Below are 62,608 nucleotides of genomic sequence, written 5' to 3'. Positions count from 1 at the left end.
GGAAAACACCAAATGGCGGGGATGGTGCCAGTCCATCTGTCTGGCCCACGGGCCCTGGGCACGGCGGGTCGCCGGGGACCCGGTGGTGGCCGGTGGCATCTCCAGCCAGGGCACGAGCACCCACGGGGAGACGAGCTGGGAGACCTCAGTCCTGGGGGTCAAGGCAGCCGCCCCGGCCCACGCCACCCACGGTATGACGAAGAGGAGGGATGAGGCTGGCGGGCCCGGCACGGGCAGGCGTGGGGCCCCGCGGCACCCGGCAGCCGCCCAGGAGGATGCGCCCGCGCCTGGGGTGACGGCCCGCGGGCGCTGCGCGCCAGGCGTTAACGCAGCTGCCCGGGAGAAGGGGGTGAATTAAGGCTGATCCCGCTCAGCATCCTTTCCGAGTGACTGTGCAGGATGAGCCAGTGCCAAAATCCTTTTCACCTGCCACCTCCCGCGCCTGTGACAGGTCCCCTGAGGAGGCACCTCCGTCTGGTGAACCCTCCCACCGAGGGGTGCCGGTACGCAGGCAGGGCTGTCGCAACCCGGTGCTGGGCGGTGCTGGGCGTGAGCCCCAGGACGGGTTTCTGCTGCCGGGAGGGGACAGGCAGCAGGGTTTGCCGAAACCACTGGGAGCGGGCGGGCATAGGGGTGCCAGGGTGCCGCAGCCAGCTCGGGGCTGGCCCAGCCTCTCCCGGTCTCACTGCTCAGGGTTGTCAAAGGTGGTGTCACCCCCCTGCGGGGCAGGACAGGGCCGCGGGGATGGCGAGGCCGCCCCGATCCTGCCCTGGTGCCAGCGGTCCAGCTCCGCCGAGGTGCCTGGTGCCCTGGAGCATCATTTCCACCTCCCTCCCTGCCGGCAGCCCGCAGGGATGCCCCGTGGATGCGACCCCCTTGGCCCGCAGTCCGGGGGGGTCACAGCATCCCCCGAGACGGGCTCGTGGCGTAAATGGTGGAGACGTGCCGGGGAGGGACGCGCTGCCTTGCCTTTTCCTCCCGGAGCTGCCGTGCTGGCGGAAGCAGAGCATTATCTCCCTCGCCCATCAGAGGCAGCTGCCCGTGGGTGCGCTCCATCTACATATTTATACAGATGCAAACGTTACACCCCGGAAATTCCCAGCCTTTACACCACCAGCCAAAGCTTGCCATGGAGGCTTGACCCCTTTCTCCCTCTCGATGGGTCCTGGGGAGCTTGTGCCAGGGTGGACCCCACCTTGGGACACCCCGGCCAGGATCTCGGCCACGGGTGATGCTTTCCTGCGGCATGGGGACTGCCACGGTGGTACGGGGCTGCAAAGGGGCATGGCTCACCTCCGAGCTCCCACGAGGCCGGGGCTCCTGCATGGATGCCCAGGGCTGTGGCATCTCTGCCACACAGGAGGCAGAGAGGGCACCTGGGTGTCCCCCCCTGGGGAGCTGGGACCCCCCTCCCCTCTCCACCCCTTGATGAGACAGGAGGACAAGGACCGAGAGCGGCCGCCACCGCCCCGGATGCGGCGAGCCCGTCGCGATCTCAAAATCCCGATGCCACTGGCCCCGTCGTACAGTGATCGGTGCCTTTCTGAACGCTGCGGCTGGGGGACGCGGGATAGGGACCCGCCGAGGGGGGGGGGGTGTCCCCTCTTTTCCATCCCCCCCCCAGTTTGATGCAGCTGCCCCCGAGCCCTCCTCCGCCTGTGCCACCCCTTGGTGCCTCCAGCCTGGGCACTGGTGGCACCAGCACCCCAAAGCCACCGTGCCAGCGTGCTCAGCTGCATCGCCGGTGACAGCGCGGCTCCTTTGCTCCGTACCGCACTGGGAGGATGAGGAAGAGCTGAAATTTAATTTATTCCATGCTGCATTTTCATGCCAAATGAGTCAGAGCACCGGCCTCGCTCAGCCTTTGTTTTGCTTGGCTGCCAGCACCGGCTTTTGCTTAGTGTTTGTTCAATATTTAACTCCCTTGATGGCACTTGGGCTCAAACCAGCAAGTGCAGCAGAAAAAGCCACTTCCCTGCTGGGGCAGGAGCTTTCCCGTCCTTCATCTCCGCTCGGGAGCGACGCACTGTTGTTTTATTCTGTTTATTTGTCACGGCTGGATGAAGCCCTCGGCTGGGTCCTTCCAGCCGCCGCATCCCATGAGACCCATTTAAAGCCATCGGGGCTCGCAGGGGCTGCGGGCTGGGGCCGGAGCGGCTGAGCTGGCTGCTGATTTCAGAGCCAAACCGGCCTTAGACAGAGGCGAGGGAGGTTTCGCCCGGCGCAGGACCAGTTAGGAACGAGCGCGGCCGCATTCCTGCGCACGTGGGAGCCGGTGAGAAGGAAGCGGCAAGCGTGGAGGTGTGTCGGTGCCCGGCTTCCCCGCGCCACGCCGGCCACGAGTGGCAGCTCCCTTCCCACCCCACAGCCAGAAAACCCCCAGTACGGGAGTGAGCGGTTCAGCTGGCCCCTCCGAGGGCTGTCAAAAAGTCCCACCCAGAAAACAAATGAGGTTTTGGCCGATCCACCGTCGGTTCATGTTCCACCGAATGTCTCAGCTTTTGGAAGAAATTTCCACTTTTTTTGCTCTTAACCCCCCGCTCCTGGCTTGACCCACCGAGCCCCGGTGCCTTCCCGAATTAAGATGGGCTTGTGTGGGGAGGGACGTGGCGGGATGGCCGAGCCCACCGTGAAGCCGCCAGCGGGGAGCAAGACCCCGGCAGCCGATGCCCACCCTGCACCTCGCGGCAGCGGGCTCGGCCGGCGGCGATGGGGACGGCACAGGGTGGAGCAGGGTGAGCTCGGCGGGGCGTGGGATCCGTGCCGGCGAAGGGCTTGCCAGGAAAGCGCAAGCCTGTTGCACAAAACGTGCTCTGCTCCCGCTCCCCTCCCGCAGCAGCCGCTCAAGAGCTTCTTACCCGGGTTAAGTCAATATTGCCACATCGCTGCCTCCGTCCAGGCACTCACCCCCCCGTGGAAGGAGCTCCACGGGTGGTTTAAGGGCTGGAGAGGAGTCACGGGAGCGCGGCGGGGTGGGGGGTCCCGGTGGGCTCCGGCGCCGAGCGTGGCTTCCCGGGGTCCCCATAAGCGGCACCCCTGGGGCTCAGCGTCCCCCCCAGCGAGCTCCCAGCCGCCCCACAGGGGTGCCCGGCCCCACTTGGCAGCTCCCTGGGCACCACAGGGCCAAAGCGCAGGCTCCCGGCTGGCAGGACACCCCTAATTCTTGATGCTCAAGGGAACTTCGGAGGAGCCAGCAGCACCGGCTCTGGGCACCGGCACGGGGTGCGCTGGGGTGGGGGGGGGGGGCACAGAGCACAGTGGGGGCCGGCTGCGTCAGTAAAGCTGCCAAAAGACTCATTGGCAAAATAAACATTGAAAAAAAAAAAACCAAACCAAAAACAAAAAATAAAAAACAACAAACTCCCGTCTCAGCTCTGAGCTGTGGCTCCAGCTGGGGAGAAAACCTCAGCACGGGGCGTGCGGCGCGTTGGGCAGGCACCGAGCTGCCGGTACCCCCAAACCACAGGCCCCCAGGTCCCCAAAAAGCGCGCTTTGTACGGCGCCTCGGATCCCAAGCCGGCGCAAAGGCAAACCACCTGGGCAGTTTACACAAGGCACGGTTTTCCACTATGACGGAGTTTCTCACCGCCCGGCGTTTCACCCAGCTGCTGCAATTTTGCGGCTCTCAAGGGCATTCGCACACAAAAATGAGCCACGCCAGAGATGCGGGGAGATTAGGAGGATTATGGCTGCAGAGCTGGCGCGGGAGGAGATGTAATGCAACAACCCTCCGGTAGGCAAAGGCGTTTCAGCCCTAAACCCAGCTCCTGCTCACCTTGGCAAGCGGTTTGAGGAGGAGAGGGAAAGGATGCGTGGGCTCGGCGGGGAGCGTGCCAGCCCCCCGGCGCTGCCAGCCCGCGGGGATTAACCGGTACCGGGGCGGCGGGGGGATGAACGGTTCTTACCGAGGGAATTCTCACAAACCGAATCTATTTAGATGCAAAAATTGAAGCTGGGCACCCCGAAGACAAAGCTGTAACCTCGGCTATAGTTAACCCGGAGTCGTCGTGGCTGGTGACTGGTAAACAGAAACTCAGCCCCAGCCAGCGTGGGTCAGGCCAGCAGCCCCGATTCAGGCTGTTTCGGGGCTGGTGAGGGAGGGCTGCCGCTCCAGCCTCCCCCCACCACCCCCGGCAGCGGCCGGGCACGAGTCTCATAGCACGGTTTCAACCCCGTGGGACGCTCGGTGCCGGCAGGACCCTGCCACACCTGCCAGGGCTCAGCACCACCGGGTCAGGCTTCAGCGCAGCCGTGGGCACCTGCGATCGTGTTAAATACACCTCTGCTCGTCCAAGGCTTGAAGACGCTCGGCTGGACAAGGCCACGGAAACACAAAGCATTGCCGTTTTGCCCAGCTCCGAGCGGGGTCGAGGCTCCGTGGGGCATCGGCCCCGGGTTCCAGCGATGCAGCCGAGCTGGTTTCTGACGACTAATTCACCACCACGAAGCAGCTGGCAAAGCCGGGGAGCAGGGTCGGAGCAACCCCGGTGCCACGGAGCCTCCGGCAGCCTCCCTGCTGCGTGCCGGTGTGCTCAGCCCCGCAAGGGAACTGCCTCTCACCCCCCAAAAGCAGCCGGGAGGACGACCCACACTGAACCGGGAATGGAGGGAACCCTCACACAAACACACGCACGCACAGAGAGACACAGACACACACTTGCCTTGAGCTGTCGCCGCCAGGACCTACAGCCTCCCAGCACGCTGGGCAGGCGACGTCGGACCCGTGCAGGAACGTCTCACCGTCCGGAGGGCTCTGAGCTCCCTAAGGGCGCCTGGGACAAGCTGCCTCGGCGCGGAGGCGATTCGACATATGCAGGGGATCGGGATCAATAGGTCACAGCGTGCACTGAGTTGCCCCCAGAAAGAAAATCAGCAAGGGATTTGGGGCTGGTGGGGAAGCTACAATCAGGCCTTTAATCCCACGTGGGCACAAAATCCCGGGATAAAAAGGCCAGAGCTGGTCCTAATTGCTGCCTGTTGTGTGCTTGTGGGTGTGTGAGCAAACCTCTTGGGCTGCAGCCGGCCTGGGGGAGGCATCTTCTTGCTGCCTGTGTGACCGACCCCCCCCCAGGAGGAGGGGATCCCCCTTTGCTGGGGGGATCTGCCCCAGTGCACACAAGGGCAGCGCTGGCACCAGCTTCCCGAGGGGGGCTGCAGGCCGCGGGGAAGGATGCACCCGGATGGAGCCGCGATGCTCGGTGCACGGGTCCCTCCTAAAGCCAGAAACCTCCCGGGAGGTGCTGGGGCAAAGCAGACCGTGCAGAGAGGCGGGTGGAGGAGGCAGCCACCCCCCTTCGCTGCCCCTCTGCACCCTCAGCCCATCACCTCTGGGCCGCATCGGGCCTGGGGAACCGCCTCAGCTGCTCCCTGCTCTGCTGCTCCCCACCGACGCCCTGACTCCAGGGGGATGTCACGGTTGACACCGCACGTTTTGGGGCCGGGGGTCCAGCCCCGCCGGAGCCCGGTTCGGGCAGGGCTTGGAACCGGGAGCGCTGGGCTCCGCCAAAACCCGCCGGGGGCGGGCGGGGGAGGATGCTGCGGGGCAGGGGGCGGGCAGGAGGCGGGCAGGGGGCAGGCAGGGGGCAGGCAGGAGGCGGCCCAGCCCCGTCCCCGCCTCCCGGCGCGGTGGCGGCGCAAGAGGCTGCGGGCGGCGGCGGGGGAAGAGCCGGCGGAGCGCGGCGGGAGCCGTGCCGGGGACGCGATGCACTCGCTCTTCAGGAAACGCAACAAAGGGAAATACAGCCCCTCCGTGCAGAAGAAGAGGTGAGTGTCCCGGCCCCGGGCAGCCCCGCTCCTCGCGGGCCCAGCGTTGCCGCCATCCCGCGGCTCCCACCCCGCAGCATCCCCCGGGGTGCGGGCACCCCCCGAGGTGCGGGCACCCCTCGAAGTGTCAGCTCCTTTCCGCGCTGGATCCGCGTCTCTTGTGCCGGGTGGGGGCACCGACGTGGTTTTTCCCCAGTCCGCCTCGCAGCGTGGGAGCAGCAGCTCCTGGGGAGCGGGTTCCTTCGCTTCCCGGGCGTGTGGCTGCGTTAGAGTTGGGGGGCGGGGGGGGGAAAGTCTGGCTGTCCTCAGCCTTCATCCGCTTGTTCCGCCAGGATTCAGTCCATCGTCTTCGCCTCGGCTCTTTCTGAGGGAGTGGGGACGCATTTCAGTTGTAGCGGTGATAAAAAACCCCCCACGAGCAGCGGGGGGTTGAGCGCGTCCCGTGAAAAGTCACGGTTAAAAGGGGAAAGGTGTAAGAAATCCTCCCCCCGCGAAGGCTCGACCCCTCTCCGGGCTGCGCGATGCATCGCTGCGGGATGGGGCCCGGAGAGCGGGCAGCCCCCGGCCCCTGCCTGCACGGGGCGGGTGGCACAGGGGACGTTTTTCCAAAGAGGTGGATATTCGGGTCGGTTCCGAAGCGGGTGCTGCGTTTCCCGGAGGAGCTGCAGGGCGCTGGAGCCCGCGGAGCAGGACGGCTGGTGCGGACGTCCCTCTCCAGAGGCACCTGCCCTTGGCCGGGGGGCTTGGAGCAGCCACCCTGCTCCCAAAAATCCTCCTTTGGGCAGGAAACTGGGGCCCTTTCACAGGGGCTGAGGGGCCTTTGGGGACCCAGAAAGGGACCGGTCAGCCCAGAAAGCGCCGACATCTCCCAAGCTGGGGCAGCCCCTTGCTGCTCCCTGCCCCTGGGTGCGGTGCTGTGGCACGTCGGAGGGGTGTTCCCCAAGAGGGGAGGGTGCTGCCCTGGCACAGCGGGTGCTCAGGCTTTGGTATTTGCTGAGCTCCCGCCGCTGGGGCTGAGGCTCCAGCTTCAGCCCTGGGGACGGGCTCCCTCGGCAGCCCGGCTGGCTCAGCAGGGCCGGCCAGGCTCCCGCTCCCGACGCCCGGGGCACGCTCTGCTGCCAGCTCCTGCCCTGGGGAGGGCTGGCAGGAGGAGACAGGGGTGGCACGGAGCCCTCGGAGGCTCGGTACGCACCTCCCTGCTGGCCCCAGCCCCAGTGTTCCCCTGGTCGAAGGATGGCGTAAACACCCCGTTGCATTTCCAGTCTTCGGAGGCGTTAGCGGAAGGCTTGAGCATGAGAAACGCCAAACCTGGGCTGACAGCTCCAGGCTCTGAGCAGCATCGGGGTGTTGGGTGGCAGGAGGAGGCAGACTTGTTCTGCCCCCAGGTGCCCACCCTGCGATCCCCGCTCCGAGCCTTGCCGGTGCCGGGTACCCCATGCCCATGTCGTCCGGCAGCGGACGGGGCTGGGGAAGACGGTCTTCCCTCCGCCGCCCTGCCCGCGAGCCCAGCCAGCTCTGGGCAGGTGCCAAAGCGCCGCTGAAGGCTGCGGGACAGGCTGAAATCTTTATTTTTCCGGCTGGCTGGTGGCAGCTGAGGAAGCAGCGCAGCGCTGTGGCCTCGGGCCACCCTCCCTCCCCGCGCCCCAGCCGTCCGCGCGCACCTCGGGGAGGGCTGTGCTCATTAGCCCCAATTTGTTAATTCCTGCGTTGGAGTTTACAAACAGCTGCGAATCCAGGGAACGCTCCCACCGTGTGGAAACAGCCCCACCGTCCAGATGGGGAAGCCGGTGCCGGACCGGTTAAACAACTTGCTGGAGAAGGATTGCGAAGAAGTGAGGAGCTCCCGCCGCCCCGGCCCCTGCTCCAGGCGCTGCCAGGCTCCCAGCCGGCTCCCGCCCAGTTTTGCTGCTAGAAAAACAGAGCAACGCTGCTAAAATCAACCGACCGCCCCCGCCGTAAACAGGGACGGAGATTTCGACACCGCGTACAGCCCGGCCTCATCCGGCGCTCCGGCGAGGCGGTGCAGCCGGGGCGCGGGGGCTGCACCGTAGGTGAGGGCTCAGCACCACGGTGCCGCTGGTGACCGAGCCGTCAAAGCGCGGCGGTGACGGGGCAATAGCCGAGCACCGGTCTGGCAAGCGTGCAAGGGCGCTGGAACGTTTCCTGCAGGCGATGGGGAGCCGGGGCTACGAGCCCAGCTGACTCAGTTAGGGGTTGCCCGGGAAGCACCGTCCTACAGCCGGCCGTAGCCTGACGAAGAGCCGCTGGGAGGCTTGGCGGCTCCTTCAGCCTTGGGACGAGCCCTTCCCATGACGGGGGCATCTCGGTGAGCGGCACGGGAGACTCCAGAAGCATAAAGGCTTCGAGCAGCCCGCCCGGCTACCCCCGAGCTGCCCGCGCCCAGGCGAGAGGTCGGGGCGGGCAGGGACGGGTTTCCCCGCTCCGTCCCTGCTCCCCATCCATGCGGGTCCCCGCAGGAGCCGAACCCCTCTCTGGTCGGCCCCACGCCAGCGTTCGCAAGGAGGAGAGCCAGCCTGCTCTGACGCTCTAATAGGGCAGCGGTGGGGAAAGAACAGAAGCAGCGTTAGATCCTGCAAAGCGGCGACGGTCTGAAGACCATTCGGTGCTGGGTCCTCCGGCCTGCCGCAGCTTGTCCGTCCTCGGCAAGACCAGTTGAGTCTTGGAGCGCGTTGGCCGCATGCCGCGCCGCGGCTTGCCTGGCGGAAAACCACAGCGATGGGCCGAGCTGAGCGCCCCGGGCCGCGTCCCCGTCCATCCACCTCCTCAACGCCGCTCAGCACCAGGGGTTACTTTGCCCCCCGTGTGCAGGTGATGCTCCTCAACAGGCGTTCCCCGCGGTTTTGGGTTTTGGATGCACAGATTAGGAGGAGCAGGGTCCAAGTGTCTTCCTTAGAATATCTGCTGCAGCTCTGACCTGGGCTTGCGGTCCCCAGGCTGTGCAGCCAGCCCCGTCCAACCCCGGGCACGTCAGTGGGTGCGTGGGCATCTCCCTGCCTTGTCCGGGGAACCTGGATGATGACGACATTTCTTTTGTCTCATGGACTTGGTTGCTTTGTGCTCTTCTTGCTCCCCCCATCCCAATACCGTAAGGCCCTGGGATGCAGCTGGGACTGGCCTTGACTTGCTGTCATGTTAGCACATTTTATATGTATATATATATAAGTGTGTGTGTGTGTCTAGAAGAGAGGGCAGAAGCCTTGAATAGGGATGGAGTCCGGGGGAAAACCATCACCCTCCTTCCCCGTTGTCTTCACCAAACGCTTGCCACGCTTAGAAAACAGGAGGGTGGCTTCTCTCTTAGGAAGCCCAGGTTTGGGAGGTAGAAAACACAGCTCAGCTTTGAGAAGTCGCTGCTGAAACTGCCAGCAGGGAAGATGTTCACCCTGGGGGTCGCCGGGTGAGAGCACCCATCCAGGGGGGCTCCCAGCCCTGGAGCCCCTTGACGGGGTCAGGAGACCCAGTCCCTGCCTAAGAGGGGGTGCAGGCAGCTGGGGAGGGCTCTGCCTGCGGGGCTGGCACCCGGTTCTAGAGGCTGTTCGGGCAGGGCTGGAGCCGGCACGAAGGGCCAGACAGCAGGTGAGTCAGGGGAGCTGCTCTGTATTTACGGCGGAGCAAGCCTGGCCATCGCCTGGCCTCTTTCTGCTTTAATTTCCATGCGCATTATAATAATATATCCCCATTCCTACAAGGGAAGATAAATATAATTGAGCTGGACTAAGCACAGCAACCCTTGCTGTCCAGCTACGCCCTGACACGGGTAGCTTGACGGCACGCTGCTCCTAAGTTTTGAGCCAGATCTTAATCTCTCCCAAACCTGAATGACACTAACCATAGCCCAGCCCTTTTTAATTCCGCTCTGCCACAGTTTCACTCCGGCCTCGTGAATATTATGTGCTGGTAGCTGAGGCTTGAGGAGCTTTAAGGGCATTTACAGTTCTGCGTCGGGTTTAAGTGCAGTTTAAGTCCCTCCTAAAGTCTGGACTCCAGCAGCAGCGCTCACAGGGGTATGGTTTTTGTTATGAAATCTATATAAATGGAAATTAAATGGAGAGCAGCAGTAGGTGGTCGCTGCCTGATGCACCGGAGGATCTGTGTGGATGTCCTCACTTGGGGGGGATTGGTGAAGTAGCGTCTTTGTTTGGGGGGAAAAAAGGAAACTGAGATCTCCAAAGGGATTTCCTACCACCTGGCAGCAAGCGCAAAGCCAGGGCGCGAACCTGCGGGCATCCCGGAGATGCTGGCCTTGGGGGAGTTTGCTCCCAAAAATGCCCTTTTATCAGTGAGCAAAAAAAATAGGAACAGAGGAAAAAAAGCACAGTTTTTAGCAGCAAAGTTTCCCATATCACCATAATTATTTGTCTGTTGAGAACCTCTCTTCAAAAGAAAAACCCAAACCCCTCTGAAACAAAGCATCCCCCGGGGTCAGAATTGTGGTACGTGGATGAAGTGCTGTCTGCCACAGAGCAGCGGCCTCCTCCCAGCTCCCTAGCTGGGAAAAACCCGAAAAAAACCCCAAAACAAACCCTCCTGTTCCTCACGGGAATAATCTCGGGTCCTTTGCGCCAGCCAGGGCGATGCTACAGCTGCTCGAGGCAGCATCGAACAGGAATAACGCTTCTGCCGAGCGCAGCTTTTCATGAGTGATATAATTTTTTCCTTCCTGACCAGAAAATGTTAAAGTTCTCCAGAAACGGCAAAGCCACTTTTTCCTGGCTTTCTTTCCCCCCCGTTCAAACAAAGGCATCTATTTCAGCAGGAAAGCTTTGCATTTCCCTCTGCCGGAGCCTCGCAAGGGCCGTGCCCCGGGAACCTTTGCTCCCGCCTGCGCTCGGTCTCGCCTGCGCTGCCGGGCTGTGGATAAATCCTGCCCTTCTCCCTCCCCGCTCTACGCTCCGGCCATCCCCTCCTGCGTGGTTTTTTTTGGCCCTGGCAGCCCTTCGCCTCGCCCCGCCGGCAGCTCCGCTCCAAAGCTTCCCGCAAGAGCCGCAAATCCCGCAAATCCCACCCACCCGCCTTTTCCCGCGCCGACCAAGGATTCCTCGCCGCTTCGCCCGTCGCCTTGTGCTTCTGCTGCATCCTCCTCCTCCTCGCAAGATGAAGGGCGTGGGGAAGCCGACCTCCTCCATCCCCTGGCACGGAGATTTTGGCCGGGTTTCAGCTTTCCCAGCCAATCCCTCCGGCACCCTGCTTGACATCCAGCTGGGCGCAGGGACCGCGCTCGTCCTTGTGTTTTATTAACGCAAGACCCAGCTATGGGGCAGGGGGGACTTGGGGGGGCCAAATTATTCATAGGGCTGATGATCTCATCTCAGTCATGTCCAAGCCGCTTGGTCAAGTGGCACAGAAGCGAGAAGTACGCAGAAATGAATACAGAAATATTATTTTCTCTTATAAGGTCTCTCTGGATTACCAGGCAAACCGTCCTCTCCGACACGGGGAAAACACCGTCCTCCGCCCTCCCCGTTCCCCACGCCCGCTGCCGGCGGCGATGGAGAAGGGGCTGTCACTCCCCCCCGCCGCCGGGTACCGCCGGGGCTGGGGGCACTGGGTTCCCTCAGTCCGGGGGTGGGTGGGGAGGGATGGCGGGGGGCTGCGCCGCCAGCTTGGGAACCAAGGGTGATTAACGGGGGTGATTAGAGCGCACGGCTCGGACCCAGGAGAGGAGTGGGGTGAAGGGGATGAGGGGCGCATCCTCACCCGGAGGTGTCATCCCCATCCCAAACCGGCCCGGCTCTTCCGGCAGCAGCAGTGCGGCCGCAGAGGATGCTCCCGGCGAAGCCGGTACCCGAGTAAGGGGGTCAGGGCCGGGGTGTTGCGCTCACCGGTTCCTGGCACCCAGGATCCGTTTTGCTGATGCAGAGCGAGCACAAAGGCTGGGCAGAGTCTCCAGGCTCAGCTCTGTTAGACCGGATCAGCAGCAACAGCTCAGGAAACGACGGCTGAAACGCAGCGTTGCCGCTGATCTCAAATGATCCCCGGCTTAATTTTTTTTCCTCCGTTTCGTTTAGGAGCTTCGGTCAAAACCGAAGAACTAGGAAAGCCCCAGAACTAGAAAAGCCCCAGAACCGTTCTGGGTTTTGGGGTGTTTTTTTCCATCCGTACCTGAAGGTTCATCCTTGGACTTGCTAGAAAACACCGGGGCCAAGGTAGGGAACGCGGAGATGAGCCGGCGAGCCCTGCCGGCTCTTACCGAGCCCCGCTCAGTGCCAGTTCAGCTCCGCGCTAGCGCAGCGAAGCATCCCGAGCTCCCGCACGGATAATCAGCCTCTCCCACCCTCGAAGCTCAGGGGGCCTCCAGTTCGCTGGTGGGAGATGGGGAAGGCTCCTTGGCAGTTGGAAGCTCGCTCAGGACGCAGGAGATGGGGCCAGTGCAGAGTAGCCATCCTCTGACGCCACGAGAACGCGTGCCGCATGTTTTAGCCGCCCGGTTTTAAACCAGTCTCTCTCCACGGATTTCATCGGGCCTTTTCCCTGGTTTACACGGGATGATGCGGATTAGAGGAAAGCCCAAAGCGCGTTTTGAAGAGCCGGTTCTACCACGGCAGCAGGATCCAGCCACCCTCCCGCTGCGCCCCGACCCCTCCAGCCGTCACCACTGAACAGAAAACGAGACTCAGCCTTGCAATTATTGCGACCAGCCGCACGCCTCGCCATGCGGATTCCTTCGGTCGCTCCTCTGCTCGGAGACGCCCGCGATGGCACATGTGGCAGGCAGGAACGTGTCCTGAAGCCCGGCACTGGGGCCAGGAAGGAGGCTAGCCAAGCTTTTTTCCCCCCGTCTCCGGTGCCCACGCCGGAAAGGCAGCAAGCTGAGATGACCCCACTGGAGACTGCGTGCGGGCCCCCCCCACCTCGACTCGGCTACGTACGGCTCTGACTTAAGTAGCCGAGGACTGGCGTGCCTCCAGGGAAGCCCCGCCAAGCCCTGGAAGAGGGGAGGACATGCCTCCGGCTGTCCTGGAGAAGCTCCCGTGGTCAATCCGCGTCCCTGCGCCGGGCGTAGGTGCTCGCAGGACCCCCCCAGAGCCGAGCGGGCCCCCCGAGGATGAGGGGCTGCCACAGGAGCCCTCCGCGCCGCGAGCAAGCGCGGTTGGGACGCCGGTGCTCGACGCTGCTCTCCCCCACCGCTCGCTCAACTCGCCCACCGGCAGCCGTAACAGCAATGAAACGCTTCCGAGTGGAAAGATTAATTCTACCGCCACATAACGAGGTCATTAAGGCTCGTTATCCCTGCTCTATAGGCGGTTGGGACTGCACTGAGCCAGCCCTTGGCCGTAGCCTGCGCGGCAAAGCAGCACCGCCGGGACGCGAGCCCCAGCCTTGCCACCAGCCTCGGCTCTTGGAACCCTCCAGCCGTGGGGGCTGCCGGGGCGCACGCCCTGCCTCCCGCCTCCGGTCTGGAGCCCGCCGCAGGCATCGCCCGGCTCGCGGTGCCGGCACGCTGCGACCTCTCCCTGCAGCCAAAGTGACAGCAAAAAAGGCGAAACGTTTAAAATAACCCCAAAGCTGCGTCACGGGTTGTTCTGGCTGCGCGCTCGCTCAGCTGCCCCTGCAGCCGGGCTGCCGAATATTTGGGCTGGCCCCGCGCCAGCGTCCCCCGGGAAGTCAAAAAATAGTGCCCAGCAAAAGACGAAGCACCGGAAGATAAATGCCATGGGTGCTGTCCCATCCCTTCATTTGGCTTACACGGCGAATTACTCCTTGCAGAGCAAGGAGGAGGTGCAGCAGGGACTCCCAAGGCAGGGCTGCGCCCCGAAGGGGAGCGCGGGCAGGGCTGCGGGCAGGGCTGCGGGCAGGGACTGGGTTTGCCCCCAACGGGCCGTCTCGGGGTCCTCTCCGCTGCTCAGGCTCCCCCGTTTCTCCTTGTCCCCGCTCTGTCCTTCCTCGCCCCGAAGCCGGGGGAGGCTCGGGCTCGCCGACGGCATCGCCCCCTCCCCTCCCATCGTGCGGGAGAGCCCCAGTCCCCGCCCGCCGCCCCCCTCCCGGCAGAGCGGCCGAGTATTTTGGAAAGTGTTAGAAAGGCAGCGCTGAGTCACGCGCAGCTGCGGCGCCTGGCAGGCTCGGCTGGCCCCCGGCCACCCCCCGGGGTCACGGCACCCCCAGGGCAGCCCCGGCAGCCTGGGGGGGGGACGGGACGGGGAGGGGGGAGTGGGTGGTGACGGGTCTCCCTCTTTCTCCCCCTCTTTCTCCCCAGCATCTCCAGCAAAGAGCTGACCGAGCTCATAGAACGCTTGCAGAAAAATGCCGACCAGGTGGAGAAAAACATCGTGGAGACGGACTCCCGAATGCAGAACGTAAGCCCAGCCGCGGCCCCACGCGCGCGGGCTCCTCCGAGCAGCCCTTTCCCCCCGCTGCTCCCGCCCGCCGCAGCCCTTCCCCGCTCCACTGCGGTCTCCTCTCCCTGAAATGCGGCGGGCGCCCGGGCTGCGACGATCCCGTGACGGAGGGATGCGCGGGCTTCCCCCGGGTCGTGGGAGGGGGTAACAGGCAACGGGGCCCCGAAATTCTTCCCCGGCCCGGGCAGGGTAGTGCCGTGCGGGGCGGGGATGCCCATCCCAGCAGGCAGCTGGGATGGGTGGAGGAGAAGGGACCCGGACCGTCCTCCTCTTCCCAAAGGGTACGACGCGTCCCGAGGCGACGCAGCCCCCCCCGCCCCCCGACCCCGGCCACAGCCCTTCCTCGGGGCTGAGAGCAGAAAACGAAACGCACCCCTGGGAGGACAGGAGACGGCGGAGCTCCTGCCCGTCTCCGGTGCCCAGGGGCAGCGTGGCAGGAGGACCGGGCTCAGCCCCCTCGGAGACCGTTTCTTCTCCCCTCGCGACCCTTCCTCCCCGCTCTCTGCCTGCCCAGGACTTGCACAAGATCAAGGCGTGCCAGCTGGCGCAGTACAAGGACCTGACGGCTCAGAAACTCACCGAGTCCGACAAGCTGCTCTACGTGCTGGATGGGGACGCGGCGGTCGCCCGGCACATGAAGCACCCCCAGGGTGACATGATCACGGAAGAGTGAGTACCGGGGAGGGGGAGACCTGTCCCCCAAGAGCCTTGCCGGGGGGTGGGGGGGGCGGGAACCTTCGCCCTCGCCCGACCCAGCCGATTGCACAACGCGGCGGCTGCCAGTCCGCCGGCAGCACCGGGCTCGCCGAAATCCCCTAAGGACGGTCCCCACTCCGTGGAGGCGCTGGGAGAGGATCACCGAGAGCTACCGATGCCAATGCCAGCCCACGCTCACATCCTGCATCCCACCCTTGTCTTTCCCTTCCCGCAGCATCCGGCAGCTGAAGGAACGAGTGGCAAACCTGCGCGTGAAACACGACCAGATCTACAGCTTCCCCCTGCAGCACATTGAGCCCCAGGTCAACTGGTCGACAGTGATTGAGGAGAAACAGGTACCGAGGGGACCGTCGGTGCCGCTGCCTTGGCCAGCAGCACCAGCTGGGGACGAGCAGGACCTGGTGCATCTCCCCGTGGAGAAAGAGGCTGCTGGAAACCTTCTTGGCCGCTTGGTGGTGGGAGCGGCAGACAGCACGGGGAGGAGGTGGGGTGCTGGGTGGCGAGGGAGGGTGCAGAGGTGATGGGGCAAGGCCAGGCTGGCTCTGGCGCCAGGAATCGGTGCTCGAGGTGGCACCGCTGGCAGCAGTGGCTCACCGCTGGCTCTAAGGCTCAGACTGGCCACCGGCCTCTTGGGTGAGCTTGGGCCAGCCTCTGCCCTTCTCCATCTGAGGACGGAGACCGCGCTCCCTCTCCAGGCAACGTGCTCCAACGCACCACTGTCTTAAGAGTGGAAAAGCTTCCCCTTACACCCAGCCTGCGCTGCCCCCGTTTCAGTTTATGCCTGTCATCTCTCATCTTCCTACCACACGCCGCCCTGCAGAGCCCGGCTCCATTTACTCAGCAACTTCCTCCCCGTAGTTATGGGAAGGAAGCTGTTAGATCCCTCCCAAAGCCTCCTCCCGACCAGGCTGAACCAGGCGCAGGCTCTCCTCTTGCGTCCTTGGCGTGGCGTGCCCAGTCACCACCTGCTTTGGGCTCTACTCTGTGGCCCTTCCTCTTGATTTTACCCCAGCACTACACTCTTCCAGCCAGAAAAGGCTTAAAAACCCCCAAACTGGCCTTCCCCCGGCCACTGTCCGGCACGGCTGCCTTCTCCCATGGGCTCTTGGGCACCCACACGCTGCCAACACCAGAGCCCGTCCAAGCCCAGCTCCGTGTCCACCTCCAAGGGGAGTTTCCCAGGTCTCGGCCGCCGCATCCCGTTCCCCCATCGCTAACCTCGACTCCTGTGCGCCGCAGGATGCGTTAAGCAGCAAGGGCTTCGGGACCGACCTGCCGCTGGTCAACAGCCAAGTAGAAGAGCACAACATCTTCCACAACGAGGTGATGGCCATTGGCCCACACATTGCCAAGGAAGGCAACAAGGTCAGTTCTCCTGCCCCTCTCCCTGCTGCCCCGTGGGGTCGGCCCCATCCCGAGCCGCTGACGAAGGCGAGGGCGTTCCACCGTCCAGACTCCTACAGCCTAGACCAGGTTGGGTGGTCGCCCAGATCCACGCCTAACCTCAGCATCATACACCAGCTCTAGCTTTAGAATGAGGCAAATCCCGTAAACCCCACATCCCCCTCCTTCATCCGGCCCCCGCCAGACCACCACTCTTCCCAGACACGCTCCTCACTCTTCCCTTGCTTCTCCTCCGTCACCAGGAATACCTGAGCGACTTCCAAGCCAAATACCAGAAGCTGCTGGTAAGAGACCTCCGAGATGGCGGGGGCCATTGGCTGGGGTCCCTCGCTGGGGTGGCCAGGCACCCCCAGGGGACCCGTGGAGAGGAGCTTTGTGCTGAGCTCTCCCTCTGACCCTTCCCAGGCCGGCTCCCAGCAGCGGCAGCAGGATCTGAATTCCCTGCAGGACTACATGCAGCGCTGCACCAACAAGCTCTACTGGCTGGATCAGCAGGCGAAGGACAGGACCCATTACGACTGGAGCGACCACAACCTGGACTACCCCAGCCGGCGCCGCCAGTACGAGGTCCGTGCGCATCCGCCAGCAGCCTGGCCCCGTGCCGGCTGGCTGCTTTGCGAGAAGGGAGGTGGGCACGGAGCCGGGGGAGCAGGCTGGGGCTTGGACGGGGCTGCCCTTCCCCTCTGCCTCCGTTTCCGCCCCCCATCCCTCCATCGTGAAGCACTTTGAGATGTACGGATGGTAGCGTACGGAGAGCAAGGCTAATCCTTACCCCCTGCCAGAAATAAAGCTCGAGAGCTTCCTCATTCTCCTCTCCCTTATCTCAGCATTCCCTTGGCACGAGTCACATCTGCCGCACCATCTGCAAGGGAAGGAAAGGCGAGAGCTGCAGTAGGGGAACGTCACGTCACGCTTTCTGTCTCGTGGAGCTGCTCAGGCCCTTTCGGAGCAGCTCAGTCACAGGACGCAGCCAGGGTCCCCTCTCTTTGCGTGGGGATCAGTGTGTCGCCTCTCTCCATCTAGAACTTCATCCACCGGAAGCTGGAGGAGAAGGAGGAGGCCATCAACAAGCTGCACGCAGATGGAGATCAGCTGCTCGCCCAGAATCACCCTGGGAAGAACGCCATCGAGGTGAGCATCGGGGATGGGCTCCAGCTTCCCCACCGGACCCGGTGCGCAGGGGACTCACCCGGCCCTCCTCCAGCATGGGACCTGGTGCCAGTACAGCTCTTGGCTGTACTTCCCGGGGTGCCAAGCGGGAAAAGTCTCCTTCACCTGCAAGTGTGTAAACACCGCCGGAGGAGCCGAGATAAACCTAAGGAGCTCTTCCCGTCTTCCTCATTCCCGTGCCGATTACCCTGTGCCTGCCTACAGGGGATACATCACGGTTGCAAACGCCGCCTTTGAGGGGAGGGTGGACATAAGGCCACAGGACTTGCCACCTCCTTCTGCCCATCCCCACGCTCCCGTCGGAGCATCCCCGCTTCGGACTAGCTCTCCCATCCTAGCTTTGACCCGAACATCTGGGTGGCTTCAGAGGCAGCCAGGGAGTTGATTCCCCAAGAGGGAAGCGTGGGGGAATCTTTCTGGTGGGCAACGTCCTGCTGACGCCCGCCCTCCCACCCCTGTGTTGCAGGCTCACATCGAGGCAGTGCATGCCGACTGGAAGGAGTACCTCAACCTGCTGATTTGTGAGGAGAGCCACCTGAAGTTCATGGAGGACTTCCACAAGGTACCAGACCCCTGGGGGCAGCGAGGCGCTGTTTGGGCAGCCCGGAGTGTAGGTGCTGGGTCACGTAGACCGCGGCACACACAACAAAGCTCCTGCTGCGCCGGAAACAGGGCAGAAGACATTTCGTCCTCTAGTCTTACGGAGCTCGTAAGGCTGGGAGGACCACTTTGAGCTGATAACGCAAGTCGTAATTGCTCAAGCACCAAACGCAGTAATTGCTTGGCCAAAGCATAACCTGCAGAAAGCGTCCACTCCGACGCTGAGGTTCGAGAGCCGCGGTCCAACGTCGGCATCCTTGTCCGCAGGAGATATCTCACAGAGGTAGCTCACCCCCAAAACAAGGCACGGGGAGACCTTCTGGAAGCAGAACAGGTCCGAGCGGGGAAATTACACCTGCAGAAAGCAGACTTGGCCCCCCGGGGAGCCCTGCGCAAGGGCTCAGCACCCCAGCCGAGCTCGGCAGACAGATGTCTGCTGGATAAATTGCATCTGACAGCCAGGGAGGCTCTGCAGGGGAGCAGGTCAGGCTGGATTCCTCTCCCACAGCCTGGGCGTGTTGACGACGTGATGAGTCTGTTGCCAAAGCTGAACGGCGGTGCCCAGCCCAAGCAGTGCTTTTTGTGGGTATCTGCCAGAACAACTGCCCCAGGGGGTGGTTTGTGCGTGGAAGGGCTTGGCTTTGCCTTCTCCTCGGCGCTGGCAATGGAAGACAGCACGCACCGTCATGATGCTGTCCAAGCGAAACAAAATTAAGGGCAGGGAAAGGTGGGATTTAACAGCTCAGCAGAAGACAACCATGGAATAATCTGGTCGTCTTTCCCCTAGCTCAGCTGTTCTGAGCATGGGAAATAGTGCTTCCTCACCTTTCTCCGTGTGCTTCTGGGTGTCCAGATGCCCATCACAGCTCCTGGTGGCTGCCCCTGCTCTAGGCAGCGCGAGGACTGTATCGGGACTGTATTTCTGTATCAGCAATGGTGTGGCCAGCAGGAGCCGGGCAGGGATCGTGCCCCTGTACTGGGCACTGGTGAGGCCGCACCTCGAATCCTGTGTTCAGTGTTGGGCCCCTCACTACAAGAAGGACGTTGAGGTGCTGGACCGTGTCCAGAGAAGGGCAACGGAGCTGGGGAGGGGGCTGGAGCACAAGTCTGATGAGGAGCGTCTGAGGGAACTGGGGGTGTTCAGTCTGGAGAAGAGGAGGCTGAGGGGAGCCCTCATCGCTCTCTACAGCTACCTGAAAGGGGGTTGTGGCGAGGTGGGTGTTGGTCTCTTCTCCCAAGTAACCAGCAATAGGACGAGAGGAAACGGCCTCAAGTTGCACCAGGGGAGGTTTAGATTGGAGATTAGGAAAAATTTCTTCACCGAAAGAGCGGTCAAGCATTGGCACAGGCTGCCCAGGGAGGTGGTGGAGTCACCATCACTGGAGGTGTTCAAAAAAACGTGTGGACGTGACACTTCAGGACACGGTTTAGTGGGCATGGTGGTTAGGTTGATGGTTGGACTTGATGGTCTTAAGAGGTCTTTTCCAACCTCTAGATTCTGTGAGGACCGGGGTGCTGGGGTGAGTGTGCTCCATGTCTCAGCAGGACCCTCTCTCACAAGAGACTTTGCCTTTCTGCAGTTTCAGAAGGACACTAAGGATGCCCAAGAGCTCTTGAAGAAGGTGGATACAGACCTGGACCAAAAATTCAGCCCAGAGTTCAAGGACAGATACCAGCTCGAGTCTCTCCTCCGTGAGCTGGATGTGAGTATTGGTGCAGGCGAGACCACAGGGAAGGCAGCAGCAGGAGCCAGTGCGTCCCTACGACGCCGATGGAGGGACATCCCTGCCGGAGCAGGCATCTAGCCCAGCTTTCAGCACAGCGAGCAGCAGGACCATGCTGCTGCCTCCCTTTGCCCAGCCTTCACCCGACTCCTCCTTCCCCTCTAGCTAGAGATTGCCTCTCCCATAGCAACAGTAATTGCTCACTGGGCTGGTTTTTATTTGTTCTCTCATTGAGTTAGCGCTCATTACGGGCGGGAGCATAATTAGACCTGCTGCCAGAGGAGGTTGTGGAACTTGCTGTGCTGCCGAGATGCGAGATCGCCCACTTGGGAAGGGCTGTGCTGAGCCGAGCCGCTGGCCCAGCCCAAGCCCAAGCCCGAGCCCGAGCCCAAGCGTGCTGCAGCAGGCCCAGGTGATGCACGCGTCCTGGGACAGCTGACCGCTCCTCCCGAGCGCTGTCCCTCTCCTCCTGTGTGCTCCCTCCCACGCAACGTCATGGGATACCCACCTGCAGCCTTTTCGCGGGGCTCCGAGTAGAGCCGGTCGCTGGGAGCGGGGCTGCCCATCGACGTGGAGCGCACAGTGCCTGTTACTGCCCCGTGGCTCGTGCCAAGGCCAGGCGACCCAGGGGCAGGGTCCCAGTCCTCAGCCTAAGTAGGCAGGAGAGCGCGGGAACGCTTGGTGCGGGAACGCAACGGCTGCAGGGCAGGATGCGGGAGCCGCGCTCACTAGCATGAGCAAAAGAGAAGCCACAGCCGCTGTCCCGGCAGCGTTGGTACGAGCTCCTCCCCAGAGCCCAGGAGCTCGTTCTTCCCACGTTTCCCCTTCCCCAGGACCAGGAGAAGGCCTTGGACAAGTACGAGGCGGTGGTGAAGTCCCTGCGGGAGCGCAGCCAGCACGTCCTGCCCCTGCGGTACCGCCGCGAGACGCCGCTCCAGCCCATCCCCGTGGAGGCTCTCTGCGAGTACGAGGGCGAGCAGGTAACACCTCCCTTGTCCCATGAGCAACGCGGAGGTGGTGCTGGGGACCGTCTCCTCAGGGGGCACTGGGGATGGAGCAGTTTTTTGCCAGCGCCCAAGCGGCGATGTCTCCCGCCGCGGGGACAAGGCGAAGGTCGTGCTCACCCCGCTGGGAAAGCAGGTTTTGCAGCTCAAGGAGGAGCTGTGCAGGAGAGGTCTGGGGGAACGCAGCCTCCGTCCGCCCCGCCGACAGCGTGCCTATCGCACACCCCTCGGGAGGTTACGACAGCCCGGCTCTGTCGGATTCCCACGCTCCCTGCGCCGGGACGGTGAAGATGTCCGGGCACGTTTCTGACCAAAAGAAACTCGCCCCACCATCACCAGCACGGTCCCGGCAGGCACGTCTGCATCCCCCCCATCCCCACCGTCAGCCTTCGCAGGAGCGAGTCGTTGAGCGAAGGGATGGGCGAGCAAAGCCGGAAGGAGCGAGCAGCTCCGGCTGACTCGGCTGCCTGCCTCTCTGAAAAGGAAAGCCAGAGCACACCCTCGGAAGCGCCTTCTCGTCTCTGCCCGAGCTGGGATTTGCTTGCTGGGGCTGTTGCAAGAAGAGGCATGGCTGCCTACCTGGAGGCTCAGGGGAGGGAGCAGCAGACACTTGGAGAAGCCTTGGAGAAGCGCGGGGATGCCGGGAGAAGGGATGGGGGTTCGCGCTGGTCATGGCTCCCCGGGGCTGCCGGCGGTTCCCGACCTGCTGCTGCAACCGGTTCCTGTCCCCCAGGGCCAGATAAGCCGAGGAGCCCACTACACCCTGCAGAAGAACGGCGGAGACGTCTGGGAAGTGGCAGACAGCTCAGGAGACAAGCTCAGCGCCCCGGGGGTCTGCTTCATGATCCCCCCGCCTGACGCAGAAGCGATAGCGCTGGCAGACCAGTATGTCGTGTCCCCCCTCCCCTCGCGCCGTGCCGGACCCTCCCGCTGCCCCGGCAGCCTTTGCCAGCCCGAGCCGGCGCTGGTGGGGGGTCCTGCCCCGATTCCCGCACCCTCCTGCTTGCATACAAGATCCCGCTTGGCAAAGTGGGGCCAAGCTCAGAGCCACCCAGGTCCCCCCCTCCTCTTGGGGGGCCGTTACGGCGGGGAGAGCTGCCCATACCCGCCTTCGCTGCCTCTCGCCTGCTCTCACTCCTCCGGTGCTCTACCCCTTTGCCAACGCGGGGTGAAGGTGCCTCTCCCCCGCTTGCTTCGTGGCTGCCTCGAGGGGCCGGGTCCCGCAGACCCCTCCAAGAGCGGTGCCTCCTTCTTGGGGTGATGGAGGGGCCCGACTCTGACCCGATGCCCACGCCGTCCCGTTTCGCAGAATCGCCGACCACTACGTGGCCGTGAAGGAGAAGACGTCCAACTGCAAGAACACCCTCCAGCAGCGCTACGAGGGGCTGAAGGCAGACAGCATTGGAGGTGCGGCTCTGGAAGGGCAGCGCGGGGCTCACCCCTTCCCAAGCACAAAAAGGCTGCTGGGGGGGGGGGGGTGTGTCACCCCGAGCTTCCCCTCTCCCAAGGGTCCCGGCGACAGCGGTGTCGGGGCATGGCGCTGGGATGCGTGCAGGGCAGGCTGCGGTCGCAGCAGGCAGGGCGCAGGCAGCGGAGGGGGATGCGGGTTTTGCCCAGACCCAGCTTGCAGCCAGCTCTGAGCTGGTCCCGCTTCATCACCCCAGATGCCGCATCGGTTCGGGGTCGCCAGCTTCTGGCAGGGCTGGATAAAGTGAACGGTGACCTGGACAAGCAGGAGAAAGCAATAACGGCAAACCTGCGCCCGCCGCTGGAGCAGAGCCGGGCCGTGCAGGACAGCACCGAGCGCTCCAAGGACCTGAAGGTACGGGGCTGTGGAAGCAGACAGGGACCGTGCTCCCAAGGGGTCTGCAGGGCAGTCCTCGGTGTGCTGGGTGCTGTAAGCACCCCCTGAGCCCAGGAGGATGCGGAGACGGGGCGATGCTTACAGCTGGCTGCTGCTTCCAGCGGGGATGGGGAGCGGCCCTTTGAGCAGCCTCAGAAGCCAAAACCTTTGCCCTGCTCCTGGCCCAGCTTGGTCACAGGAAGGTTGAACGGGAAGAAGGCGATGGCTGCGGAGTGTGGGCTGTGGGGAAAAAGCGGGGAGCCCTCAAGTTTTGATCCTGCCTGTACTCTGAGCACAGCAGGGACGTTAACTTTGCCACCACCCTCACCAGCTCAGAAAGGAGCAGGAAAACACTTAGGGTCCAGGGAACTGTTTCTTCTTGTGGAGCTGCTGCACTAGGCTCCGGTGCTGGTAGCATCCTGCTCCTTTCCTCTCCTTCAGACCCCTAATTAAGCCAGGCTTTCTGCCACAAACCTCCCTTGGTTTAGGAGGAAGCTCAGTTCCCGGTTACATCACCTGCCAAGGGCTGTGTCAAAATCCAGGTGCCACCACAAGTGAAAGCAAATTGCTCCAACTGCCTGCAGCGCTTTGGTGTCCAGGCAAGAATTCATCTGTCAGGCTGCAGAGCCCAACGGCCCAGATGAGTCCAGCACATTTCTGACAGAGCCAGAGCTGGTGGGAACCGCTCCCCAGCCAGAGGTTCCTTGCTAAGGGCTAGCTAGCCTGCCCCAGAAGAGATACAAGTCAACAAAGTCAACAGAAAATATTCTTTTGTCCCACACAGGGCTGAAGGGCAGCTGCCATCAAATGCAAGCCCTCAGCCCTGACCTCCCTCCTCACACTCGACAGCCAAGGGTCAGCTTCTTTGTGGCCACAAGGTCCTGGTTCCGTTGCTATAAAGGCTTTATTCCTACCGCAGAACATCACCAATGAGGTTCGTCGCATTGAACCCGAGAAAATGAGGAAGATCCAGGAGTGCGAGGTCTTCATCGAATCCGTGCCAAACACTGGCAGCGCCACCTTGGTCAAGAACAAGGTGGAGAACACCAACAAGAAGTACGACCGCGTGGTCCAGCTGCTCAGCGCTGCCCAAGAGAAGTAAGTTGTGGCTTAAGTCATGGCTTGAGCCCCGCATAACGTAGGATCTTGCGGGAGACGGGTGCAGGCGTGCTTAAACACCTTTCCTCTTGTGTCCATACAGAGTTGAGGTGGCCACGCACCTCGAGAGGAGCCTCCAACAAGGCCGAGACCTGCTGTCTACCTATGAGAACAAACTGGTCATAGATGACACTGTACCAGAGGATTTGCGGGTGGTAGACCGTAAGAAAGAAGAGCTGCTGGTGAGTGTTGTCTCCGGCCAGTTTTCTACCCTATTGACATGCTCCATGTACAAAACCACTTTCCAAAAGCTGGGGTAATTGCTGCTCAACCCACAAGTTTGAACTGGTAGGTAAAGGGATGGCCTCCCCCAGCGGGAGAGGAGACCTCACGTTAGCTGCAGGGATCCCCCGCCTACTTCAAATGCAAGCCCAAATGCATCCCCAAACCAGAAGTCAAATGCCAGTTGAATACTTGTGATTTGACGAAGGGCCTAATGGAGAAGCGAAGGATAAAACGGTCTGGGAAAAGCAATGCAGAGGCCTGATACTTGAAAGAGATGGATCTCGCAAGGCTTCGAGAACAGTTATCGCTAGGAAAAGCTACTGACCAAAATTGGCAATCCTTCTGCTACAGAAAGGCCAAGAACTGGCTAGGCCAGAATTTGATGTCCTTCTTCAGCTTTTCCATCAAGTCCCCAAGTTCAGACTAGCAGGCAAAAGCTTTCACAGCTCCTTCCGGAGTTGCTGCACTGGCAGGAACAGGGTTTAAGGCTTGCATGAGGAGCACCAAATATTTTGCACGTAGTATGCTTGCTTTTAAAGATTAACAGGTGGAGAAAGGAGCAGGAGCCAGGAGCCAGCTTTTCTCCCCATCAGGTTTACCAGATGGCTCTGCTTACGATGCAAGCCTCTTGGCTTGCTTTTCTCCACAACTTTCTAGCACTAGCGCAGCTCAGCCGTTCCTTAGCACGCTCTGCAGTTCCAGTCCAGTAGCTGGAGTTGATGGGAAACGGTGACAAAAGCCTGGCACATGTGCATCCCTGGGGAACCCCTCTCTCCTGCTTTTTCTGCAGGCCATGGGCACCGAGCTCCAGTCCAAGAGGTTCCTGCTCAATGAAGCAGAGCAGAACTTGCTAAGGACAAAGACGTGCTCCAACACCCTGGCCAGCAAGTTCCAAGAGCACTGCCCTGACATCGAACGGCAGGAAGCCGAGCTCTACAAACTCAACCAGCGCTTCAACAACCTCAGCAAGCAAATCGACCACAGGTAAGACAGAGGATAGGATCAATCTGGGACTGGACCAGCCTGGAGAGCTGGGATATTTACAGTGGAGTTGGAACCACGCTGAATCTGGAAGAGGCGTAACGCCACCATGGGAATGAGCAGTTGCAGAAGGGCTTCCAGGGATGGATAAAGAGGAGGAGAGAGAGGTTCCTGGCACGCACTGGCTGGGTACATCTGGGCAGCTTTAGGATTAAGTGTTCTTGCAACAGAGATGGGGACTTTGGCAAGAGAACAACTCTGGCTCGAATCTGTGTCTTTAGGGAGCAAGGGAAGCGGGGACGGGTTAAGAGGCGTTTGCAGAAGGTAGAGGAGATGTGATAGTCCTGAAGCTGAGCTGATTTCCCCTACAGAACGCAAACCCTGCAGAAAGCGAAAAGCGCCTATTCCAACTACCGCACCAACTATGACAAAGTCAACCAGTTCCTGTGCAACATACCTAACTACGAGCCACAGGAGACTGACAACATCCAGCAAGTGGAAACGAAGCTGAAGAACCAAGCGGTAATTCTTTCTGAGAGTGCCCTGAGCTCCACAGGGAGAGGAAAAGAAACAACACTAAAAGATAAGGAATAGAACTTCGCTCCTGAACATAAAATAGAAAAAATATAAATACTTACTAGTTTTATTAGCTTTAAGCTATAAGGTCCCACTGTCCTATTGCCGTGTTTACATGTAGCAGGGCAGCTCAAGAAGGTTGCAATTCTTGGTGTTGTAATTTTAACGGCAACCCTCAAAAAAGGCTGAACAATGCGTTTGGATTTTGCGTTCCCTTTGACATGTGTCTCTCTGCCTGCCAGGCGCTCCTCAGTGACATTGCAAGCAAGGAACAGGAGGTGCAGAAGGTCTCCGCCACAGCTCAGCAGTACCAGCAGGCAGTGAAGGTAAGGACTGCAGTGCTGCCGGTGGAAGAACTTTAACATAGAATCACAGAAGGGTTTGGGTGGGAAGGGACCTTTCAAGACCATCTAGTCCAACCCCCTGCAGTGAGCAGGGACATCTTCAACCAGAGCAGGGTGCTCAGAGCCCCGTCCAGCCTGACCTGGGATGGTTCCAGGGATGGGGCATCGACCACTTCTCTGGGCAACCTGGGCCAGGGCTTCACCACCCTCACCGTGAAAAATTTCTTCCTTATATCCAGTCAAAATCTGCCCTCTTTTAGTTCAAAACCATCACCCCTTGTCCTGTCACTACAGGCCCTGCTAAAAAGTCTGTCCCCACCTTTCTCCTCAGCCCATCTCAGCCCTGGCAGCTGCAGGAAGGTCTCCCCGGAGCCTTCTCTGCTCCAGGCTGAGCCCCGCCAGCTCTCCCAGCCTGTCCTCCCAGCAGAGCTGTTCCAGCTCTCGGAGCATCGCTGGGGCCTCCTCTGGCCCCGCTCCAGCAGGTCCGTGTCTCTCCTGTGCCGAGGGCTCCAGAGCTGGATGCAGCACTGCAGGGGGGTCTCCCCAGAGCGGGGCAGAGGGGTAGAATCCCCTACACCCAACAAAGAGCCCTCTAAAGAAAGCCTAGTGCCCTTGCTCAGTCAACTGATAAGCAGGTTGTATCTGCTCCGACGTTGACATCGTGTGGCCGTTAGCATGGCAACTGGCTCAGATTTATTGTCTGTGAAAGGAGGGCTTCCACTCCAAGCCCAGCGTCAGTAAGGGTAGCTGGAAGGTCAGCACATGCCTGCAGCTCTACTGCTGTGGTCACAGCGCAGTGCCCGACTCAGAACCTGCTGGGACGTCCTGCCAACGGTGCTCCACATCCCAGCACCCTCGGCAGCTCGCCCTTCTTCGTCAAGGGAAGAAGTCATTAAAGCCTGGGTTTAGGAGGGAGCTGTGCATGAAGGAGATCCAGTAATCTCACTTTCCTCCTGGGAACTTCTTCCCACAGGACTATGAGTTGGAAGCGGAGAAGCTACGGTCTATCCTTGACCTAGAGAACGGCCGGAATGGGTACACGAACAAGAAGCCCAGGCTCCAGTCTCCAGCCGCCAAAGTGAAAGAGGAGGTAAATAAGGGGTGGCCTGCAGCGAGCTAAAGCAGATGACACCGATGGGGATTTTGCGAACAGTGACTTTTACTGTTGGTGGCCTTGGCCCCAGAGGGGACTGCAGGGAATCAGGGGAGGGATTTTTCCCTCATTCTTAACCCGTCAATTTTTTTGGACTAGGGTGGCCAGAATGAGAGAGGGAAAACACTGGATTTAGCACTTCCCTTCTGAAAGGGGAAAGGGTGGGAGAAAAAAGCCAAAACCTAGCCGTTTTTCCCAAGACTTTCAAACAGAGTGAGATTTCACCACCGAAGACTTCACGCTAGATAGAAATACTTGCGGCAAGAGCAGGTCACAAGCTACTCATTTACACAGGATCTGTTTGCTACCTGCCTCAAACTCATCCTGCCTATCGAGGCAGGCAACCAGAAGTGTCCACCCCGTCCTTCCTCGGCTGCATCTCTTTTTGCATATCTTGAGTAGGAAACGTACAGTATGACCACGAGAGTCCATGTGCAGGAGAATCACTCTTCCTCCCCCAAAGCTTGGCAGATCACCGCTGTAGGTTTTTAGAAGAGCACCCAGGGTGGCTTCTTTAGGGCCCGGCCATTGTTTCTACGCAGCAAGTCTTGACCAAGCAGCGCTCAGTTCCATCGCCTTTTCTCAGTGCATTTTTGTTCCGTAGGAAGCTGTTCTGGCAGCCAAGTTCACCGAAGTAAACGCTGTGAATAAACAACGGCTGCAGAATCTGGAGTTTGCTCAGAGCCTCCTGCGGCAGGTAAGCGATCACCAGGAGCAACACGATACTGAAAGTACAGTTGTGTAAATAATATATGCGTCTGCCTTTGCTATTACAAGCTGAACTGGAAACAAATCTAGCTAGTGTTTCATGCCTCCAAAATCATTAATCAGCAGGCAACTTAAATCAGATAGACACCCCTCTGTGTTTCGCAGTCCCATCTCCCACTCACCCTAGGAAGCTCCATGTCATTTTTAACATTTCTTTTGCCAAACTCATGCCAGAATTAGCGTCCCTCATGGCTAAAAAGCTTTGTTTTGACAGCAACAGGCATCTCAGAAAGCATTTTTCAGGCTGGGAATCCACACAACAGTTCAAGAGCAGCCTGCTTGCAAAAATCAGGGTTTACAATAGGCAACCTCCCTTAACCGAGCTCAACATCCTCCTGTTTGTCACAGGAGGCACTGAAAATAGGCACCAAAAGTATTATTATTCAGGTGTTTTTGACTACACGTTCTCTTTTCAACAACAGCAACCAGAGTTTCAAGTGATACAGGACTTTGTCCAGACCAAAAAATCCGTAAGGCCCGTGGAAGAAGTCTGGAAGTTGAAGAAAGAACTTGAGGATGAGACTCAGCGTCGGCAGCAGCTAGAAGCGGAGATCAAAGCCATCCAGAACAACATTGTCCACCTGCAAAACCAGAAGCCTCAAGAAACTGTCGTTAAGAAAGAACTGCTGAAGAAAGTGCCTGACCCCCAGCTGGAGGAAAGCTTCCACAAGCTGCAGCAAAACCTAGCAGAAGAGCAGCGCAAGAACCAGGTGCTCCAGGATGAGCTGGAGGCTCTTAAAATCAGGCTGCGTGTTTTGGAGCACGAGAAGAGGGAAGGAGGGCAGGAGTATATAGTGAAAGAGGTACTGCGTATTGAACAAGATAAGGCTCAAGCTGATGAAATCCTGAAGCTCAAAGAAGAACTGGAAGAGCTCAGGAGGCAGGAAGGAACCAGAGAGAATGAAGTCATCCTTTTACGCCAACAAATCGCTGTGCTGTCCAGCAAGAAGAACAAAGAGCAGGAGAAGGTAACGGAGAAGGAGGTGCTGAAGCTGCAGAACGATCCCCAGCTGGAGATGGAATTCCGGCTGTTGCAAGAGAACAAGCAGAGGGAGAGCGCCCTTCGGCAGAAGCACGAGGAAGAGCTCAGCTTCCTCCAGGACAAGCTCAAACGTCTTGAGAAGGAGCGGGCCATTGCCGAGGGCAAAATTACCGTCAAGGAGGTGCTGAAGGTAGAGAAAGACCTAGCCATTGAGAGGGAGGTGAATGAGCTCCGGCGCCAGTACGAAGATGAGAAGTCCAAGGGTCGTTCCAACGAGCGGGAAAAGGCTGAGCTGCTCAGGAAGATCCAGCTGCTGGAGGAAGAGAACGCCAAGGTGGTTGTCCAGGAGAAGGTGCGTGAGATTGTGCGCCCAGATCCCAAGGCTGAAAATGAAGTTGCCAACCTTCGTTTGGAGCTGGTAGAGCAGGAGAGGAGATACCGAGGTGGTGACGAACAGCTGAAGAGCTGCCAGAATGAGCTGGCTGCTCTGAAGAACAGAGGGCCACTGGTGGAAGTCAAAGAAGTCATTAAGGAGGTCATTAAGTACAAGAATGATCCTGAAACTGAAAAGGAGCTACAGCGACTCCGAGAGGAAATCATAGAGAGGACAGGAGCAATTGAAAGAGCTGACCTGGAGATCTACCAGCTGAAACAAGAGATACAAGCTTTGAAAGATACCAAACCTCAAGTGCATACAAAGGAAGTTGTTCAAGAAATTCTGCAGTTTAGGGAAGACCCCAAGACTAGAGAGGAGGTAGAGTCCCTGAGAGTGCAGCTAGCAGATGAACAGATGAAACACATTGACCTGGAGAGGGAGCGGCTACTCCAAGAAGACAAAGTAAGACAGAAGGAGGAAGAACTTGCCCAGGTGAAGGAGAAAGTGGTCCAACAGGAAGTAGTGAAGTATGAGCAAGATCCTGCCTTGAAAGCTGAAGTCAACTCCTTCTCTCAGAGCATTGAGAGCGAGCTGAAGCAAATTGATTGCCTCCGTGAAGAACTCCGCAAGCTGCAGAGGAGGCGGTCTGAGCTAGAGCGTCAGCTAGAAGAACTTGAGAAAGAGAGACAGGCCCGCAGAGAGGCTGAACTGGAGGTGCAGAGGCTGAAGATTAGGTTGAACGAGTTAGAAGAACAGGAGAGGGAGACAACAGAACGAGTGACTGTGAAACAGAAAGTGATCCTTCAGCAAGATCCCCAGCAGGAGAAGGAGCACTCCCTCCTCAAGCTGGAGTTGGAAGAAGAGAAGCACCGGAGACAAGTCTTACAAACTGAATTAGAAGCGCTGAGAAAGAAGCTCCTTTCTTTGGAGAAGATGGAGGTCAAAGAGAAAGTGGTCTTTTCAGAGAGCGTCCAAGTGGACAAAGGAGACACAGAGTACGAGATTCAAAAGCTGAAGAGCAACCTGGAAGAAGAAAGTAGGCGTAAGAGGGAGCTAGATGCAGATATCAACCGCCTCGAAACCAGGCTGTCAGAGGTAGAATTCAACAACTCCAAGTCCTCAAAGGAGCTAGACTTACTAAGGGAGGAAAACCACAAACTCCACCTTGAGAAACAGAACCTGCTGATGGAAACAAGGAGACTGCAGTCAGAGATTGAACTCACAGCAACAGAAGCTCGGGATTTGAGAAACATGACCCACGTGGACAGCGGAATAAACCTGGACTGCAGATTCCAAGCTTTGGAAAGAGAGTTAGATGATTTGAAGCAGTTATCCAGAGAAAAAGACACAGAAATCGAGCAACTCCAGAATCGCCTCAAGACAGTGGCTATCAAGAGGGAACAAAGAGAGAACCACCTGAGGCGCTCCATTGTGGTCATTGACCCCGATACAGGAAAAGAAATGTCTCCAGAGGAAGCTCATGTGTTTGGCCTCATCGAATGGAACCTGTTTGTCAAACTGAAGAGTCAGGAATGTGACTGGGAGGAGATCTCAATAAAGGGTCCCAATGGGGAATCATCTGTGATCCTCGACAGGAAGTCTGGTAGAGAGTTCTCAATTGAGGATGCCTTGAAGAGCGGAAGGCTAACCATGGCTCAGTACAACAGTTACCTCAACAAGGAGATGTCGATCCAGGAGTTGGCAGTCTTGGTGTCCGGAAGTAATTACACAGCGCTCCCTCCACTTTAGAAACTTTTTCTTAAGAGCAGCTAGTCAGAGCTGCACCACTTGTTAGACTACCAGATCACTGCAAACCCTTGCCCTCCTTTGCGTCTTCTAAAATGCTACAGCCTCTGCCCCAGCCATGCTACGAAGCCACGCTGCTTGCTGTCGTACACTGCAGAAGAGCACCACCAGTAGTGGAAAACACACGTGTCAGGACTACAGCAAAACCTTCTCCCCCTCTTCATCCCTACCTAATCACTCAACCTAACAAAAACCAAGACGAAAAGCCTTAGGACAGTGAAGTACCTGTAGTCCAAAGGCTCAGCAGAACCTGCAGTTTCCTCAACATATACTCACGTAGTCGCATTAAAAGCTGTATACAGCAGTCATTAGAGAGACTGAAGGTCAAGATGACTCCGAGGTGACCAGCAGGAGCTGGTTACATCAGCTGCATGTTGGTAAGCCAGACAGTTTCATCGTGGACAACTGACTAAATGATGGGATCATCCTCTGAGAAAACCAGCTCTATAAAAACAAAGGTGTGCTACACATCTCAATTCAGTATCACCACAGTAATACCTAAACACCATCATTTCGTTCACCTACATGCCTATGCTGCTGGGGAAGAGTGAAGCAGATGTAGTTTGATGGCGTCAGCCATAGATCCAGGAGGAGCATTCGTACACCACAGAGGTCACCAAGAAGTACGTGAAGAGATGGCAGTATTGCCAAACACAAGAGGGTAGTGTAAAGCATGCAACTGTAACCAAACGCAGAGCGCCTTCAAAACACAAGTTAGCTTACCTCATGGTTAAAAGCCATTTGTGCTGGTATTTTACTGGATGGAGTTACATGCAGCTACATGTTTCAGTTACTTGTGTAAGGGAATGGGAAATAGAGGGGAATTCTATTTATAGTACAAAATAAAAATGCAGTGGTTCCAATCAGAAGTTGTTTTTTCTTTATTGATTACGGCAGTGTCTTGATCTTTGGCTTTACAGAAAGATGCCATTTCAGAGTGAAATTTAAAAAAATAAGATTGTTCTTTTTAGCGGCTGACTTTTTTCCGAGGGGAAAATTGCGGGAGCAGCATTAGAGCTGGGGCTAATTAGCAGCATTAGGTGGGAGTAAACTGCACTAACAACTGGGACTGCTGCTGCAGGAAGAGAGGGAATTACGCTGGGATGGTGCCAGCAGCTTCCACGTCTAGAGCATGTTTGTTTCCTTCTTCCCAAATAATATCCTAATTCTATAGCCTAGGTTGGCTAATATCTGAACCCCAGTAACCTCTGCCGTCAACAAAAGCAGCCGCAAGCACTCACTGCACACCCATCCTGGCTTTGGTTATTTTACCTTCGCGAATGAAACGATCGCACAGGATCCCACCGTTGCTCCCGGATCTGAACCCAACTTGTTCCTTCCAGCAGATGTCAACTTCAAGCATCAGCGGGAGCACACTGAATGAGAATATGGAATTCCACCACCACGGTGGCTAGAAACAGAGCTGTAATTTACTTACCGCGTGAGAGACTTTAGTTAAAACAGTAAACAAATCATTACTCACTCAAGAAACAGATGATCAAGAGATGATCATCTAAGCTGAAACATAAATTCTTGAAAAGCAAGTCAGGGAACTAGAGGTAAGGAGATGGAAAAAAGCATTTTGGAAACTTTGAAACAATTTATTCAGTTGTTCTGTACAAGATTAACAGTTTTCATACCACCCCCACCATCTTCAGCAAGACAGTCCCAACACACACACAAAAAATATATAATAGTAAACCGCAGCTCTTACACCTGAAAGGAACTGCCATGCTAAGTAAGTGCCATGGGAGCCTCACCTCCCCACACCATCACGAAAGCGTTGCAAGTTGCCTCGTCAAGGCAGACATGCCAGACTCCTGGCTCCCCATCAGCTGTCAGGTCTCGGCGCGGTTCTGCCTTGCTGCGACTCTGCTCCATACCATTCACTCATTCATTATAGCATGTAAAGAAAAAAAAAAAAAATCCCACAGAATTTCCACCAAATAAACATTTCCCTGAGGCAAGAGGCTTCGCTGAATTCCTAGAAGGAGGGCATTCTGCTCTGGCCACGCACACGGGTGCTTCCCAGCAGAAGCATTCAAGTGAAAGCAAAGAGAGGGAGTAGAACCAGTACCTCGAGTCACTCGCTGAGAGTCCCTGTCCTGCCAGGTGTTTGAACGCTCTTTCAGCCACCGTGGGAAGTTGAAGGTGCAACGTACCTCTCAGGATTAGGCCTTCAACGGGAACCACGCGACATCCACTGCTCAGAGTCCATCAGTAACGGCTGTGCTTAGTTTTAGTAACACAAGTTCTGTCTTTGGCTCTTTTGCTACAACCTAGGTATCTTCTGTAAACAAATTTTAAATCTGAGCTGCTTTTTTTTTTTTTTTTTGAAAAATACAAACAACGTGCTGATCTTGGGAAATTAGGTATCAGCTCAAATTGAGAACAGTCCGTCTCGGATCTTACCAAAAAAGGGGAAAACTTTAGCAGATATTTGCTGGTATACTCAGTGTGCGCATCCTTCCTCAAAGCTCAAGAAGGAAGGCCGCAAGCTTCTGCTTGAAATACCAGTAAAGTCTATGCGGATCCGCGCTACTACTGCACAATTCAGATGTGGCTGTGGGGGCCTGAGGAAAAGCAGACTGGAGGAAGAGCAGGGGAATCAAAACCCATAAAGCTCAGCTGGAACCACAGCCTGCCCCTTCGCTATGCACAGACCGAAAGGGTGTGCTCAGGAGAAGTATTTAGGTCTAAGAGTTAAAAAAATTAAAAATAAAAGACACACCTCAATTCTAGATGGTCCCTGTTCCTGCAGCTGTGACCAGCACATGATCCTAGTGCAGAAATCATCGAGGAGAGCAATATTATTCTCTGGAATTCACTTGACTAGTAGCGACCTTGGTTAACCTGGATCATTCCCTCTGCCCACCAAAGAGATCATAACTGACGACCCTAGGAAAGAATGGCTTTAGGGGAGGGTCTGGAACCCGCTTGCACAAACTCGGATAAGAACTGGTGCTCTTGCTGGATTTGGTACTGTGTTCGCAGTCACCAAGACACCACTGAAGTCCAGACAGTGCAGCTTTTTTTTTGATGTGCAACCATAAAAAGCTCTATTAAATAAAACAGAATACATTTTAAATACAGAATGGTTAAAAAAGGGTTGAGGAGCACACAAAATAGGGCTGAAATGTGTGTCACTAGTCCACTCTTGCTCCACCATAAAAGGCACTGGAATTATGTCTACCTATACATGTGACATGCTGAGAAGTGTCCCATTCAATCCAATGCATTCGATGGTAATGAGGATAAAACTGAGCAGGAAAAAAGCATCCCTTCGGAGGAAAAAAAAAAAATCCAAAACCCAAAAGAAGTAGAATTCTCAAAGTCAATGACTACAAGTGTCTCTCTCAAGTCTTCCTTCTCCTCCAGAGGGGAACATCAGGTGGTTCGTTAGATTGACCACACAGGAAACGTTAAGTCCTCCAATTAACTGTAGCACAGTTTTATAGTACAATTGAAAAATTAGTCAAACGTCTTCAGAAAGCACTGGCAGTGCTAGAATTATCCAAGTAAATCCAAAGCGGAAGAAAGAAGCACCTTTCACACCCTCCACTGGGAGACCAAGGAGGTAACTGGACTTGGAGGTACTTGGCAGATTATAGACACAGGTGGGTGGGAATCCACTGCAAGAAAGCCAAGCCACCCAAGTCCCCCTGCGAGTTCTAGCTCCTGCCAGTGCCAGGGAATGCATGAAGGGCAGCAGCAAATAAAACAGTGCTACAAAACGCCTGTCTCATTAGGGCATGGCTCAAGGTGGCCCTTTGTGTGGGGCTTAGCTCTGAAAGCCTCTGAGCAAACGCACCAATGAGTTCCTTGTTGCGGTTCAGTCTCTCCAGTTGTCGTGAGGAAAAAAACCCAAAAAACCAACCAACAAAAAAAGACACAGCCGGTATCCATGAACTGTTCCTCTTGGTTTTATCCTATGTGTGCTCTAGCTCCCCTCCTCGCAGACGTCACAACTTGCGCTGCTGTGCATTGGACCCTTTGCCGTGAAGCTGAGAAGCATCTGAAAGAAAATAAAACCAAGTGGGAAGGGGGTTCGGCATCAGCTCCACAGAGCTGCGTGCAGCTGGGGCAGCCAGTTCCCTCTGCACAGAGGGACCTACTTTTCTTTTCCAGCACCAAGGAATCGGGGGTTAAGAGGACGTGCTTGGAGACATCTCACAACTGGGAGCAGCCCTGCCTCTGCACCTGAGTAAGGGACGTGGGAAGCACCGAGGGTCCGCTGTGGCTTCCCAGCAACAGCACCACAGCATAGATCCGATTGCTCGTTGACTAGTTAATCCTATGCCCTTCTCTAAAAGCCACCCTACCATGTCTCCCCATCTTGGAAACTAGAAATATATGGTGCTTGCTACCTTGCACTTAAAGGCGGTTTGAAATAACACCGTTCGTACACCTTTGCCGATGTAATGAAGGCTTTACGTGCCCACTGACAGCAACAGCAATCACAGGAATCTAACCTCTGAAGGAACAGAAAGGAACAGACATGGAGGGAAAAGAGAAAATGCACTGAAGAGAGAAAAAGGAAGGAAGTTTAAGGAAGCAGAAGCTTTCCAGGAGCAGTTACAACTACCATCAGGCTATGATGAACAAATGGGTGTACTGGGATGTGCAGTTAAGCAGCAGTGGCACTGAGCAGCCTAACAACAGCTTCTTCTCCAGCACAAGGACAGTTCATTCCATGCAAGAGCTCAGTCCCAGCATGTCACATTTCTGAAGCAAGCAGTCAGAACCATCGCCACAGCACCAGCACGCAGGCACCTCCACCAGCAAACGCAGCAGTGACACCACACAAGCAAGCACTGGATGCTCCCTGCTCAAACGCTTTTTGATGAATGCTGGTTTAAGTACATTTATTTAAGACATCAATGTTTCCTTGCATTTGTAGCAACCTCCCAACACACCAGAGTCCTCGCATCTTTCGGACAGAGCTATGCAGCTATGGCCATCTGCTTATACAGCCAACCACCGCTTATGCCACAAAACTAAGTGGCCACCATAATCTTAAAATGTATTAAATACCTACTGTGTTCTCCTCCAAAGCACGACAACTGATAATATTCCCAGAGATGACAGCACTAAGCTCAGTCTCCAATCTCTCGGGTGAAAACACCAAGTGAGAAAGCGGGACCCTGCTCAAGCTGTCTCCGTGGTCAGTTTTTCCTCACTTATTCCTAATTACCTTTTGCCTGCTCGCGGCTTCTGGCACTATGACCTGCTTAAGAGCAGCAGTCCCTCAAAAAATTCTTTTCCTATAAGCCCTATAAGCAACAGTGAAGTAACCGCCCTAAATTCCCTCAAATAACGGGACCGAGAACTCCTCTGTAGTGACACAGAATACATTTCACATCCCATGTTCAAACCAAAATCAACCACCTCGCTCTCCAGTAACTGTGAATTTACAAACAGGAAGGAAGGACCTGTCACACCAGGGATTGCTGCTTCTGCTCCGCCGCATCGGGGTGGCGTAACCACCCACCTCACACAAACTTCAGCAGGAGAAGCAGGGACAAGAAATTCGGTGAAAATTCACCAGGGCACAGCACTCTCCTCCTCTCTTCAGCAAACAAACACTGTGCTCAGCAGTCAAGGGCATTTTACCCCATGACTGCTACGGGAGGCCACATGAACCCCAGCAGGTTATCCACACATCTAATGGCCTCAGAGGCATAACATTAGGCTAGCACATCCACTCCTAAATCAGGCTCATGTTGCCCAGTAAGACAATCACAACAGAAGCTGTGCTCTGCTAAAGAACACTTGGATCAAGAAAGCAGAAATAGCAATTACCAACAATGATCGGCAACTCCCTGAAGCAGATAAGCCCGAGCTGCTGGCCCTGCATTTCAATTTTCTGAATGCTGCATGGATCCCCCTTACTCCTCTCCTTCTGCCACAGTGCTACGTATTTACACACGCTCGCAGCCCGCCAGGCAGGCCTCCTTTCGCGAGCAGAGAAGGTGCTCTTCGGAAATCTCCCGTTTCATGCACTGCTTCTGCAGGCATCAAACTAGGGCAGGAACAGGCTTAACTGCAAAATTATCATGTTGTCAATACCAAGCGAAGCAGTCTCCATTTCCACTACAAACTTGTCACGAAGGAGATGGAAGCAATTAGCTCAGCACACAGATGCGAGACATTCTGGGCTGACACGTTTTATATAGGTCGCCAGCAACAAAGCTCCACGGAGGCAGAATGTTCATTCCTGGGCAGTCCTGGCAGAGTGTGCCTAAACATGCACAGCTTTACTCCTAGGAAGCTAATCCTTCACCACGACGCAAGCGGCAGCGCCGAGTACCTCCGGGAACCAACATTTGCTGTAAGCACATCATTCCAGGAACGCACCAGTTTGCCCTGGCTAACTCAACAGGAAAGGAGACGGAGGGCTACACCTCGCTTTGTACCTCGGGGAGGCCGTGGGCTTTAGCGACGACCGCACCTCTCGGACAACGTGGACAACCCCTAGAGGAAGTATCTGCCGAGATACAGGATGACTCACGACGCAGAAGACAGAGATGACCGTCTGACAAGTTACCTGGCAAACTTTGCGGTAAATGAGTGGACAGGGCAGAATGTGGGAGTGGCGCTGCATGGTGGGGGCTGGAGTGCAAGCCAGCTAGAAGACCTAGAGAGAAAAACAAAGAAAGGAGAAGGGGAAAAAAAAGAACAAATACACATCGAAGACAGAAATGAGCAGAAGAGCTGCAGCAGTTAGCCTGTAGCTCAGCTTCCAGCTATTGGGACTTCTGGGCTAGCTATAGGGATGTGCCCAAGGTTCTCCAAATGCAACTGCTGGAGATATAAGTGCGTGAACTAGAGCATGAAGCAGCAGCAAGAGAGATGGGCAGCAGAGCATTGGCATTCTTGTTATTTGACAGCACAGGCACACAGTAACACACACACGCATGACCAGGAAGGATACTCACTGTGGCCAAGGCCGTGGTGGAAAGTTCCTGGAGCAGGTCCCGTAACTATTGCATCCTTTGATACTCCTGCTTTTGGGGAGGAGTCTGAACTGAAGGAGATGACATGAAGAGGGAAGGAATGAATAGGAGAGATAATGCCTAACGGGGTGGAGCTCAGGGCAGCTGGCAGCTTTGGACTGCCGGACTTGTAGGATGGAGCCAGTACGCTTAAGGAGGAAGAACTCGTTAGCAGCACAGCTCCACTAGTTCCTTTCTGAAAAGCAACAGAAAAGGCCAGTCAGGAGTAGGAAAACCAAGGCATAGCATCCTTCATACTCTAAAGAAGAACTGCAAAACATGGAGCACTCAGGTATTCCTCCTTGCAAGAAGCGCCCTCCCAGCCAGGGCCCAAGAGCTGCCAACTCCTAAGGCCATCTGGAGGTGCCCAGGACACTGGCAATACAGCTGCTGGATCTCTTCTAAATGTGACCATCCCGGATTTCACTCTGTTGTTCCCCGAGTCTGGAACTGTGCCTCCAGTAGGCAGAGGGAGTGAGTTCCAGGGAGGATGCTTCCTACTCACTTCTAGCAGCATATCACTGCTGACAACTCGAGGCACCAAGGTTTGGTGTACCCCTGAACCCAAGAATGTTATTTGAGATCTCTCCCATGGAGAGAGATACCACTGGGAAATGCTTTTCAGCTCTCTCTCAGTAACAGACAAGGTACACAGGCTGAGCAGTACACTGTTTTCAGGCCCATTTAAATATATTCATTTAAGTGCCCAGCTATTTCCACATGCCACAAGAGAAGACAGGTACGAGCAGTCCACAACAAATTAATACAGCAGCGTTAGGAATGATTACTCTTTAGCTATAGATGAAAATTAAGGTCCTTCTACCATTAAATACAATGGCTGAATAATACAAGTCTGTATAGGTAACCCACGAGTCCTTCATAAGACATTATATCCCAATGAACTCAGCCCCCGAATTCCATAGTGTGCCACCGAGCTCGATTCCAAACATCACTTCAGTAGTAACCAGGGAGCAACAGGAAGAGGACAGAAATAATGACCAAAGAAAGCTGGGGAGGCATTTTGAGTTTATAGCCCGGTATCACAGCTTGCTTATTCTATAGGTCAGTCATGGAAAAGAGTGGCAGTAATACTAAAATTACTTGTGATAATTTAAGAAAGGCCAAGTTTGCAGACCTGATTAACAACAAATTGATCATTATAATTTTAGTTTATGCAATGATTTTTAGCTCTCATGATAACTTGCCTTACTGCAGTTCCTCCTGACCCAAACGGGAACCCTACTGTCCCTGTAACTCACAAAGTCAGGGCAAGAACAGTACACAGCCTATCCAAAAACTGCAGTCTGGAAGGTACCACAGGATTTTGCTTAGTTGTTAACTTTAAGCTCAGAACAAAAGCTTGAATTCTAGAGTGCCAGCTCACAGCAAAGGCCAGGACTTCCTAGCCCAAGCAGCCGAGATCCAGACAGACATTCAAGAATTTCAGGAAATTCCTTTGAAGTCACCACTTTACAGCAGGCCTGAACACGTTAGGAGATGGCCTGACACAATGCTATACGTTCTCCTGGCTTTAGGCTAGGCCAGCACACCCCTGCTTACCGGCACAGAGGTAGAAGATGCGGTGCTGCTAACAACAGCTGGCTTTAGGGAGGAGGTCAGCAATTTGGCCACCCCTTGAGTGCCCCCACTAGAATCTCCGTTTGAACCTCCGGGAGGTGCCACCAGAGTCAGCTTCTGTGAAACGGGCGTCTTCTTCACTGAGGAGCTTGAGGACGGGCGGCTGGACGCCTGGCCCGAGGAAGGGGTCTGCACACTGGGCAGCAAGCTCCCAGAGGAGCAGCCCTGGTTTGCAGAAGCTCCAGATGAGGAGCTGCTGGAAGAAGCCCCGTGTTTGGAGAGGGAACCAGAAATGAAGGGCGACTTGTAAGATTGTCCTGAAGAGCTAGAGCCACTTGAGTGCTTTCCTGTGTAGCCAAGAGATGATGAGGATGACCCTGGGCTCTTGTGGGAGCTGCCAGAGTTTTGGGTGCTGCCTGGTGACGCAGAGGAATGGAAGCTCTGAGCTTTGGTTGATGACTTGACCTGCTGGAGGAGGGAGCGTTGGGGCAGTGGGGAGGAGGACTTGGGATTCTGCAGTTTGACAAACGGAGCCGGGGAGCTGAAAGCTTTCTGTAGCTGGCTGCCTGAGTGAAAGGCCTTCACCTGAGAACTCGGCACTGGGGTGGAGGTCTGAGGCCCATGGCCTGGCCGGACCAGGCTGTGGTGTTTCTGTTTAGCCTGGTGTGCATCAGGAAGGATTTTGCTGGGGGAGGCTTGGCAGGAAAGCTCTTTGTAATTAGAGTTCTCTGTCTTTTTGTCTTGAGAAGATTGGCCCAATGCCAGGGCCTGCTCAGCCAGGAAATTTAGAGGAGACTGGAGGGAACCAGAGGATGATGTAGGGGAAGGGTTGGACTTTGGAAATGTCCTCTTCTCCTCTGAGGATGCAAGAGTTGGGATCTTCTCTGGTGGAGCTTTTGGAGCTCCAGGAAGAGTAAAGTCAGGGCTCCCTCCCGCTCTGCTGTTCAGCACAGCCAGTTCCTTAGAGACTGCTTCGAGGGAGGAAGTGGGATTATGAATTAAGTCCTCATCCAGGGAGTCATCCATGAAGGCAGCAGAAGTGCCAGTGCTGCTGGCTGCTTGGGCTGTCCCAAGGGACAGGAGTTCTCTGGTTTGGGCACTGATGCCCAGAGCTCCTCCCTGGGGCTCTGAAGACAGAGCTAAGGTGCTGCTTGAGTGCATCGAAGGAACAGAAACCGACACCTTTTTATCTGGCTTGCAGGAAGATTCCTGGAACAGAATCACAAGACAAGGCAGAGTCAGAACAGAGGCAGCGTTTACTGCTGAAAAGGGAAGGGAAGGTGCCCAATTTGGTGATGCAAGGCAGAATAGGCGTGTTCTGTGCCTGCCGGCCCCCACCTCCCTCCCAACCACTGCTGCCATGAATTTTAGCTGCCGTTCTACTTGTTTTTTCAAGTCCAATAGTGACTAGAGCTCTTTCAAAGTACAACTTCCTTGTACCTAATGTATAGGTACAAGGCTCAACTATAGGATTTAAGATGGCAGACACTTGACTCTTGATGTATGGCAACCATGAGAACCAGAAAACAAAGAACTCACCTTCACTTTCACCTTAGTAGGAGCTATAACTTTCTTCTTCGCCCTGTTTTGAGGGAGACAAAAGAAACATGGCTCACTGAATGCCCGCAGGGAAGCGTCCAATTAGGGAGAACACTTGGGCCCTGTTAATGATGATCCACTGAGTCTTTTGCAAAGAACCGAGGGAACAGAGGCAGCATCTCAGGTGCTAGGATTCAAAACCGTATGACATTTGGTTGCTGCTCTAGGAAGCCCCAACTCCCACACAGGGGAATGAATTAGGGAGCGGAGCAGAGTCTTGAAATGGTAGCAGAGCAGTGAAAGCACTCAACAGACACAACCTGCATCGGCTGCAGGGCTAGGAGTTACTACAGGAACCCACTGCTGACCTAACTACAGCAATACCCTGAGAGAAACTGATACAGAGACTGTTTTGGAGAAAAGTTACCCATTTCTTTTAGGTTTCCAGAAGAAGTCAAGGATGCAAAAGCATCTGCCAAATTCACGGAAAATAGATCATTTGGTCTGGTCAGATGTAATCTCTGGCACAAGACATCCCTGAACTGCCAGAACGGTATGGCTGAGGGAAGGATGACTCTACACTCTATTTCATACTCTTTCTCACACTTCCCCTCACTCATCCAGTGCCAAGAACAGGACCGTCTGTCAAACAGACATCAGCCTAAGTCCATATCATCATCTATTATAGACTGCCAGCAAGATCCATGAGACCCTTTGGCATTAAAGCACCTGCCCAGCTGGATTCCGATGGCTCTCTTGGTTTGCCACCCACAAGCCTGTTTCACCCATCTTCGCTAGCTTGAGCTCATTGTACCCCTGCTTTAACCAGGCAACAAGAAAGAAGGAATCCAGAACCCAGTAAGGACCGACTGAACAGGTAACAATAATCACAGTGCTGGCATCACACTCTGTTTTACCTTCATCTGCCTCCCAGGGACGAGCACAGAGGCCTGACTCCAGTCTGCTGAACAAGGCCAGGAGGCAACCTGGCTTCAGAGTTCTTATCTTTGAGCTCACTGTAAGGCTAAAGCACCTCAGGAAGGCCGTCGGGAGATGTCACACACAAACAGCTACTCTCCCTAGACCTCCCCAAATGAAGCAGCGCCAAACTATCTGACGGGAGACAAGCAAGCTCAGGTGCTTCTGCATGATCCACCCAGGCCCCGGGGAACGGAGTTCACCAGTTATCACTCCAAAGGAATGCTGCGCGATACTCACAGGACTGATGTGAGGTGTCCATGTACACGCCTGCTCTCCTTAAACAGTGTCCTAAGAAGGGAAGAGAGCAATGAGAAGTGATATCCAGCAAGACCCAGTAGAGCAGCTGGGATCACTGGAGACAGAGCTGCACAGTACAGCAGGGGAGTCGGTGAAATTAAAACCACAGAGAGCAAACAAATATTCATCCCTTTTCCAGGAAAATCCTGCTGAACTCCCCCGCACAAGTCCCTCTCTGGGGAGCTATGCTTGTAGGCGCTGGAAAGGCCATTAAGGCAGTTGTTGGACAACAACTAAGGAAAAAGTTCTACCAGCTTAAAAAGCTCTACAGCCAACTTGGAGAGGCAGTACTGGGCAATCAAGCTGGGCGTTACTGCTGCCACAGAGCATCCAAGAGCTGGCAGACCATCCAAGAGCTCTTCAACTTCCAGAGAGAAAGGTTACCTTCCCCTGCCTCAATACAGCAATATGGATGAGAAGCCTTCGGACACTGCATGTCTCTGTTGCCTTTGTGTCCCCAGCAAACAGCTGAGGTGACTTCTTAAATCAGCACAACCATTTCTGTAACAGTTGACTAAGCACAACCAATAAATCAAGCTTCATCCAAACCCTTTTACTACTGAGGCTAAGTAAACCAGAATCTCACACAAACACTATTTCACCTAAAACAGCTGCCACTCAGCTGCTGCCTTAGATCTCAGGGTGAGAAGCTTATAAATACACCTTCAGTACTGGCATATGGAATATGCTTCCCGTCTGCAATTAACAGCCTGACAAAGACTTTTGTCATCCTTTTTCTTTTAAAAAGGAAGCTCATTTTAACCTTATACTCTGTTAATCGCCTTCGAGCACTACCTGAGAAAGCGGAATCATGGCAGGGCCTCTCTGAACTCATACACGAAGTTGCTACTCTCTCCATCTTCAAGTTTCTCTTAAAGATGAACTTCTGTGATCATGATGACAGTGAATCAAGCTGACTTGACCAGAAAATTGTTTACAACTCTCCTAGTGTTGCCAATCCCTCCCCTTCTGTGTGGCTGTCAGTCTACCCTCTGTCTTTAAACCACAAAGTCATAGAATCATAGAATATCTCAAGTTGGAAGGGACCCATAAGGCTCATCAAGTCCAACTCCATCAAGTCCCAGCAGGAGAAATCATTGTTTTTGAGCCATTGGAAAGCAACCAGGAAAACCACTTTTATTCACTCATTCTGTAGTTAACTTCACTGGAAGGCCCTCCCACACTGAGTCTTAGGTGAACACCTGTATGCCTAAGAACAGTTTCACCTACAAACTAGGGGGAAAAGATTTTAATTTCCTTTTATGCAAAGAAAAGCGTTTATAAAAGTTGGCAAGCTAAGACCCCCAAGCTGGTAGCATCTTCATTAGCTAAGCTGGAATCTGCACCCACCTCTTAATGCCGTCATTCAGCTCCTATACACTAAAACAACACACTACAACCATGCACATTACTGTACTTCATGTGCAAATGGTATGGTGCTACTCATACTTACTGCTCTTAAGAACTGGTACCTACTCCTCCTTTTATCCCCCATGAAACCTAAAAAGCAAATTCAGCAGACAGAAGAAGACAGTGCTGCCCAGCTCTTTAAAAGCAAAGAGACAGAGATTCCAGCAGTAAGACTGTACAGGTGTCCTTTCTTTAAAACTATTGAGCAAAACAAAGCAGGCCAGAAGCTGATGACAGTCCCAGAATTACTCTCTGCAATTTGTATGGCTCTCTGCAGTTGCCAGCTCAATGGCATTGATGATGGAGGGCGTGAAAGAGCAGGAAAGGGCAGTGAAGACACCAGATAGCGTAAAGAAAACCACACCAAATTCCTACTTACTCTGCTCTCTGAGGTGCCTACTGCGAGTCTGAAGCCCCTAAAGCTTTCTGCTTTGCTTTCTTTTGGGAATACTCTAGGGTCTCGGGAAGACTAGCGTCTGAAAAACGTATCCTTCGTGAGACAGGCTACAAAGTGATCCTTTGTAAGACAGATTCAAGAAACCACAGGCCAGTCAGCCTCACCTCAGTCCCAGTTCTACCTTGTAACTTGTCACTGTCAGGGGCATCCATCAGAGGTCAATATGGGAGCCAAGACTACTCAACACTGTCATTTACAACCTGGATGACAGCATGGACTGCATTCTCGCTAAGTTTGAGGGTGATATGAAAACTGAGGGAGGGGGGAGAATATGTCGGAGGGCAGGGCTGCCATTCACAGGGACCTGGACAGGCTGGAGGAAGGAGCCAACACAAACCTTGTGAAGTTCAACAAAGACAAACGCAAAGTCCTGCATAACCTCATGCCAGCAACACAGGCTGGGGGCCAACTAGCTGTGTAGCAGCCTTGCAGAAAAGGACCTGGGCATCCTGGTGGACAAGTTGAACATGAGCCACTGCTGCAAGGCTGTACTGCTGAGAGGTAACTATATCCTGGCAGGTATTAGCAAGAGCACAGCCAGCAGTTCAAGTGCTTATTCCCCTCTGTTTGGCACTTGTGAGATCATCTCTGGATGCAGTATCCAGCTTCAGGGTCCCCACAATATAAGAGAGATGTCAACAAACTGGAGACAGGCCAGAGCCACTAAGATGGCTGGGGAACAGGGACACGTGGCATACAAGGAGAGGTGGAGGGAACTGCTTAGCCTGGAAAACGAGAAGACCAAGGAGGGACTTAATGGCAGTCTGCCACTACCTAAAGAGTGGGAGGGGCAGGGAGCCACAAAGATGATGGAGCCAGACCTTTCTCAAAGGCGCACGGTAAAAAGCAAAAAGAGGGAATATTCAGTTCAGTGCAACAAGGGGAATTCTGACTGGAAATAAGGAGGAAAGATTTCATGAAGAGTGGTTAAGTACTGGAACAGGGGCCCGGAGATGCTGTGGTAATCTCCATCCTTGGAGATTTCCAAAACTCCACAGGACAAGGCACTGAGCACTCTGATCTAACTTGGAAGCTGGCCATTCTTGGGGCAGAGGCAGGACTAATGACCCTCCGAGGTCCTCTATGAGAAGGAATCCCTGGAGTACAACTTGATTCTTGCTCACCTGGCCTGCATCCAGCCTTTTGGCCAAAGGGGCTTCACCTCTCCATCTAGGAAGGTCTTCACATAATCCTCTAGAGACTGAGCCTTATTCTTGTCAAGGTCATAACCATCCAACTTAATCTTCACCAAGTGGCAAAGCAGCTCCCTGAAGAACAGGAAGATTTCAAATACAGTTACGCAGATTACCTTTCCCCGGTTGGAGGTCGCTCTCTTTATCCAGGGCTGGATAAATACACCAAGACTCGCCTGGCTCTGCACAACGCCTTGCGAATAAAACCGACCCTGCACTGCCTCCACGAGAAAGAGGAAGGGAAAGGCACGTTCCTCGCTCTGCGTGTGCACGCATAGAGATGCACCAGGGGAGAAAAGCCTTGTTACCCCTTCCCATTTTAATCTCCTGAAACAGCAGAGATAGTAAACCCGTGCCAGAATTACAGGCATCATTAACAACCGCAGAACTGAACCCCTCTGCAGAACTTCGTGCCAAGAGGCAATGAGAAGGCACGAAATGAAGCTTCTTTTGTTTTGAATGAATCAGCCACCTACGGAGCATCACCCCAATTTGTTACAGAGTAAGATGAAGACGACAGCATGATTGAGTCTCATTTTACCCTTTGTCACTCCCTCCCCTTCACCCAGCACCTTGTTCTTTCTCAGACCCCTGGGTGCCAGGGGCAGTGATCCCCATTGGCTTGAACTGCTTTCACAGCCAGAAATCCGGGCTTGCTAAGAGTCTAGCCTGTAGGATTTCAGCAACTCAGCCGAGTTCCTTCTTTTCCCAAAGGTCTGTCCCTCTCTTTTGGCCTCAGCACAGAGGCTTCTGAGCACTTCTCTCAGAGCTGGCCTGTGCCTGAAATAAGCTCGGTTTTGCAAATTAAGGGTGAGATTTAATAAATGCAACGGTGGCTTCCATAAACAGCACAGTCTGCCACAAATCTCCAGGCTAACTGGAGATGAGCAGCGCTGCTCTGAAAACACAATACAAATACCAAAATGCTTTGCTTCCAACTGCATAAAAATCACACGTCACAGGTTCACTTAATACTTAAATTATGCAAACCTGATTTCATCATTCCATTGAAATTTCTTTCGTGGTCCCATGACACGCTTCCCTCCCTTTTCTTCATCATCATCATCATCAGAACAAACCCGATCTCGCTGCTCTTTGTCCTTTTCCTCTTCCAGCATCCTAAAATGGAGACAGAGATAATGCAGAAGTCATTGTCCTGGACATTCAGGGACAGAAGTAAAGATCTTGGAACAACACTGTTCAGAGGTCTCAATAGTCAGTGATAACACATGCCTGGGAAGAGGGCCTAAATCTCTTGCTTTGGGTACAAGCTGACTTAAGTGCTCAAGGTTAAGAAATGTCCCAATATTGTGTAACAGAAACCACGGGACTAATCCACCCTAAAAGTTCTCAGACCGCCATGTCCCTAAAGACGAGCCCGCACAGAAGTTAAACACTTCAGCCAAGTTCTGGTCCCATCAATGCTGCTGTAGTTGGCATTGGCACAAATAGCACAAAGAATGCACACAGCTTAATTAGGCCAGTTAAGGCTCATCAGCAATTTTTGACTACAGAATAAAAATAGGTGGTAAACTTCATGAGAGCAGCCTACAGGTCACAAGGAGCCTCCTGAGAAGAGCTACCGGTGCATAAGGTGCAAACGAGGAGCTTACTTGGCAAACTTGGCCTGAGTATGGGCTTGGCATTCCTCCTGGTACTTGGCCATCTGCTCTGGCATGGCCCTTCCAATGGCTTCCTTTAGCTTCTGCAGAGGTTCCTTCAATCGGCCACCCTAGAGCACATCACAGAACAGACTGAAGTTCCACATGGTGCGGTTCCAGACGAGACACCCAAATCCGGCAGGTCGAGACCTGGCCATTTCTGAATCCACACCCCGAGATGTGGTGCCTGAACCATGCTCAGTGGAGGACAACACCACGTTAGGTAGACGACAACTCTGCTCTGGAGATCAGGGGTAACGTGCACACGAGACAGGGCTGTGCTGCCAAATTCACTCACCTGCTCGTAGAGATAAAGCTTACGGGCACGCTTGACCAGAGTGTCCTTACTGCACGGGAAGAAAGCCGCCAGGTGAGCGTACACCCCTGACCGGATCTGGCTGTTCAGCTCCCGGGTCTGCAGCTCTATGCTGAAAAGCAACACAAACACAACGTTGACCAGGGACCTGGCAGGGGTTCTCTAAGCAACACAAATGCAACTCTGATGCAGCCGGGGGAGCTGGAGGCAGGCAGGCAAAGTACAAGCTTAAAATATACAACGGTTCTTTAGATTTGAGAATCAACGGACTCAAGCTCTTCGTCCCAAGCTATACCTTTTGTTCTAGTTTCAGAGTATCTGGAAAAGGAACAAAAGGATGGCAGCAAGTCTCATTTATTCTGCAGGTCTTCCTGGCAGCGGAAGTGCAGGAGCATGAGGCAATGAAATGAGACGTACACGCTGCTCATGCCAGCTACCATGGCGGGGTAACGCAGGATAATATAGAATCAAACTCTTTCCCCTGGGCTTGAACTTACTTCCCAGTGAGTAGATTCAAGAGGTCAGTGTGTGCCAAACCCATCTACACAGTTATGTATAATTTACGAGACTAGTTTTTTAAGCCGCCTCTCAGCGTCAATAAGAAGTCTAAAAACGCCTAACTGATGCTATGGCCGAGTCACACAAATCTATTTAAATAACTTTCATCACATTTAGAAGTGATCAGTTGGAAAAGAAATCAGAACTGGTTGTGCAGTCAGCACTGGAATGCTAAAGATGGCAATCACCACTCAAAACGAGCGGGGAACAGACTCCCAAACTTCCCCTCAGCAATTCCCTTCAATTCCCTTCAAGTGCTTTGATAAACCTTAATGAAATTAAAGCCTCTGTGTAAGTATTACTCTGCAATGATCACAAAGCTGTGTGCATTCATCAGCCTTCTCCAGGCATTTGAAGAAGAGTGAAGCCATTATCAACAGCTGCGTGTAGCAACGCTGGCATTCTATAATTGAGGGACTCAAAAACACAGAGCAGTAATGGAGTTCCTCCAGTTTGCAAAGAAAACCAGTGAACACAGCAGCCTTATCCCAGTTAAAAATACTCCATAGAGCATATAACTTAAATAGCAAAGAACTCGCCTGACAACTCCAACAGGGAGAGATTTACTGTTCTTACCTCAAGCTACAGTCACAAGTCAAGTGACCAAATTTAAGTACACCAGTATCAAGCATCATCTTGAGAACAGGAGGCCTGGATACATCCCTTCCAATCTTCTCCTACCTCAGTTACACATCATATTTCAACTTAAAGCCATTTGTAGGTGACTTTCATGTCATCCTAGGCATGTTCTACGTGGAGGACCTGTGTAAGGATACCCCCACAACTCCTGCTAAACCTGCTCCTGAATTTACCAAAAATGCTCTGCCTAACGTTCTCCTTTCCCACTCCTCTCCTGGCAGCACTTACTCCAGTATGATGTTGTTGATATCCTGAGTGAAGAATCTCTGTTTGCCTTCTCCCTCTGCAGCTCTGGCAGCCTGAAAATTAGCAAATAACACAAGTCATCATCAGTTCACAGATACAGACAGGCACAAGCAATCAAGTGGTTTTTAAACCACTTCAGAAATACTGCAGAACAAGGCACAGTTTTATTCCACCAAACTCTGCATCAGCTACCTGCTGTAGATGAGCTAAAATCTGCGATGACCGACAGGCAGGAGAGAGACTGTGTCTGCTCCTCTTATGCTTCCTCACTCTAAGTCCAACCCCACCATTTGAACTGGTAAGACTACGTCCTGCCCACAGACCCTCCCGTTCTGGATTCTCCTGTGCCGATACACTGGAGTCAAGTGTGTTGGACTTACTACACTAGAGCGAAGATTCCTCCATTTAATGGGGAAAAGAAGATGGCTTGGTGGCCACTGGCTTCCTTGGCACGGGGAGAAGGGACGGTTCTAGGGCATGGTTTTAACTTCACACTAGAGCTGTCAGATTGAGTAATATGAGCATAGACCTTGTCCCTGGAACAAGGAAGATCATCCCAAGTCACGTTTAATGAGGGTCAGGGATACTCATCATCAGTCTTTCTAGACCAATCTGGACACTAAGCCAAGAAACCAACAGAAAGAGTAGCAGCCACAAGGGATACGTTGTTTCCAGTCAACACCATGGAAGCTAAAAAAAAAAAAAAAAAAAAAAAAAAAAATATATATCCTGTTCAGGAAGCTTCCTGAGCTATGACTGCAGCACACACAGCACTGCCCAAAAATCACACCCATGAAAAGTATGTCCAGCAGGAAAAGAATTCCAAGATTCCAAGAGATAGTAGAAAATTGCCAAGAGCTTTCAGTCTCTTCTGAGTGGGGATGTAAACAAAGCTGGGATTCACCACAAGGCACCACATCAAGTTAGTGATTCCTGGCATGGGAAAGTAGTCCAGGAGAGAAGGGCATGATTTTGAAATCCCCTGATTTAACACTTCAAAGTTGAGGCTGGTAAGTGATTAAACATAAAATGCCCAGAAGGTGTACATTCCTCTCTGTCAGCACCAGGTCATAGACAGCTGGTGGTGTCAAAGGAGAAAGGTCAATGCTAAAGAGAATCCTCAACAGGAAAATTCTTTTAGGAAAGAGAGTTAAAGTCAAATCAGTTCAGGTAGAAGAGGAAACGCTTTGAGGCTCCATCTAACCCAGGAGATGCTCCCGTCTGCTGGGATGGAAGAGACCTGGCTCTCAGACAGAGGTATGGCATCTCTTCATTCGCACCTGCACCAGGATACGTGCCGCAAAATCCTAACTGACCCAGAGGATTCATTTGTTAAATCTGGTATTTCTTCTCCTTGGTTTCTTTCCTTAACATACACAGTCCGGCAACAAGAGAGACAGCAGCAGGAAAATCTAATGGGGAAAATCTGTGGGTAGTCTGCTATTACACTATCTCGCAGCGACAGGTCCAAACTTTGCCAAGAGAGGTAAAGAAACCATACTGAGCGTTACGTTCAGTAGATAACAAGGCAAAGGACCGTGACATCCAGGCGCTCAAGAAAGTGACTTGGCCGTAAGAGAAAACTAGGTGACACAAAGGTGTGATCCCACGTGGCACTGCAAAACTCCCCCACTGGAGTGTGCTCTGTCTCTGGGTGAAGCAAACCCAGCAGAGCGTCCCCTCTCCTGCCGCCCCACAACAAACTGCCGTACCTGAGCCAGTTCTTTGATGCGTTTCTCCAAAGGGGCTGGCAGGCCTTCTGGGAGGGATGGCGGTTGCCTGAAATCCTGTTCCAAGCCCATCCCGACAGGATCGCTCCCATCCTCCACATCAGGGAAGGGACTCCCTTCAGGGGATTCACTGAGGAGCCGCTCCAGGTCTAGGTCAGTTAACGAGTCCATGGCCGTCGCCGCCTGAAGCAGGTCGTTATCACTGGCATGGCCGAAGAGCGAGAGCAAAGGGTCAGCCATCGCCTCCGCCTCCCTGGGGGCTGCAGGTTCTGCCGGCGAAGGAGTCGCCACTTTCTGCTCTTCGTCTTTTTTCTTCTGAGCATCCTTCTCCTTCTGAAACTTCTTCAGCATCTCCTTGACACTAAGAGCACCGGAGTATTTCTTCTTCTTCTTCTCCTTACTTGCATTTAATGCCGTAAAGCTGTAAAAAAAGTACGGAGGAGGAAAGGGAACCGAAATGAATACAAGATGAAGGGGAAGGGATGAGGATACCTTCATCCCAGCTCACTTCAGCCATAGGCATCGATGCCCTGGGAAGTCTTATCCCCTTAACCAATTACACCAGGAAAAGCATTCTACTGCTTGTTCAGCCTGGAGAAGAGAAGGCTGTCCTTCCTCACAGCAAAGAGCAGATGGAGCTTAAATCATCTCCCCTGAGTTATGCTCTTATTTAGCTATGTGCATTATTCCAGCAAGGAAGATTGGGAAATGCGCAAACAGCTAGCACAGAGGAACTGAAGCAAGAGAGAGTTAGCGTGACAGCAGCTTGATGCTTTTTGCCTATTAAAACCAGGAGAGCAAACTCCTTTTCCTTCTCTTAAGGCTCCCTAATACCTGTTCCCACCGTTAGTGCCTAAATAGAGCTCCAAGAAACACCAACATTTCAGCTAGCTGTGCCCCTCTTTGCTCAGACACTCTTGCTGTGGAGCTGTGCTCCTTCCCTAATCATCAGCGGACTTTCTTCTCTCACTTTGGAAGTGGCGGGGATTTACCTGTTGGTGTTTATGCAGCACGCACTCAAGCCACCCCCCACTGCAACGGGTACTACTGCAGCATAACAAATGCCACCTGTAACCCTGAAGCAAGGTGTCGAGCAGCAAGCATTCCCACCTCCTTCTTACCCAGCTTTTGGAAACTTGGACTTTTTGGATTTCTTTTCCTTGTCGTAAGAATCATCTTTCTTCTTCTTCTTCATTTTTTCACCTCCATCTTTCAACTTCCGCTTCTGGAAAAGGTTAAAACCAAGTCACAATCAAAGCGTCTCCTGCTCATGGAATTGGACCTGCACCCTCAGAGACACTTTGGGCCCTGTTCCCAAGAATTTGAGAACAGCTCCTTCCCCACTGGACACATTAACTCAAACCCCATAACACGTATCACCACAGTTCTGGTACACACTGTCTTCAACATTTCACAGCTCAGCTAGCTTTTACGCTAGAGATGATCCCATCAATAAAGGGGAAGGGATGCCAAGCGCTCCTGCTCTTTCCCCTTTTAGCTGCCTCACTTCAGCATTATGAAAACAGGGCTGTCTCCAACAGACATTGCCACTGAAGAGAAGCATACCTCTAACAGAGGAAATAATCAAGAAAGCTGGCTTGCTGACCTTAGGACACTTCTTCTTTTTCTCTTTAACATAGTCATCTTCAGATTCAGATGCTTGCCGAAACTGCAGTGTTCCTGAGTTGATGTAAAACCCTCCATACTTCGTAGTAAGAGAAGCTGGAACAAGCTCGTCGTACTGGAAGTAACAGAGAAGAATCTATTGGTGCTGTAAGCTCTCTTACTTTATTCTGCAGCTGAGCTGCTTGGAGAATGGAGTGGGACTTGTGCTCCCCCAAGAACAGATGGGGCTGTGGACTCTCCTGCTAACCAGCATTCTCCTGCCACACAGTTGCCCCGGGACCTCTCGCTCCCCAGCCCTGGCACACTCCTGGCTTGCACCCAGTTCAGATTCTCCCCAGGTGCCGGCTCAGCCCCGCAGGCAGCTGCCTTTAACCACCCTCACACCTGCCCAAGTACTCACTGCCTCAGAATTATCGATGAAGGAGTCGGATTCGTCGTATCCATACCCCATATCAATCAAGTCCTGAATACGGTCCTTTCTACGTCTCTTGCCACCCTAAACAATAAAAGATTGACAGTGTGCTCATCTTTCTTTCCTAATTATCACAGGGATAGCCCTGATACAGGACGCTGACACTAGCCCCAGTACAGAAAAGGGAATGCGCTCTTTTTTGCTCCTAGCAGCAGCAGAACCAAACCAGCATTAACTCACATCATACTGTCACCTCAGGATATGGTAAATACAGTTTTAGGCCTTGTCAACCAAAAATGGTGCAGCCAAATGAAAGAGAGCGCTGACCTGCCAGACAGGCTGACTTTGTGCCAGCAGACTTTACAGGGAACTGGGTCTGCACCCCTGAAACATTTCTGCCAATGCACAGACAGATTGTTCTTCTGTAACCACTATACAGTCAGTACAAACTCGGTACTACACACATCAAACATACACGCAGTGCATTAGGTTGGCCGATAGCTCAATTTCGTATCACAAGACAATACAACGACTCACTATCCAAAAGTACCAGTGGCTAAACGTAACGTAGTTTCATTGCCACCTACAGAAGTAAAGCGAGAGGAAGAACAGCAAGGGAACGGGTAAGACAGATCGGCGTCTCTCATGCTGCCCAGTGCAGCGCTGTCCTAAAGGCAGCAGACTCACCGTACTTAGAGACTTGACAGATTACATCACACAACTGCAAGGCCTAGAAATTAATTTTTGCTTAAGAAAATTCAATTTTATAAGCTACACCAAGGTAATGACATCTGCCACTTCAAGTGAGAACATCGTTCGCTTTAATCAGACTGTCATCTGATTTAAGAACATATCTGGACTATTCTGGTGGACCACAGCCCTGAGACAGGAAAGGAACATAGAAAAGAGCACCTTCCAGCCCAGATAAAGGGCTGCAGGAGAACAGGAACATGAGAAACAATGACTATTACATACTACTGATTAAGAGCTGAACAGCATTACCCATTCTAAGGGATAACAGAACATAAAGAAGAAAAAACATACATATTTTTCTTCAAACTTCCTGGCAAGAGCCTCCACTTTATGTCTTTCCTTTTCATCATCATTAAAGGGATCAGCCAGGTCTTTCTTCTGTAGAAATAAGAGAGACAAAAACATCAGAATCAGTCCTGTCATGCTGCCACCAAAACCCCGTGCATTAAACCCACCATGACTAGAGCACCCAGGCAGAAGCTCAGACAAATCAATCTTTAGTACAGTTTTTAGTACAGTACTCTTTAATATCTTCATCAGTGACATAGACAGTGGGATCGAGCACACCCTCAACAGTTTGCAGATGACACCAAGCTGAGCGGTGTAGTTGGCATGCCTGAGGGCCAGGATGCCATCCAGTGGGACCTGGACAAGCTTGAGGAATGGGCCTGTGTGAACCTCTTGAGGGTCCTGCACCTGGGTCGAGGCAACCCCCGGCATCAGCACAGGCTGGGGATGAAGGGATGGAGCAGCCCTGCCAAAAAGGACCTGGGGGTCCTGGTGGGTGAAAAGTTGGACATGAGCCAGCCTGGCTGCACTCAAAGAAGTGTGGCAAGTAGGGCAAGGGAGGGGACTCTGCCCCTCTGCTCTGCTCTGCTCTGGGGAAGACCCCCCTGCAGGGCTGCGTCCAGCTCTGGAGCCCTCAGCATGGGAAAGACACGGACCTGTTGGAGCAGGGCCAGAGGAAGCCCCAGCAATGCTCCAAGGGCTGGAACAGCTCGGCTGGGAGGGCTGGCGGGGTTCAGCCTGGAGCAGAGAAGGCTCCGGGGAGACCTTCCTGCAGCTGCCAGGGCTGAGAGGGGCTTAGGAGAAAGGTGGGGACAGACTAGTAGGGTCTGTAGAGACAGGGCAAGGGGTAATGGTTTAGAACTAAACGAAGGTAGATTTATACTGGATATAAGGAAGAAATTCTTTTACAAGGAGGGTGGTGAAGCACTGGCTCAGGTTGCTCAGAGAGGTGGTGGATTCCCCATCCCTGGAAACACCCCAGGTCAGGCTGGACGGGGCTCTGAGCAACCTGCTCGAGTTGAAGATGTCCCTGCTCACTGCAAGGGGGTCCCTTCCAACCCAAACTATCCTGTGATTCTTGGCGTGTCTCCAGGTTTTGGGTGCTCTCTCAGCTAGTTCTGTACCTGTCTCTGCTTCTCCTGACTCTCAAAACAAAATAAAAGAAGGCAGCATGAACTATCAACTGACTGCTAAACAGTCTGAAGAGCAACAGTAAAAACAAGTAGAATCCAATGAACTTTCTTTTCATAGAAAAACATCCCTAATACAAAGTTCAGATGCTACAGAAGTTTACATGTCGTTGTAGCCTGAGAAAGGGCTTTCAACAGGCAAACAGATTTGTCAGGCAACACCTGAAAGCACCACATCCACCACAGAGGAAGAGATGCCAAGCACTAAGGTGGAAATATACCTGTGCAGTAGAGCAGCGTCCCCAAAAAGATGCAGCCACATATCATAGAGGCATCTCTCCTTTTGATGCTCTTTGGGAAAGAGCTCCTCATAGCTGCTAGCAAGCCAGGCACCAGAAATCGCCTTAGGTCAAGCAATTTCAAACTAAACAAGCATTACGTCCCACACTCTGCCACCAACACATCACCTTTCTGACATGAAATTCCAGCCAAGGCAAAGGAGTGCGACAGTGCAGCCTGACGACAAGAACCCCTGCCTGCATGCCAGTTCTCCTGCCTGCGGGACGCCTGCCCACGGGACGCCTGCCCACCCTCCTCCCACCCCTCAGCACCTTGCAGCTAACACACAGCCAACTCTGGAAACTCCATTAAAGAAGGAACGCTGAAAAAACCTTGGAAATCTTCAGATGGGACATCGGCTCCCCACAGGCCACGAGGACACTTACTTTGTCTCCTGAAGAACCACCTTTTGCTTTCCCTCGACAACTCTTCAGAAGATCTGGGTAGAAAAATTCTGGACAACGTTTGTGATCGGGCTCGAAGAGTGTGAGTGTGATTCGAACAGCTGTCGCAGCCGGTTCAGGGTCCTGGGGCTGATCTCCATCGTCCTTCCGAGACCTCTTCAAGAAGCTGCTGCTCAGTGGACCATGCAGAGTGGTGAACGAAACCCTGTGGGGTTCCGTCATGGCTACGGCCAAGCCTTACCAGTCCTCATGGCATAGTTCCCATTGCATCAGAAAAGGTATGCCCAGGCTGCACAGATACGGATTTCAGCAGCTGCTTAAGGATAAGTGAGGATGTTGGAAGTGGAACAAGTCGTTGGATTTTGAAGTTTTCTTGGGAAATGACAAAGGCCTGCGCTGGTGGCGCTTGCTGCGATCGTTAAAGAGAAAGGAAGGAAGGAGTCAGTCCTCGAAGCAGAATTCCCTCCAAGGTGGCAGCCCTCCCCGCTGTCATGTCTGTCCACCCCCACGTCTCTGTCTTCACACCCCACCGCTCCGCTTCCAACGGCTGGAGGACACACAGCTCTCCAGGAGACCACACGGCCCCGCAGCCCCACGCAGGACGCCGGCCTGGGCTGTCCCGCCGCGGGCCGGGGCTCCGCTCCACTCCGGCCGGCAGCTCTCCCGCTGCCCGGAGGCCCGGACACCCCTGTCCCCGGGAGAGCGACCCCGGCCCCCGCGGGGGGCTGAGGGGCGCCCCCACCGCGCCGAGGGGGAGCGGGCCGCGGGGCTGAGGGGACCCGGGGCCGAGCGGGCAGCACGGTACGGCGCCGGCCGGGCTGGGGCGGCGGAGGAGCAGTAGGGCCGGGCGGGGGGAGGAGAGGGGTCGCCCCGCACTCACCGCCGCCGCTGCGGGACGCGGCCGCCGCCGCCGCCCGACTCCCGGGCCGACTCCGAGCCCCGCTGCTACGTCACGTGCGGGGGGCGCTGCCCTCGCGCTGAAGCCGGGCGGCGTCACAGAGCCGCGCGCCCCGCACCCAATCGACGCTGCCGTCGCATTCACGCCTCGGAGGAACGGCGCCCTGACGGCCGGCCCGACCCACGTGACGAGGGCGGACCTATCCCTGCTGCCCCCTGCGCCACGCATGGGGTCGCCCCGTCAGCCCTCGCGCGGCGGCGGCAAGATGGCGGCAGCGGGGCAGTGCGGGGCAGCGGCGGGCAGCAGCTCCGGGGTTCCGTGCCCGGCGCCGCCGTCCCTCGGGGCGCTGTGGGGAGGAGCCGGGAGGGGTGTGGGTGGGCCGCGGCGGCTGTTTCGGAGCTCTCGGAGCGGCTGCCTGCCTCCCCGTCACTTACAGAGCAGCGCTCGGTGGAGCCTGGTGGAGATCAATGGCATGAACACTTCAGCCTCCGGGAAGCTGCGTTCGTCCTGCCCCTCCTGGGCGCTGGAGCGTTTAACCAAGCTCGTGTTTATTTGGTAGAATTAAATGCAACATTGGGAACGTACATGACAAGGGATGAGGGGCAGAGTAGGGAAGTAGTGGAAGCTGTGAATAAGGCTGTAAGCACTGGGACCCCTGAGCCCTGTCCTGGAAGACCGTGACTGGAGGGATGATGAACTCCCAGCCGACCCTGAACTTGTTCGGGCCTGGCTGCTCCAGCTGGATGCACATAGGGCTCTGGGGCCCAATGGGAGTCATCCCAGGGTACTGAAGAGCTGGATGATGTCGTTGTGGACCGCTTTCCATCACTTTTCAGCGGTCTTGGGAGCCTGGAGAGGTCTCCATGTTCAAGAAGGGTAACGAGGAAGACCCTGGTAATTACAGGCCTGTCAGTCTCACTTCAGTGCCTGGTAAAATGATGGAGAAAGTTACTCTGGGAGTTACAAGAAACACTTGAGAGACAACACAGTCATTGGTCATAGCCAGCACAGCTTCACAAGGGGAAAGTCCTGTTTAACCATCTTAATTTCCTTTTGTGACAAGGTCACCCACCTAGCTGACCAAGGGAAGCCAATAGATGTGGTCGTTTGGGATTTTAGCAAAGCTTTTGATACTGTCTCTCACAGTAACCTCTGTATAAACTGTCCAGCTCCCAGTAAAACACCAGCCCACAATGTCCATCATGTGTTGAGTGAGCAATTGGCTGGCAGGTCAGGCTCAAAGAGTTACAGTAAATGGGGTGACATCAGGCTGGTGGCCAGTTACCAGTAGGGTTCCCCAGGGCTCAATTTTAGAGCCAGTGCTCTTTAATGTTTTTATAAGTGATCTGGATGCAGGAGTTGAATGTACACTAAGTTTGCCAATGATGCTAAACTAGGAGGAGCTGTGGACTCCCTCAAGGGTAGAGAGGCCTTACAGAGAGATCTGGATAGGCTAGGGCTGGGCAATCGCCAAGCGTATGAAATTTAACAAGAGCAAGTGCTGGATTCTCCACTTGGGAGGGGGAAATCCTGATTATACATATAAATTGGGGGACAAGAGGCTGGAGAGCAGCCCCACAGAAAGAGATCTGGAGGTTTAGGTCAATGGCAAGTTGACTATGAGTCAACAGTGAACCCTGGCAGCCGAAATGACCAGCCATGTCATGGGGTACATCAGGCACAGCATCACTAGCCAGTTGAGGGAGCTGATTGTCCCACTCTGCACTGTGCTGGTGCGGCCCCACCTCGAGTACTGTGTGCGCTTTTGAGCGCCTCAATACAAAAGGAACATCGGACTATGAGATGTGTCCAGAGGACAGCAACCAAGATGGTGAAAGGCCTCAAGGGCAACACCTATGAGGAGCAGTTGAAGTCACGTGGTTTCTGGACTCTATGATCCTTATGGGTTGCTTCCACCTTGACATATTCTGTGATGCTATCTTCACTTAAAGAGTTGTGATGTGGGAAGGAAAGTCATGGAGTGGTGGGGCTCAGCGGGGAATAAACGCATGTGCTGCAAAAAGCTTTACCAGAGCCTTTCAGGTCTGTGATGGGAGCAGGGGAAAAGGCAGCAGCTGGAATTTGCTGGGGGGAAACCCACAGAGAGGACAGAGTAAGAGCCATTTCCCGTCCTAGTTATTCCAACAGTCTTCCACATTCCAGTACCCTTTGCACTTGGCTGATGGCACCAGCTCAGACCTAAATCCTCCGCAAACGCGCTGCTCCCCAGAGGAGAGTTCAAAGGCCGGGAAAGGGCCCATGAGCAGAAGCCCCAGGCTGACCACAGGCCCCGCAGAAAGCGTTTGGAAGCCACAGGGACCGGAACGGCGTTGGCATCCAGTCCTGCGGGAGTGGCAGACCCCACCTGGCTGGGCTGCCAGGAGCACATGCTGCTTTGGCACTGGGCTGGCTCTGCGGAGGATCCACCCCTGCCTGACTGGTGTTTCAGTGGGAAGCACAAGAACCCTCCCCGGGGCAGAGGCAAGGGAGTACCTCCATTGCCTTTACATCCCCCAGATCTGACAAAACAGTGCTGCATTTAAAACATCCCCTCCGGGCTCACAGCTGTGATAGAGTGGCTATTTTTGACAAGCACCTTCAGATCCCTGCCTTCAAGGGCCCTAAGAGGAACAAAAGACAGTTTCTACTTTTACTAGGACAGTTTAATACAATCTTTGATACAGGAGAAGCAGCAGGAGCCAACATGCAAAGCAACTGAAGTCATCGGGGTCTCAGGAAAGATCACCAACAGCTCAACTCATGTAACTGCTCTGACAACAGCGACACAGACGCATCTCTAGGAGCCCAATCAAGCTGCTGCTTGATCGTGCCCCACAGCACGACGAGTTCCTCACAGATACCAGACCAACACACACCAGTTAGGAGGAGGGGACTGGTCTTAGATCTTTGTCTTTTGACGAGTCAAGTCAGTTATTTGACCAGAGTCTAGTATGTTTTGAAACCGGGAGGCCACCTTAAATCTTGTCTCTGCTGAGAGTCTGCAGACAAGAGGGATCCTTCAGGAAGAGGTGATGGCATTGACAGCAAGTCAGGAGATGAAGCTCAGATATTTGGCTGCAGTTTACCTGTTTCACAGAGCTGGGACCTCTTGGAGTCAACAGGTCTTTACAACGCACGTGATGGACATTTAGGCTAAAGATTTCCAACAGTGTAAGAGAAATCTTTGCAAACGAGTAGAAGTCCCCATCGAGAATGAGGTGCAACAGGCCTGGCCACCTCTTGCAGACAGCAGAGCAAAACCCCACCCAATTTCTCAGCAGGCTGCAGAAGGTGTGGCGGTACTTGTCCAGATTCACATCCAACGTCCCAATTCCCACCATCTGGGAGGCAAGGCCAGCAAGAAGAACACAAGCTTAGCATCTTTGCAAGCAAGCAAACACAACCAAGACTCCCACCTCCTGCTCTCTCCTCCTTTTCTTGGCACAATCCAAAACACTGAGAGGTTTTGGTGAAGCCAGGTCAGAGGTTTTCAGGCCAGAGTTCAAGGCTCCCAGCTTCATTTCCTTTCCTAAGCGGAGAGCCCAGCAAAACTGCAGGAGAAAATTGCCGTCCAGTTCAAAGAACACCGGACATTTCTATTTGGCCGTAAGCGACTCTGCCCTGCGTACCATGTCCGTGTCATAGACCAGGGAAGTCATCTTGATCTCCCAGAAGTGCTACCTGTCTGCCAGCTCTTTGTTCCCCCAGATGGCAGCGGTGCCGCAGCTGTACTCCATGTGGAAGTTCACCTTGCAGTTGTCGCAAGTCGGCAGCGTGGCCGTAGACTTATTCAGGTCGTCCCACACCCAGTCGAAATCTGTTCAGGGAGCACAAGAGGGGACAAGGATGGACAAAGGCCCTCAGGGAGCCAGCCCCAAGCCAAAGCACAGGTGGACGTTTGTTTTAAAGGCCTATCAGGTTTTTCTATTTACTTTTTTTTACTTTTAAGAGGGTAAATCCTAGAGCTGTGCACATTGGAGAGTTGTTTAAGGCCTGAACTATTCTGCAGTATCCCACCAGGGATGATTCAATGAACCTGAAGCGGTCAGCATTAACCAGTTCCCGTTTTGGCTAACATGACTCACTGAGATGCTGTTGTAATCTCCATCCTTGCAGGTTTCCAAAACTCCACAGGACAAGGCACTGATTTGTTTTAAATCAATCAGCCACCTACGGAGCAGCTCCCCCAACTTGTTACAGAGTAAGATGAAGACGACAGTGTGATTTGAGTCTCATTTTACCCTTTGTCACTCTCTCCCCTTCACCCAGCACCCTGTTCTTTCTCAGACCCCTGGGTGCCAGGGGCAGTGATCCCCATTGGCTTGAACTGCTTTCACAACCAGAAATCCGGGCTTGCTAAGAGTCTAGTCTGTAGGATTTCAGCAACTCAGCCGAGTTCCTTCTTTTCCCAAAGGTCTGTCCCTCTCTTTTGGCCTCAGCACAGAGGCTTCTGAGCACTTCTCTCAGAGTTGGCCTGTGCTTCATGAGAGCAGCCTACAGGTCACAGGGAACCTGCTGAGAAGAGCTACTAGTGCCTAACAAGCAAATGGGGAGCTTACTTGCCAACCTTGGCATCCCTCCTGGTACTTGGCCATCTGCTCTGGCATGGCCCTTCCAATGGCTTCCTTTAGCTTCTGCAGAGGTTCCTTCAATCGGCAACGCTAGAGCACATCACAGAACAGACTGAAGTTCCACATGGTACGGTTCCAGACGAGACACCCAAATCCGGCAGGTCGAGACCTGGCCATTTCTGAATCCACACCCCGAGATGTGGTGCCTGAACCATGCTCAGTGGAGGACAACACCACGTTAGGTAGACGACAACTCTGCTCTGGAGATCAGGGGTAACGTGCACACGAGACAGGGCTGTGCTGCCAAATTCACTCACCTGCTCGTAGAGATAAAGCTTACGGGCACGCTTGACCAGAGTGTCCTTACTGCACGGGAAGAAAGCCGCCAGGTGAGCGTACACCCCTGACTGGATCTGGCTGTTCAGCTCCCGGGTCTGCAGCTCTATGCTGAAGAGCAACACAAACACAACGTTGACCAGGGACCTGGCAGGGGTTCTCTAAGCAACACAAATGCAACTCTGATGCAGCCGGGGGAGCTGGAGGCAGGCAGGCAAAGTACAAGCTAAAATACACAACGGTTCTTTAGATTTGAGAATCAACGGACTCAAGCCCTTCGTCCCAAGCTATGCCTTTTGTTCTAGTTTCAGAGTATCTGGAAAAGGAACAAAAGGATGGCAGCAAGTCTCATTTATTCTGCAGGTCTTCCTGGCAGCGGAAGTGCAGGAGGCTGGCAGGCCTTCTGGGAGGGATGTCAGTTGCCTGAAATCCTGTTCCAAGCCCATCCTGACAGGATCGCTCCCATTCTCCACATCAGGAAAGGGACTCCCTTCAGGGGATTCACTGAGGAGCCGCTCCAGGTCTAGGTCAGTTAACGAGTCCATGGCCGTCGCCACCTGAAGCAGGTTGTTATCACTGGCATGGCCAAAGAGCGAGAGCAAAGGGTCAGCCATCGCCTCCGCCTCCCTGGGGGCTGCAGGTTCTGCCGGCGAAGGAATCGCCACTTTCTGCTCTTCGTCTTTTTTCTTCTGAGCATCCTTCTCCTTCTGAAGCTTCAGCATCTCCTTGATACTAAGAGCACCGTAGTATTTCTTCTTCTCCTTACTTGCATTTAATGCCATAAAGCTGTAAACAAAGTACAGAGGAGGAAAGGGAACTGAAAAGAATACAAGATGAAGGGGAAGGGATGAGGATACCTTCATCCCAGCTCTCTTCAGCCATAGGCACCAATCCCCTGGAAAGTCACAGCCCCTTAACCAATTACACCAGGAAGAATATTCTACTGCCTCTTAAGATGCTGCTGCTTGTTCAGCCTGGAGAAGAGAAGGCTGAGATGAGCTCTCATTGCTGAACAGTGACCTCATTGCAGTCTGCACCTTCCTCAAGGGGGGCAGCAGAGGGGAAAGTGCTGATCGATCTCGTGACCAGCAATAGGACACAAGGAAATGGAATGAAGCTGCGACAGGAGAAGTTCAGATTGGACAATTAGGAAAAGGTTCTCCACAGAGAGGCTGGTCAGCCACTGGAACAAGCTCCCCAGGGAAGTGGTAGCAGCAAGCCTGTTGGAGTTCAAGGGGCATCTGGACGATGGTCTTAGTCATATGGTTTAGGTTGTCCTGTGATGAGCAGGGAGTTGGAC

At 54.6% G+C, this 62,608-nt stretch overlaps 2 protein-coding genes across 5 annotated transcripts; one reads left to right on the top strand and one right to left on the bottom strand.

The window, feature by feature from the left end:
• Positions 1-5,701: 5,701 nt before the first annotated feature.
• PPL (periplakin) lies at positions 5,702-30,930 on the top strand (the record flags this gene model as incomplete). The annotated part of the gene is made up of 22 exons (XM_082006916.1): positions 5,702-5,763; positions 13,979-14,078; positions 14,635-14,789; positions 15,052-15,172; positions 16,077-16,202; positions 16,484-16,525; positions 16,647-16,808; positions 17,265-17,372; positions 17,878-17,973; positions 19,592-19,714; positions 20,569-20,715; positions 21,473-21,624; positions 22,049-22,146; positions 22,404-22,561; positions 23,502-23,680; positions 23,784-23,922; positions 24,756-24,949; positions 25,318-25,468; positions 25,765-25,848; positions 26,840-26,956; positions 27,624-27,716; positions 28,210-30,930. The coding sequence occupies 22 exons, from the start codon at positions 5,702-5,704 to the stop codon at positions 30,892-30,894; spliced, it is 5,292 nt and encodes a 1,763-aa protein (XP_081863042.1). The 3' UTR covers positions 30,895-30,930.
• Positions 30,931-34,913: 3,983 nt separating this feature from the next.
• Positions 34,914-55,725, bottom strand: UBN1 (ubinuclein 1; the record flags this gene model as incomplete). 4 transcript variants are annotated; one of them, XM_082006913.1, is made up of 17 exons in its annotated part: positions 34,914-34,966; positions 37,499-37,588; positions 37,890-38,165; positions 39,497-40,733; positions 41,064-41,106; positions 42,282-42,332; positions 45,333-45,476; positions 46,392-46,520; positions 47,015-47,133; positions 47,361-47,490; positions 48,804-48,874; positions 50,534-50,972; positions 51,673-51,776; positions 52,158-52,292; positions 52,578-52,673; positions 53,634-53,720; positions 55,486-55,725. In XM_082006913.1, the coding sequence occupies 17 exons, from the start codon at positions 55,723-55,725 to the stop codon at positions 34,914-34,916; spliced, it is 3,444 nt and encodes a 1,147-aa protein (XP_081863039.1). The 4 variants fall into 4 exon arrangements, with proteins under 4 accessions (XP_081863039.1, XP_081863040.1, XP_081863041.1 ...); XM_082006914.1 differs by having other exon boundaries at positions 37,890-38,142; positions 39,507-40,733; XM_082006915.1 differs by lacking the exon at positions 37,499-37,588 and having other exon boundaries at positions 37,890-38,142; positions 39,507-40,733.
• Positions 55,726-62,608: the final 6,883 nt, after the last annotated feature.

This window comes from Phaethon aethereus, assembly GCF_964289735.1.
Source record: "Phaethon aethereus genome assembly, chromosome: 15".
In the NCBI taxonomy this organism is placed as follows: Eukaryota; Metazoa; Chordata; class Aves; order Phaethontiformes; family Phaethontidae; genus Phaethon; species Phaethon aethereus.
The sequence above is the reverse complement of the archived record's forward strand: the minus strand, read 5'-3'. Positions and strand labels throughout refer to the sequence as shown.